General features: G+C 36.4%; 5 protein-coding genes across 9 annotated transcripts; 2 read left to right on the top strand and 3 right to left on the bottom strand.

The window, feature by feature from the left end:
- Window positions 1-5,412: 5,412 nt before the first annotated feature.
- On the top strand, window positions 5,413-7,024 carry LOC113778181 (pentatricopeptide repeat-containing protein At5g27460-like). Its single transcript, XM_027323483.1, has 3 exons — window positions 5,413-5,484; window positions 5,659-5,812; window positions 6,591-7,024. Exons 1-3 carry the CDS (start codon window positions 5,450-5,452, stop codon window positions 7,005-7,007), a joined length of 606 nt encoding a protein of 201 aa, XP_027179284.1. The 5' UTR covers window positions 5,413-5,449; the 3' UTR covers window positions 7,008-7,024.
- LOC113778180 (phosphoribosylaminoimidazole-succinocarboxamide synthase, chloroplastic-like) lies at window positions 6,621-12,375 on the bottom strand. Its single transcript, XM_027323481.1, has 15 exons — window positions 11,816-12,375; window positions 11,142-11,181; window positions 10,923-11,002; window positions 10,349-10,823; window positions 9,758-9,859; window positions 9,540-9,669; window positions 9,259-9,351; window positions 9,089-9,177; window positions 8,661-8,741; window positions 8,075-8,164; window positions 7,830-7,919; window positions 7,542-7,592; window positions 7,399-7,445; window positions 7,193-7,250; window positions 6,621-7,112 (listed from the first exon to the last, which is right to left on the bottom strand). The coding sequence occupies exons 4-15, from the start codon at window positions 10,685-10,687 to the stop codon at window positions 7,053-7,055; spliced, it is 1,230 nt and encodes a 409-aa protein (XP_027179282.1). The 5' UTR covers window positions 10,688-10,823; window positions 10,923-11,002; window positions 11,142-11,181; window positions 11,816-12,375; the 3' UTR covers window positions 6,621-7,052.
- Window positions 12,376-25,044: 12,669 nt separating this feature from the next.
- LOC113778126 (phosphatidylinositol 4-kinase beta 1-like) lies at window positions 25,045-41,471 on the bottom strand. 2 transcript variants are annotated; one of them, XM_027323405.1, is made up of 17 exons: window positions 41,356-41,471; window positions 39,371-41,214; window positions 37,686-37,877; window positions 37,544-37,592; window positions 35,837-35,969; window positions 35,246-35,723; window positions 33,916-33,996; window positions 33,720-33,842; window positions 31,604-31,673; window positions 31,134-31,231; window positions 30,937-31,041; window positions 28,330-28,383; window positions 27,484-27,627; window positions 27,289-27,342; window positions 27,112-27,186; window positions 26,053-26,136; window positions 25,045-25,968 (listed from the first exon to the last, which is right to left on the bottom strand). In XM_027323405.1, the coding sequence occupies exons 2-17, from the start codon at window positions 40,985-40,987 to the stop codon at window positions 25,867-25,869; spliced, it is 3,459 nt and encodes a 1,152-aa protein (XP_027179206.1). In that variant the 5' UTR covers window positions 40,988-41,214; window positions 41,356-41,471; the 3' UTR covers window positions 25,045-25,866. The 2 variants fall into 2 exon arrangements, with proteins under 2 accessions (XP_027179206.1, XP_027179207.1); XM_027323406.1 differs by lacking the exon at window positions 27,289-27,342 and having other exon boundaries at window positions 27,112-27,171.
- An 8,507-nt stretch (window positions 41,472-49,978) lies between these two features.
- On the bottom strand, window positions 49,979-53,287 carry LOC113777885 (probable 6-phosphogluconolactonase 4, chloroplastic). 3 transcript variants are annotated; one of them, XM_027323110.1, is made up of 4 exons: window positions 53,235-53,287; window positions 52,330-52,748; window positions 52,111-52,246; window positions 49,979-50,726 (listed from the first exon to the last, which is right to left on the bottom strand). In XM_027323110.1, the coding sequence occupies exons 2-4, from the start codon at window positions 52,704-52,706 to the stop codon at window positions 50,259-50,261; spliced, it is 981 nt and encodes a 326-aa protein (XP_027178911.1). In that variant the 5' UTR covers window positions 52,707-52,748; window positions 53,235-53,287; the 3' UTR covers window positions 49,979-50,258. The 3 variants fall into 3 exon arrangements, with proteins under 3 accessions (XP_027178911.1, XP_027178913.1, XP_027178912.1); XM_027323112.1 differs by having other exon boundaries at window positions 52,330-52,569; window positions 53,235-53,281; XM_027323111.1 differs by having other exon boundaries at window positions 52,330-52,775; window positions 53,235-53,258.
- A 5,240-nt stretch (window positions 53,288-58,527) lies between these two features.
- LOC113778212 lies at window positions 58,528-66,938 on the top strand. Of its 2 annotated transcripts, XM_027323530.1 has the most exons (8): window positions 58,528-58,637; window positions 60,500-60,591; window positions 60,851-60,918; window positions 61,337-61,415; window positions 63,023-63,129; window positions 63,211-63,315; window positions 64,297-64,396; window positions 66,502-66,938. In XM_027323530.1, exons 2-8 carry the CDS (start codon window positions 60,508-60,510, stop codon window positions 66,676-66,678), a joined length of 720 nt encoding a protein of 239 aa, XP_027179331.1. In that variant the 5' UTR covers window positions 58,528-58,637; window positions 60,500-60,507; the 3' UTR covers window positions 66,679-66,938. The 2 variants fall into 2 exon arrangements, with proteins under 2 accessions (XP_027179331.1, XP_027179332.1); XM_027323531.1 differs by lacking the exon at window positions 58,528-58,637 and having other exon boundaries at window positions 60,546-60,629.
- Window positions 66,939-69,998: the final 3,060 nt, after the last annotated feature.

Genomic DNA, 69,998 nt, shown 5'->3' with positions numbered 1-69,998 from the left:
GTGGTTAATTACTCTATGTGGTGCATTACAATTTACCCCAAGCATTTTAGTTTTTTTTTTTTTATAACCTATGTAATCCAAAGGCCAAATTTCAATGCGTGAGGGTTGTTGGCAAAACCCCTCAACCCCAAGATGTGGCTTCTGAACCAAAAAAAAAAAAAGGTGAAAAGAATTGTACAAGAAGTAAAGTTAAAACATTATATTAAATCCTTTACACAAATTTAGATTTTAGAAAGGGGAAAATGATAGGAAAAGCCCTTGGCAATTTAGAACCACACAAACGTGAAGCAATATAAACACCGACATGCAAAAAGCTCGTACGTATAAATGCAATATGTCAATAATTTAGATCATAAATGCATCAGGTCAATTTTAGCACCCCAAAAACAAAATTTTTTTGTAGAGCATGTGTCAAGTATTACACACAATTCACTATTTACCAAAAAAATAAAAAAAAAACACACACACACACAAACACACAAAATTTACTAGGAACCATCTCTGGGGAGCTTAGTAAAATTGTTAAAAATCTCAGAGGAGGTTTCTGAAATTATCCCTTTCATCAATACATTTCTATATAGTACACGGATCAGAATGTGGTAAAGTTTTGTACAAAGGTTTTATCATGAAATTTGTAGGAAAAGATAGATGAAAAAAAGCATAGCAATTCCAATATATACTAAGTCAAAAAGATGCTAAAGTAGTTTAAACTAGAGTTCTAATATCATGTAGCTCTCCTTCTAGTTAGCAAATTCAGTACTCTTATTATGACTTAGCTAAATAATTATGAGGTTCCTAATTCAACTTCAAACTCTCTGATTTCTTGATGCCTAAATACTTCCTTGGGTATATATATATATATGAAGAACTTCTTATAGCTTAATTTAAGATCCACCAAATCACCAACATTTTTCCTTAAAAAAATTTATATTTTCTGTGAATAGATTTTTTAATTACTTTTTTACCTCTCATACATCAAATTATTATAGTATATATATATATATATATATATATATATTAAAATAATTTTAGAAAATAGCAATTCAACAGATGTCAATTTTGGGACTTAGTTATTAACCATCTACGTTGCGGGTCGTCAGTCATATTGGGTTATAATTGTTTCCTCCGTTGAACAATTGAAGTCATCATGTACAAAGTTAACTGGCGCAAATGCGTCATGATACGACGTCATACAAAATCAAATTTGCTGAAATCTTCTTATGTTTTTTTATGTGAAACACTATAGTTATGATAGCGCACACAATAATTATTATTACCAAAATTTGTTTTTTTATACTCTTCATATAGCAAAAAGAAGTTTCTTTATTAATTCTCGTGCTCCTATCCCTCCCCAAATCCTTTCCACCTCCAACTGTCAAGTCCAAGATTTTTTTTGTCAAACGATAACATTTGTATTAATTTAAACTTGATAATACAAGTATACTTTACAAAAGGGGCAAGTTGCTCTCATAATCCTTTGTGCTGGATCTTTTATCCAGTTTGGAAAATTTGTGTTTAAGGTTTTGGATCAAAGTTGTACTCCTGATTTACATATTGGACTTTTTAATGGGCTTTTTCGAGGTATTTCTCCCTAACAAGTGATATCAGAGTTTCTGATTGTGAGACTGGTCTACTCATGGGCAAGTGAATTTGATGCGAGACGCGGAAGCTACTTCGGATCTAGAGGAACACGTTGACGATTTGATGGAGTTGAATCCGAACTTGGACCACTCAAAAACAGATTCAACAGTAGAGGACGCCACAATCAAGTGTGTGTGCTTGATTGATAAGTCAAGAGCAACCTAAGATTAACTCTAGGATGTTCAACTTAGGTTTTTCAAGCTAAGGGATTTTTGCCACAAGGAATGGATGAAATTCTGGAATTTTTATTCAATAATCTCAAAAACTGAATGTAACATCCGACTTGAGGCTATTTATAGCCGTGACGAAGACCTAATAAACTGGAAAAATAACAAGAAAAATTCGGCCAGCCCCTTGGGCCTTCCCTTGGCCGAAACTAGCCCAACTCAGCGGAGCGCATTTTCAATTGTAAGCAACACTTTAGTCGTCTTGCAAGGATCTTCCAACTCAATCCCTTCAATGGGCGGTTTCTCTTGGGCTTGGACGGCATGAACCAAGGCTTGAAGCGACTCCTTGAATCTCTTACCTCGTGCTCGTGTCACTGGGTCTTAGGGCACCTTCACAGGGTCTACTGGAGCACCATGGGTCTCGTGCTCAACCGCATCAGAATTTTTCTCGAAATTGGACCGGTGAAAATTTTCTTCTTGAAGATGGATCGAAATGCCAAAGTGCTAAGAAGTTTGGTTAATGTTGGATCAAGTACGCCATGAGTTTGGTAGAGGGGCCGGTTGGTGTTAGACAAAGGAGCCAAGCATTGGCAAGCGTCCAAAAATTCAGTTTGGATCTTGAAGAAGAATGAGTCCATGATTGGGAGAAGAGATGATCTTAGATGATAAGGTGGGTTTGTGTTGAGTATTAAAGTGAGTTCGAACAATAGATTGTAAACTTTGATTTAATGTGAGGGGTTACTCATAAAGGAGGAAATTTGTTAGGTTTATGAGTAAAAGACTATGTTTCATATTTGTTCAAGAGACGAAAAAAGAGTGGTTAATATGTAAATATGGACCCGAGACCTAACAGTTTAAGTTTTTTGGTTAAAGTTGGATTCCTGACTTACATATTGAGTTATTTGATGGATTCTCTCGAGTTGTTTCTCCCTAACACATCATTAATTAGTTTCAAAGCAAATTTTGCTAGCCTATGACACAACTCATTGTTTGCTCTATATATAAAGGAGAAATTGCGTTGGTCAAAAAACTCCCTCAGCTCTTGTATATCCTCCAGTACCATGGCACAATTGCAGTCAATGCAGGAGCCTATTGTAATGCAGTCTATCTCACTTTTCCAGTCAGACTGTATTTCGATCTTCCTCCAACTTGCTTCTTTTCCCAATTGCATAGCTATTCTGATTGCCAGGGCCTCCTCTAGTTTTGGTTCTCATATCTTTTCCTCCATTATCACCCAAACTTTTAAAATCTCTTCTTTCCGGTTCCTAGTTACATTTCCTTTTCCGGTTCTGATCATTTGTGAGGAAATTGCAGCATCTGTATTTATCTTATACACACCCTCCATTGGTGGTTTCCAGCTTCTAAGTTGCTGATTTGGAGTTGTTTCAGCAATGCCTTTTCTGCCTTCTTGTTTCTTAACTTCATTGAATTCCATCCATTCTTGCTGGGCTTTTCTCACAATGTTGATTTCCTCCATTTTTGAATTGTTGAACCTGACCTTGTTCCTTGCTTTCCAGATTTGCCAAAGGATGTTGATTGTTAACTCTATGTGCTCTTGGCCATTAACTCTTTGCGTTGCTTCTAACAGTCCTCCCCACCATCTCCAGAAATTTGCTTGTAGGTTTATTAACTAAAATTTAACTACTCATAACAAGAAGAATCATTTAATAAATTTGTAAAACCAAATTGCCTTGTCTATTCTAAATCATCATCTCTGACTCAATATCATCTCAAAGGTTAACCACTGGAAATTGAACAGAGACTCGACAGTAAATTACAGGTGAACTCGTTACACTATATTCACAGACACGTAAAGAAAGGAACTCTAGAACAGTCACATTTCCTTTGTGCCAAACCATTTGAGTAATCTATTTCAGCTTTGTGTTATTTACCATTTTTGTTCTTAATTTTGGGCCGCAAAGTTTTGTTTTTTCTTCCTCCTAGGGGATAATATATATTCCTTAAGCACACCTAAACTGTGGTAAAGCCATCTTTGTAATGAACAATCGAACAAATGCGCAATAACCAAACAAATTACAGCCTATAATGGTTTCTTACATCGGCGGTGATCCAATGCCGGAAATGCCCCTTGCAACGGCCTCTTTCCAGCTGAACATTCTAGAAAAATTTGAACTCCGAAACTGCGGCAAAAAATAAAATGATAAAGAACAGAAGAAGATATGAAGCGATAAATCAAATAGTAAGTAATTTTTGATTGAGCAAAAATAATTAATTATTGATTAAAACTACCAAAAAATTCTTAAAAATTGACGAACCAAGCGGCTTCCATCTGCGCATTTTAAACTATTTGAACTCAAACCTATGAAATATTTTTCGGTTTAGAGGTATGAAACGGGGGAGTTGAAAGCGAGCAACGGTCTCCGACGGCGTCCTTTATTGTAGGTTCAAGGCAGTGAGCGGAGCAGCGACAAAGAGACGCCGTTGTTGGGTACCGGAAATTATTGTTTAGTGACAAGTCTTTGCTTGCTTGGCATGTCTACAATGATTCTGGACAGGCGGCAGCAGTTTCTGGAACAAATTGTAAAGATTGGAAATGAAGGCGTAATTTCTTAGCTCATATGCTACAGCCCTATAACCACGCCTTTCTTGTCACGAAGGCTCAGTAAGTACAGATGCCATTCCAAGAACACGCCTATATGAGTCGGGACATTAGTTTGACACTTCCATCTGTTGGCGTCTTTGTTTGACATTGCCTATCTACCCTGCAGAGCATAGACCGCGACAGATAATACTTATTTACTACGAATCATCGGATGAAATTTTTGGTGTCACAACAATTGGACTCCTCACGCTATGCTTACCATTATCCTCAACCCAAATAACTGCACCATATGTAACTTGGTTATTTTCATCAATCTTAGCATGTATGGTGAGGGAATAGCTTTGCTTTTCATACATTTTTCTGAATACCAATGTCTCCGGGAAGACGGTGAGGCGGTGTCACTTCTGCCTTATATGTTGCTGCCCCATCTCCAACATTTGTGACAATCCTTTCAAATTTTTGAGTTGATGCATTAGTCCCATAAGTATACAAGGAAACAAAGGAAGGATAGTTTAGCTCAGATGATGCCTTTGAACAATTGTAACTGGATCTTGTTATGGTGCGAATTTGCTTCCGAGTGTAATTAATTGAGCAGAGCAATTCTATGTAGTCTTGTGCTGTAGCGTCGTACATAAGGCCAGGATCCAGTGCACTGTTCGGGTTGACTTGTCCTGCCCCCATGGATAGAGGTGAAGCAATTGGGTTAGTGAAGCCGTTAATCTCGCGGATAGGATTTCCAGTATTGTCCAAGGGGTTTGCTGTGGTTACCATTGCAGAGCGAATAGCTGCTGGACTCCAATCTGGGTGTGCACATTTAAGAAGTGCTGCAATACCAGCACCGTGAGGACAAGCCATGGAAGTACCGGAAATAAGATTGAAGTCATCTGAGTTGGACAAGCCAATTTTGAAGCCAATGTTGGATACGCTACCATCTGGTATCCAGGCTTCAGCACGGTTCATTTGCAATAGTCGTCCTCCATATTGCTCCTTCATAAAACAGCGACCGTGTTTAACAAAGAGACAGAAAAAAATAAAAAAAAAAAACTGCGGGCTGTAGAAGAGGGGGAAGAAATCAAGAATGGCAGTTCGTCTGCAGCTTTTTGCTCCAAGCAGGTAAATACTAAATATAACTCTTTCTTAACTACCCAGAAAGATGTAGTAATTGTGAGTGAAGAGTTTCTTAATTGGTGATGTTTAATTTTTGGTGGGGCGCGGAAATGTTATATTTGTCAGTGTAGCAAATGAAGTGATTTGGAGGTTTTGGATCTCATCAGAAACAATTTCTAGACTCAGTACAGAATCATTTAACAAGGCCCACAAGATTGATAAAGATGATGGTGGTGGTGGTGGCTGCCTCAAAACTCGAATTTTAAAGCTTGTGTACCCACGGCGGAGCGCCACTGCTGTGCTGCAGAATTGGGTTGAGGAAGGCCGCGGACGGGTCTCATTCTCTGAGCTCCGTTGCATATGATATCCAGGCTACTGCTGAAACGGCAGCGTTACAAGCACGCCCTGGAGATCCTTCATGCTTAATGCTTTTACTACTTCTTAGGCTTTCTTGCCTTCTTGTTTCTGTTCCCATTTTTTCCCTTTACTTGTTTCCCTTTTTTTATTTTGTACATTTCGTAATTGTGGTGTCAATGTTGATGCTTTTCCTAGTAACGCAAAATTTGGAAGAATTGAAGCTGAGATTGCTAGATTCTTGGACGGCTTTGGTGTAATTAAACATGATTGAAAAGGGAAAATGAGTTTCTAAGTTTTTGGTTTTACAGTAGATTCTCTGCTGTTCTGCAATTTCTAGATTCATGTTTGTGGTATGGCCGGTAGAACTTTGCTGCTGGGATGGATTACCTGTATGATAATCTTGACAGATGCTAATTTCCTTGGCTTGGATCCCTTTCTGCACATGAAATACAGACATGAAAGGTTGCTTTTGGTAGTATTTGCAGGGTGAATGCCGAGATTGAATTTCATTCTTTGACCTTTTACGCGTTGCACTAAAATGCTTAAACTCAGTGAAATGCAAACTCTTTGCTTGAGAGGTGATTTTGGTGGTTGTAGTGGCACTGATGCTATACATTTACTCTGGTTTTCATGTTAATGTGAGAGTACAAGTGCAAGAAACAGGCTATGTATATCTCTCTTTTTCCTTATTGTGGGGTTTAAGTCAGAAATTCGATGCAGGAAGTAATGTTGTTTGATTTTGTATTCTTTTGCAGATATTCACATGGATGGAGGCTAAAGAAAGATCTCGAATGTCTGCTGCTGATCATGCATTGAGGTTAGAATTGACGATTAAAGTGCACACTGTAGGGGAAGCTGAAAAGTATTTTGAAAATTTGCCTAACACTGTTTCTAAGAAAGCTGCCAGTCTCCCTCTTCTTCACTCTTATGTTAAAGAAAGGTCCACTGAGAAGGCTGAGTCTTTGATGCAGAAGATGAACAGCTTGGGACTAATTGTAAACCCTCATCCATATAACGAGATGATGAAGCTTTACATATCAACATCTCAACATGAGAATGTGCTCGCTGTCATAGTGCAGATGAAACAAAATCGAATACAAAGAACTGTTGAGCTGTTGAGCGTGCTAAATTACAGAAGTACTGATCGCTGCTGCAGCTCTTCCAACTGGTAGAAAATCATGGCATTTCAGCCTTGAACACCTCGAGAAGCTCTGACACTATAAGAGAGACTTCAGCGCTTGCAAAACATTTTGGGTGATTCGATCATGTATAGGCTCCTGCATGAACACATCCAAGTCACATATCGGGCTTCTAATCTAGTAACCTTGAGACAACAAATCAGTCATTACGATTTTACCTTTGCTGTAGGTATTTCAAAACTTGAATTTGTTATTGTCTCGAACAAGAATATATATCTGTCATTAGAAGGAAATATCAATAATATGTGGTCACAACTAATAAACTCTGCAAACGTCTTCACTCCATCGAGAAAAACTAACAAGAAATGACTATATATGCCATTATGAGCCAAAATACAAAAAGGTGAATAAATGAATCACACACCGCCAAGCTAATTCAGAAACCAGTTCTTCTGGAGCATCAGGCAAGACCTAAGCAAGGATATAACCATTTTCAGTTCTGATGAGTAACTTCAGTGGGAATAGTCATTCGAATGATACACAAAAAACTAATTTAAATAGAATAACCTTATCTTCATATGGGTTGCAATGATCATTGAACCATAGCCTCAAGACCTCCTGGGAAAGATTTAGTATTAAAATATGGGAGTCAGAATGCTATAACATCTCCAAGAGTGCCAGTATAATCTTGTATTAAAGAAAAAGCAAGTTACATGCACGACATATATATATAGGCACACTTAATTTGGGACAAATGACTTCTATTATTGGAATGTTGATTTTGCTTTTCGGATTTTTTCACCTTCCTAAGGTTTTGCTTTTAATTCCAACCTTTTTCCCCCCTCAAGGCATTACCTTGTCAACATTTTCTGGTTCAAGGCCATTCCAAAAGCGTTCTTGATAAGAATGACCAATCCAATATCTACTCGAGTCTGGAGTATGCACCTTCAAAAGAAAATCAAAACACAAGACAGTGTTATAATTACACATGAAAATGTGTGAGAGGAAGTGTAAGAGAGAGAGAGAGAGATGCACAGGACACACACAAACACAAGCACTTTCACAAGCAGAGAGAGAGAGAGAGAGAGAATATCATTTACCTCATCAACTAAAAGCACAGTACCATCAGGTGCTTTTCCAAATTCATACTTGGTGTCTACTAATACGAGGCCATGTTTCATTGCCACGTGCTGCAGTTAATTATGGGAAAAAAAATGGATAAGGAAAGGAGAATTTATATGCCAATAGCAGCTCCACTTCACCACCCCTTGATCATGCTTTCATTTTCTCAAATACTTCCTAGTTTGTACAAATGATCACAATGCTTAGAATTCTTAAGGAGGTAGTTCTTCTAATAAATATCACAGAGTAAGTGCTTCTCCATCATCATTAAATTAGAATGTAGAAAAACTGCTTAATTACAGGACTTCGACATGATTAACCCTAAGTTGCAGGCAGAAGGCTCATGTCAACTTGTGTAACTACTATCAACATCATCAGATGAAGAATGATTTTAGTACCAATTTGAATGATATTCTGCTATAGTGGACTGATGTCCCTAGCAAATGTTTGCAGAAAAGTAAACAAACGAAAAAAGCATGAGTATGTACCATGCCACAACCAAAAAACACTACATGAAAAAAAAAAGAGACAAATTTCCCTTTAGAAAAGCCAAAACTTAACTACCTGACCATATTCAAATAACTGTAGTGCCCTCTTACTTGCTTCCTCGTAATCTGCTCGAGACATTAAACCATGTTGAATTATCTGAGATACAAAATTTTCAACACATATAAGCAGTATGATCTATTATTTGGTTACGACTAAAGAGAAGGAAAACAAACAATGCTCATTAATATGTTGCCCAAATTGAGGGCAAAACTGAAATTTTTTTTCACAATGTCCCGCACAACATTATTAGCACGTGCATTGTACAGATAAAATAGAACTTCCATATGTAGGGTGCTCAACATGAGATAGACCTTTTTTATGTAAAGCAAGGCAATTCATTCAAATGCAATTAGCCATTATTGTCTCTACTTTATTACACTAAAAATCAACGGAATATATACACATGCCTAATGAATGACAAGTTCTATTTAGTAAATGAAAACCTCATCCGGAGTCACAGGAACATCATGATCTGCAGCTTTAGTAGTAGGTGTGAGAATATTTTCTGATAGCTTTTGATTTTTCACCATTCCTGTTATACATTCATTGAAGAATCATAAAAACCAAAAGTTACACAGAAGATGGAATTGACACAGTAAGTAACATGTCACACCATCAGGAAGTACATTGCCACAGTAATTCCGAACTCCCTTTTTGTAGACAGTCCACAATGATGTATCAGTGCTTCCAGTCACATAACCCCTAACTAGAAAAAGAAAACAATCAACAAGTGAATTAGTTTGTCACTCAATATGGAAATGAGAGCCACTTCGAGTCCAAGACTACCATATAGTATCATACTGTTACACAAACACGTAGTTGGAGACAAAAAAATTTGCAGAATATTGCATATAAGGAAAAAATGTGTAAAAACTAAAGGTAAAAATATCTCACCAACAAATTCAACAGGAAATATTGAACATTTCTTTGCGATGGTCACATTCTTGTCTGGTGCAGACACAACTGCATTTGGAACAATGTGCTGAGTTTTATTAAACCACCACAAACTTGTCTCATTAAGCACCTGAAACAAAACACTCGTTAGCCTCAACCAATAATACGTATTCTTCTGCTTTAATCAAAAATTTTTCTGTATGTTCAGAATCATGTACCTGCCCCTTGAAGGGGATTGAAGCAAGAACTCTGTCAAATGCACTTTGCCGATCTGTTGTTACCAGCACAAGATAATTTCCTCCATCATAAATGTCCCTAACCTTCAAAGTGAGTCAAATGATCATTTGAGTATCAACTATACGAAAAAACTGAAGAGCAACTATGTTATCAGAGAATCCGTCGATTCTACCTTTTCACCCCCAAAAACAATCCAGCAAAGCATTTCCCACCACCCCCACCCCCGGGCCCCCCCGGGGGCCAGCCGCTGATGAAGTGTTCAACAGGGTTAACCTATCTTTACTCTCACTCGCAACAACCAACACACAAAATAAAATTAAAAAAAAAAAATCTTCGCTGCTCTCCCAAACTAAATGACACGCTTTTCTTACTCCCTTTTCCAACATTCATCAATAAGTGAACTAAGCATAGCAACAGAGACAAAAAGTAAGATATATGATTATACGCCTCATAAAGAATACAAAGTCCATCGAGATACAAAAAATACAAAAAAGTACAATTAAAAAAAAAAAGAATCACAAGATTACCCTAAACAAAAAATTGAGTAAAGAAAGAATTTTGGAAATAGTTACCTTGCCTCTGGTTTTGGATTTAAGACCAGGAACGGTTAAATCAAGATGGGTTTCAAATAAACAATTGTTTAATGAGCTATGGATAGCATTCAAGACTTCATTTCTGCGTTCGCTTGTTTTCAAAGACTCAAGAGAAGGTGGCGGTTGGTGCTGCTGGCTTGCTGACATTGATGCAGAGATACAAATTGACGGAGGAAGGCACTTCTTGGATTTTGTTAGAATGAATTTACGCAAAGAAGATGACGAGAGGGATGAAGGGTTTGAATGGTTGATTGGTATGCATTTTGGGTTGAGAGTTTTGGATGGGTTCAAAACTCCTCCTATACAATTCTGGGCCATTTTCTTTTCGAAAGCGACAGAACTCCGAACTCTGAAGTCTCAAGCTTCTTTTCTTTTGGAGGGGTTTCCGTTTCAAACAGGTCTGCAATAATTGAAGCAACCCCCGAAAATTTATAGCAGTCTGAGGCACCGGAAGCTGCATCAAGTCCCAGACAAGAGGGTGCAGATATGTCAGGATTTTGGTTATGTGATTTGAATTAAAGGAATGATTAATCTGGAGGTACGATTAGTGTACCTATGGAATGTATGGACACAAAGTGCAGGTACGATTGTTGAACCTATGGATGTATCCTTCTTGTAGTTACTAGCACAAGTCTGTGAAAGTAGGTATATCATGAGTTGTCCATATTTATCTTGGTGATACTTAACCATAATTCACACACATTTCTAATAGCACCTATAAAATTCTTTACACAATGTAAAAGGATCCCACAAAAATGGAAAAGATACATACCATATTTCCCAACAATACCCGCCTTCTTAGTTCTCTTAGTCTGCAAAAATTAAACAAGCATGATGAAACTAGAGCTACAAAATTAATTTCGACAAGATTAACAAACAAAAAACTTATGAAAGAAAGCTGCAATCAGCAATCTATGGACAAAACCATGACACTATTTTTTTTTTAACAAACGACCATATAACATATAATAACACCACAACATGCTACAGCAAGAACTTCCCATGATTCATTTCCTTACTGCCAAAAATACTCCGGACAAAAACCAATCACGAAAACCCTCCAAGCTAAAACGACCACATCAAGAAAGCACCTAAAGTTGACTCTTTAATAATCTTCCAGATTTTAAATACAGATAATTACCATAAATTTTTTGAAAGTTCCAATCCAAGAAACTTCAGCACCTAGTGAAACAACAAATATAGTTTCCCTCCCCCATCTACAACCCCCCCCCCCCCCCCCCCGACCCTATTCGCATTGGCCATCTTAAAAACGGATAAATTGAAGATAACTCAACAAAGAAAGACAAAATACCTATACTTATCCCATGTTAGAGCAAATGAACAAATCATAATAGCACTAACAAGTAATTAAGTCGAAAAGGAAAAGGTTAAACTTTCGATTTATTAACCAAATCCTGATAATAATCAGAGATATTGAGAGCTCACCATGTTGAAGAGCTGGGAAGATTCACCGCAGAGACGAGGGCTTTTTTCTTTCAATAGGAAATTAGTTCGACCCTTTAGAGGGGAATTCTTCTTGTTGAAAGCGGCAGAATCAGCTCACTGACTTACTACCTTGATTCACTCCCGGACTACCTTGTTCAAGATGAGAAATAGGAGTAGCTCGACCAACCCTTGAACCTCACCCTCGGAACGAAAGCAACAGAGTCAAAGCTGCTGTAATGCCCAGTCTTTCAAAAGAATAACTCTCCCGTACTCTCTGTTTCTGGGTCTGCTTAGCTAATGTAGGCGTAAGGACTTTTGATCGGATACTTCTATCTTTGCTGAAGGATGAAGCAGCAAAACCCTAGACTCCATTTGCAGTCAGATAAAACCCCAATTGTTTGGCTAATTAGATTTTATCGGCCGTCCTTATTTTCGGCCGTCGCAGTTTGCCCGATTTTGTTTGTTGCCCCGAACTGGAGGGTGGCTCGTTCTTGTTTGTTGGACCTATATTCTCCGCCAGCGGCCGAAAATTCCCAATCGGCATTTGCCATTTCCACTACGCGTTTGATTTGATCTTTCAGGTCCATCATTTGTGACCCAAAAAAAAAAAAAAAGGTTATCATGTTACTTTGCATATTAAATGGATGGATTTTGAATGAGCTTCCCAGTTAATTGATATATGTTGTATTTGTTTTCATAATTAATGTGTCTGTAATTCGTGTGCTATGCAAAAAGATTACAATGACAATTATATGTTTTAATTTGAAAAAATAAAAAATAAACAATCGTTAAAAGATACAAGTTATAAATTTGATTTATCCAACAAAAACAGGCTACCATGAGACTCTTAGAATTTGAAAGTGTAATCCTATTTCTAGTTAATTATGTTTTAGTTTAGTCTTTTGTAGATCAACGGGAGCAGTTTAGTACGTGAGAACGTTTTAAATTGTAATACTAGTTACATGATATATTTTAATAATGGTATCTATGGTAACAAACAAGTGGTCGTATGAATTGACTGATAAAAGAGGAGCGAATGTAAATAGGAAATTATGAGTTCAAAATCTTCCATTAAAGAAAAAGAGTGCTCATATAAGTTTGGTAAGAATAAATGTCTCCAAATTGTGTTCATATAAGCTAGGCAAAATATTTTCTTTTGTAACTTTAAAGTTTCCCTTTTGGAATCATCCTTTAAAGGAAAAAGAGAACATACACCACAATCTACATCCATTGGAACGGGCAATCTTTTTACCACTTGATACCTGCGAATTTGCACCATTGGAAAGCTGATAGGGATAATTTAAAGGTAGTCGGCAGCAGTCTTTTGCGCCTTTAGGACTTCATGCTATTCATCGTGATGGCCTATTAAGCCTTTTTCGTATGTTTGTCAGCATTATTGTCGGAGTGCTCGATTCATGTCACGCTACTATTTTTTATACTTAGCTTTATATGTCTCCTAGCTTAAGTAACAATAAACATGAATATGCCACCAATTTAACATATTGGTATCATATAGGCATATATATTTTGGGATCTATATCTTCGCGGGGTGGCATGTTGAGATAATAATTAATTTACACTTTAGCTTGAAGATTTATTGAAGTGAGATTTGGTGGCGGAATTATAAAATTTAGTTTGAGGAGATGAAATGCATACACATATAAACTTTGGAGCCAATATAAGATTTTTGAAAATTTCTAAGAAACAAATAGCTATATATATATATATATCTAACTACAATATAAGTTCAAGTTCGGGGTTCCTGTAGCTCCTTCCCATGCTGTCACGTGGCAGCTCCAGAGCTGAAGTTTAGCTTAGTTCTCCTCGGCTGGCATTGCTTGTTTATATATAAGCGTGACTTTCTAGAACTTAGGGGAGCAAATAGTTAGACATATACGAAAAAAACTTCGAAAATTTTTAGAATCTTAGGGAAACAAAGCCCGTTTGGAACCTTGATTTTTTACCAAGTTTGTATAAAATTAATTTTTTAATAACTTTTGCCACAGAAATTTCAAAAAACTTATCAAAGTTTTTAACCTGTACACTTCAAAAATACACAAAAAACTTTCCCTTCAATTTTTCTTTTTTTTTCTCTCCCACCCAACTCACCACGTCCTCCGTTGCCGGCCACCATCTCCACTACCGTTGCCGGCGCCGGTCACTATTCCGGCAGCCAGTTCCGGCCTTCCTTTTTTTTTTCTCTCTCTCCCTCACCCCCTCTGCTCCTCTCCCCTCCCCCTTTGACCAATCTGTTGGTGCTCTTTTTCTTTTTTTTTTGTTCTTTCTCCCTCCCCCCTCCCCCTTCGCCTCTGCCTGAAATCGTGCAAGTGAAATGCATTCGGCGTATCCCTCCTCTCGTCCATCATCTTCAGGATCTTCTCAAAGACAGCAACTTGGCAAGGGATCTTTAGAACTCCTTGTTGGAACCCGAACTCTTCTTCAGCTTCTGTCAGTAGAATCCCAAAAGCTTGGTGACCCAGATCCTCTATTGGGATCACAAATCTCTTGAGCCCTTCTCCCACGCATACTACTAGATACCCTTTGGGCACCACGTCACTAGAGCCACCCGAGGCTTCTTCCATTTCTTGAGAACGGGTTGAAGCCTAACTATTTTTGTGATTTTGCTAGACTTGTTTGAGTCCACATGCTACTTGGAACCGCGGACAAAAATTGCAGTGAATATTAACCCAACACAAATCAGTTATGGAATCTGTGGGGCAATTGATGGTTAAGTCGAAAAAAGATGTGCCTTTTGATTCGCTGATTGCAGGAGGCATGCAACTACCAGCAGGCAGGGGGAGGGGAGGGGAGGTGGGGGAAGGAAGGGGAAGGGGAGAGGGAGAGGGAGAGGGAGAAGAGGGATGGCGGGGGAGGAGAGAGGAAGAGAAAAAAAGCAAAAAAAAAAAAGAATCACCTGTTAGTTGCTGCCATGGAAGTCTCGGGAGAGGGAACAGGGGAGGGAGAAGAAACGGGAAGGGAGGAAGGAAAAGAAAAAAAAAAGAAAAAAGAAAAAGAAAGAAAGAAAATGAAAAGGAAAAAAAAATTTCATCTTACACCAAACTTCTACAAAAAATTTTCTACAACTTCTAAATGATCTACAGTAAAGTTTTATATAAACACCCAAAAAACTCACCGGCCAAACTGGCCCAAAGTCTGAATTTCTAGAACTTGGACGGCAGTGGTCTTAGTTTCGTGTTTCATGATTAACCATGCAAAACACGGTTTGGGCCCCTTAGAAATTTAGTCAAACACATAGTATCAAATTATTTTGACACATGATGAATGAATAGAAATATAGGAGAAAATTTGAGCATCAAAACGATTAAAATTGGCAAATATTATTTGAACTCTCATTTTTGTTAATCACACTTCCACATTATTTTTATCATATAGTTTTTATTTATTGCAGGAATACAATTAACAAAATATGGAGTATAAATAAAATTTCCCTCAAAATTTGTTGTGAAGATAAATTCTATCTATAAAGTCAACCTCCCTATTTATGTTATTTGAATAAAGATTTTGAACCACTATTATGATGATACCTAAAAAGAATAGAGAATTAATACACTATAAGTGCATTGATGTATTAATAGCAGTATAGTTTTAGTTGTAACTACACCAAAAGTAATCATAATACTTCTAGTACTTTAATAATAAGAAAAAGTTTAGAAAGCCACCAAAACATGGCACAATATTCAACATCAATATAGCTCACTATAAACTTTCATATTTTTCTTTCACATTATGGAAAATTAAACCTTTATTTTTTTTCCCTTGTTTTGTCCTTTGTTTAACTTTTGTGGTAATTTGCCAGCAATCTCATAAATAAATATTCCTTCTAGTCCCCCAAGGCTACGAGTTTTGTTCAATTGAAATTTTTTTTTTTAAGATCTTAGTGGAGATTCTGCATAGCATATCCTCAACTTCTATACTATCAAAATCCACTATAATAATAAAAGACAAATTTGAGATTCACGAGCAGGGGGTGGGGGCGGCAGCGAGATCCCCGCCCCATTGCTATTTTTATTAAGAAAGTACTATCTTGATCTTACTTTTGTTCAATTATTAGTTATATGAATGATATAGAAAAAATACTATGACCTCTATTTTGAGAGTGATATTCCCTTACAATCTCCTATCTAAATACCGTTTCGCCTCATTTGGAGATGTATCGAAAATTACAGAAGGTTGATTACGAAAATGTCTTGAGTTAGCTAGACAATCAGTAACAAAGTTTCCTTCCCTGAAAGAGTGCTGCACAAAACAAGTCCAGTTTCTGTTCAGTATACTTTGCAATCTTCAATGATGGCAGCAGCTGAGTGCCATTGATGCTTACCTTGGCTTAGAGGTTGGAATGCTAACAAAGAATCTGTATCAACCTATACATATTTGAAACCTAACTCCCGCACCAGTTCTTGGCTATTTTTGATAGCCCACAATTCAATTCTGCTATGTTGAAACAACAATGACGTAATTGTCTATCAAAACCTTTTATCCAAACACCTTTGTCATCTCTAATTACGCCTCCAAACGCCAATGAGACACTTGCATCAATAAAAAGCTTAACCCAGAATGGAAGTGGAAAGTGCCAATCACAAGCTATTGTTGCTCTGTGACAGCCCCACCTTCTCCTAAGGCGAACCAAAGGGTTAGCGGACTGTCTGCTCAGCTCTCGCCAGGACTAACGGTGCAGTTTAGAGCGGTCTATCGCGTTCCGGAACTTATAACGCGCGTAAACAAGTCACAATGGCAAAATAACCCAAAATAAAAAATGAAATCCGGAGTCGGCCATGAATAGTAACCGACCCGTCAGAACCCAACCATACATCAAAAATACATATACAACATCAAATGCAGCGTTTACAAGCCAAAATGGAATATGAAAGGTACTCAAAAATTAATACATGTACGGTTGCCATAATAAAAGTGAAAACGGCCCCAAAGGCACATGTAGGGTTTCAACTCATAAACTATACAAAAGGGATATTCAGTTAGTTCATTCGACAACCAATTATCAAAAGTCATTCCATAAGCAGTCAGATTCCTGTAAGGAAAACAAAAGAAACGGGGTGAGCTAGTTGCCCAGTGAGATAATACTACTCAAGCAACCAAGTTCATATAGGCATCAAGCTTTTCATTCCAAGTCATCAAAGGTAAATAAAACACACATCAATAATGATGATAAAAGGATACGGACGGCTCTCAAGAGCCCTTTTTCCTCGTTTGCATTCTTGATCAGATCATCTTCTCATTGACTCTCCGTCAATGTTTAAAAGTAACCAACCGTAGACTTCACTTAACTCCCACTCCTTCCACCTAACATCCCCCTACCGGGCCCGAACTCCAAACACTTGCACTGTGGTATTACTCGAGTATACCGGAATCGAGAGTCTCTCATACTACAAGATTCCTTATAACTTTACCCAAGGCTCATTAATTGTCACGACCAAGCCCTTGCCGGCTCGATTCAATCAATTACCAATGGGGTTGAGCTCAATGGTAACAAGCATGGTCGTTGGATACTCGTCCAAACGCCACCAAGTCAAGTACTTTTCATTTCATGTAACATTTCTTGTAACATTCCAATAACATGAGAAATAGGTGAGAGTGATAAAGTACACCCTCACTTCAATCAATATCAATGGTACAATAAACATTTAACTCATCAAGTTCAAGTATCAAAGCCATATAGTAACACACAAGTGAGTAGTACACTCACCAGGATCAGTGCAGATACCTCCCAAAAGAGAGCTTTAATTACCAAGAAACCCTAAAATAATCCAAGGAAAATAATTGAAGGTTCCACTTTCAAAATCGAGTATACAGAATGCACATGTGAGGCTCGACTACCAGTCGTATGCCTCGCCAAATAATTACTAAAGCAAGGGTGCAAAACATGATTTTTGTTAACGAAAAGGTAACATGAAGACCTAGGTTCAAACAACCCAAAAGCCCTTCGTTCAAATCACAAGTAAATCCAACTAGCCTTCAAGAAAAATTTCGGCAGCATATCCCTTGTGTTTACCTATTTTCCAGCCATCATGGCTTCATTATTTCCTCAAATCAGTCCCAACAGTTCGTACAAAAATAATCTCATTCCCAAAAGCCGTTCACTAGGCTTAATGGCATTCAAGTACAAAATTTAGCTAGGAAATGACCGGATATGAAAGTCAAGCCCTAAACTATTCAAATAAACACAATAAGACTCGATTACAAGTCATAAACCAATTCTACATACCACCAAAACAGGGTTCCCTAAACATACACAAGCAATAGAGGAAACCAGAAAATCCGGAAATAGAATTAGCTTTGCCCTAAAAAAAACAGTTTTTGACCTCTTTTTGCGGTAATGGTACCCAAGGCACTACGATTACCGGATGAAGGTGCAAGACCCACCGTTTCGAAGCTAAGAGATAGGGATACATTATTGCAGAAGGTCACTCAACCCAGTTTCGAGTGTAACCAGGTCAAAAATGCAAAATACTACACCAGAATCACAAAAACAGATTCACAGAACGCATTCTAGCGGAAACATCATAAATCAGGCTATCCAAGTCCAAATCCAGAAATTCCAAAACCAACTGAAAGCTAAGAAACAGGGCTACATTTCATCATAAGGCCTCAACAACCAATTTGAAAGCATTCCTAACCAAAACAATCAATTACAGGCGCAATTCTTACATTCGGATAAAACCAGGACAGCAAGGGTAATTTCGACTTTTCTCACCCTACACTACTCCGATTGACCTGAAATTTTGTAGGCACATCTAAAATTTCATTCCCTACAACTTTCATGTTTTAAACCAAGGCCAATTCGGCCTCTAACTAGGAGCTAAAAATTCGGGCAGAATGTTCCCTAACCAAAACCTAACTTTCCAAAATTTCTTCCAATTCAGCAATTGTTTGCAATTAACCACTTTTTCCACCTCTTAGAGTCATTATATACCATTTCCAATCAACATAGATAGCCACACAATCATGCTCATATTAAAACAGAAAAATCCCCAAAAATAATAAAACTTCATCACTACAACCACAAATCAAGAAATAATCCATAAACTTGCATCTCATACTACCACTAAGCATGATTTAAGCATCAATTAAGGGAGGAGAGTAGTTCTTCACCACTCACCTTAGAAACAAGAGAGAGAGAGCAATAGGTCCTCATAGCTTTCCAAATAGCTCCACAAATCAACTCACTAACACTAATTGAAGAGGTTTTATGGAGAAATTGCAAGTTTCAATGGTTGGTTGGATGGATTTGAGCTAAATGGAAGCAAAACTTGAAGAGTTTCTTCCTTTCTTTTTGAGAGAAAGAGCCGGCCACAATGAAGAGCAAAATGGAGAAATTTTGGTTGTTTTTTGATTTATTTAGTCAACTGGTAAGACCATGAATAGTGGTCTTAAAGGTAAACCCACTCAAATGGTGACACTTGTCACCTTTTATTAAATACTTACCTAACTTGTCTCTCTTATACCAATCCACTTAGCACCCTCTACTTATCTCTTAACACCCGGTAAATTAATTCCAGTATTCAAAACTTAACCTAGTTGGTCGAATTTTTCCGAACTTCTCGTACTAGTGGGTCCCACGTCCGGTATACGCTCTTAATTTCTCAAAATCTATTTGATACTAGAAAAATCATCTAAAAATTATATCTGCTCCTTAAAATTATCTTGAAATGTTTCTAATCACGAAAATGCAGAAAACAAGTCATGAAAAATAATAAAACCTAGAAAATGGGAAAAAAATATAGGTTCTCACACTCTCTCCCCCTTAAAAGAATTTCGCCCTCGAAATTTCTCACCTTGGTTCACAACCAGTTTAGGGTATTCCTTTTTCACCTCCCAGGTAACCTCTTCTATCCCATGATTGTTTTCCACTTTTTTTTCTGCGTGAACACTATTCTCTCTCCTACACAAACGCTGCGATCCTTACAAACCATACCAATGCTCAAACGATGATTCCTCATAGGAATACTACCTTTAGGTCGTAGGGTAGGCAAGCAGGCGTGGTATCTATTTCGTCCATCAAAATTGGGGTTGACAAATGAATGAGTAACACCGGGATCTACTCAGATTTTTGCAAATCGGTGGAATACCAAAATCATACCTTCCTCAATTTCAGGAGAATCGGGGACATGTTGTGGTTCCAATGAATACATTAGAGCCGCTACCTTAGATTTGGTCCCTTCCACCTTGGCCGGTTCGGAAGTAGTTTTCGTCGATTGTTGACTCCCCTTTCCATCTCGTGATAGGATTGGACAAGTAGCGAGCTGATGGTTTGCACTTCCACAACGCAAACATTTTCCTTCCTTCTTCCAGCAATTGTCCTCCGAGTGGCTTGACTTTCCGCAATACCCGCAAGGTCTGCGTTCTGCAGAAGCCGAGCCTCCTCTCTGGCCTCTCCCCACTTGGCCGCCTCGTGACGGGCTCTCTTGTGACACTCCCGGCATCCTTTCTCCTCCAGTTCCTCGCCCAAACTTGGAAGGGGTACTCTCATCCCCTTGCCCAGAACTGCTTCCAGGAAAACCCCGCTTCTTCGCCTGGAAGTTCCGTACTTGTACCCTGGCGCTCTCTACCCGTTGGGCCTTCTCAACGGCCTCGCTAAAAGCGTTAATCTGGGCCACCGCGAGGTCCTGCTGAATTTCCACATTTAGGCCCTGGATAAAACGCCTAATCCGCCGTTGCTCAGTCATGATCAACTCAGGGGCAAATTTGGATAAGCGCTTGAACTGACTTTCGTACTCCGCTACCGATTGAGCCCCTTGGCGGAGTCGGATGAACTCGTCTTCCTTCCTCTCCTGAACTAGAGGAGGGAAAAATTTCGCGTTAAACTCTCTCATAAAATTTACCCAAGTCCTGGGCGTTTGTTCCCGCTCCCATTTTTGCCGAATGACATTTCACCAGGAGCGGGCCGCCCCTTCCAGCTGGAAAACGGCAAAAGTCACCTGCCGTTCTTCGGTATAGTGCAGGGCAGCGAAAATATTGACCATCTTTTCGAGCCATCTCTCGGCAACATCCGGATCTGGCCCCCCAATAAACTTGGGTGGAGCAAACTTTTGAAATCGTTCAAGAGCTCTGTCTTCGCTCTCAACATGATTGCCAGGGTTTCCCGGATTAGGGTTTGGATTCTGGCCTTGTTATTGCACCACTTGTGCCAGCAGGTTTGTCATTTGCTGCATAGCGGCAGTTATCTGTACATTGGGGTCAACTCTCGGTTCAGAATGGAGTCCAGAGGAGGTTTCCCCATCACCCCGGTCTGGCGTAGGTTGCCTATTCCCGCGCCCACGCCCCCGTCCACTACGTGTGCCTTCCATACAATCTAAGTCGATCTAGGTCACAAAATAAATATACTGTTAAAGGGCACCTAACCCCTCTTTTTTTCGCAGCACTAAACAGGAACAAGTAAACAAGAACAATTAACTACTCAACTCCCTCGTAGAGCATTTAAACACATAACACATATACAGAGAACACATAACAGGATCAACAAGTATACAGAACAGTCAGTCAGATACATACAAAGTCATCCATAGAATCGCAATTTCTGGTTCGTCCAATTCTTTCTAACCTAGACTCTCATCTCTTTCGTATCCGGGCGAAAGAATCCCGTTTAAGATAATTCACAACTCGAGCCGGCCGATCCCAAGCATAAATCATCCATATTAAAGATTCCTACCCGACATACATATCTATCTTCCTCAAGTTTCATGATAAAGAGTTTTACACTTATAACATGCCCCGTTCATAACTTATGCTCAAAAGAACACTTAACCCTTTTAGACACCTTCATCAAAAGCAGGACCATAACACCACTTGGCCCCAAGCTCACTCCGCGCAGAGACCACGCGAAGTGGCTCTGATACCACCTGTGACAGCCCCACCTTCCCCTAAGACGAACCAAAGGGTTAGCGGACTGCCTGCCCAACTCTCGCCAGGACTAACGGTGCAGTTTAGAGCGGTCTATCGCGTTCCGGAACTTATAACGCGCGTAAACAAGTCACAATGGCAAAATAACCCAAAATAAAAAAATGAAATCCGGAGTCAGCCATGAATAGTAACCGACCCGTCAGAACCCAACCATACATCAAAGATACATATACAACATCAAATGCAGCGTTTACAAGCCAAAATGGAATATGAAAGGTACTCAAAAATTAATACATGTACGGTTGCCATAATAAAAGTGAAAACGGCCCCAAAGGCACATGTAGGGTTTCAACTCATAAACTATACAAAAGGGATATTCAGTTAGTTCATTCGGCAACCAATTATCAAAAATCATTCCATAAGCAGTCAGATTCCTGTAAGGAAAACAAAAGGAACGGGGTGAGCTAGTTGCCCAGTGAGATAATACTACTCAAGCAACCAAGTTCATATAGGCATCAAGCTTTTCATTCCAAGTCATCAAAGGTAAATAAAACACACATCAATAATGATGATAAAAGGATACGGACGGCTCTCAAGAGCCCTTTTTCCTCGTTTGCATTCTTGATCAGATCATCTTCTCATTGACTCTCCGTCAATGTTTAGAAGTAACCAACCGTAGACTTCACTTAACTCTCACTCCTTCCACCTAACATCCCCCTATCGGACCCGAACTCCAAACACTTGCACTGTGGTATTACTCTAGTATACCGGAATCGAGAGTCTCTCATACTACAAGATTCCTTATAACTTTATCCAAGGCTCATTAATTGTCACGACCAAGCCCTTGCCGGCTCGATTCAATCAATTACCAATGGGGTTGAGCTCAATGGTAACAAGCATGGTCGTTGGATACTCGTCCAAACGCCACCAAGTCAAGTACTTTTCATTTCATGTAACATTTCTTGTAACATTCCAATAACATGAGAAATAGGTGAGAGTGATAAAGTACACCCTCACTTCAATCAATATCAATGGTACAATAAACATTTAACTCATCAAGTTCAAGTATCAAAGCCATATAGTAACACACAAGTGAGTAGTACACTCACCAGGATCAGTGCAGATACCTCCCAAAAGAGAGCTTTAATTACCAAGAAACCCTAAAATAATCCAAGGAAAACAATTGAAGGTTTCACTTTCAAAATCGAGTATACAGAATGCACATGTGAGGCTCGACTACCAGTCGTATGCCTCGCCAAATAATTACTAAAGCAAGGGTGCAAAACATGATTTTTGTTAACGAAAAGGTAACATGAAGACCTAGGTTCAAACAACCCAAAAGCCCTTCGTTTAAATCACAAGTAAATCCAACTAGCCTTCAAGAAAAATTTCGGCAGCATATCCCTTGTGTTTACCTATTTTCCAGCCATCATGGCTTCATTATTTCCTCAAATCAGTCCCAACAGTTCGTACAAAAATAATCTCATTCCCAAAAGCCGTTCACTAGGCTTAATGGCATTCAAGTACAAAATTTAGCTAGGAAATGACCGGATATGAAAGTCAAGCCCTAAACTATTCAAATAAACACAATAAGACTCGATTACAAGTCATAAACCAATTCTACATACCACCAAAACAGGGTTCCCTAAACATACACAAGCAATAGAGGAAACCAGAAAATCCGGAAATAGAATTAGCTTTGCCCTAAAAAAAACAGTTTTTGACCTCTTTTTGCGGTAATGGTACCCAAGGCACTACGATTACCGGATGAAGGTGCAAGACCCACCGTTTCGAAGCTAAGAGATAGGGATACATTATTGCAGAAGGTCACTCAACCCAGTTTCGAGTGTAACCAGGTCAAAAATGCAAAATACTACACCAGAATCACAAAAACAGATTCACAGAACGCATTCTAGCGGAAACATCATAAATCAGGCTATCCAAGTCCAAATCCAGAAATTCCAAAACCAACTGAAAGCTAAGAAACAGGGCTACATTTCATCATAAGGCCTCAACAACCAATTTGAAAGCATTCCTAACCAAAACAATCAATTACAGGCGCAATTCTTACATTCGGATAAAACCAGGACAGCAAGGGTAATTTCGACTTTTCTCACCCTACACTACTCCGATTGACCTGAAATTTTGTAGGCACATCTAAAATTTCATTCCCTACAACTTTCATGTTTTAAACCAAGGCCAATTCGGCCTCTAACTAGGAGCTAAAAATTCGGGCAGAATGTTCCCTAACCAAAACCTAACTTTCCAAAATTTCTTCCAATTCAGCAATTGTTTGCAATTAACCACTTTTTCCACCTCTTAGAGTCATTATATACCATTTCCAATCAACATAGATAGCCACACAATCATGCTCATATTAAAACAGAAAAATCCCCAAAAATAATAAAACTTCATCACTACAACCACAAATCAAGAAATAATCCATAAACTTGCATCTCATACTACCACTAAGCATGATTTAAGCATCAATTAAGGGAGGAGAGTAGTTCTTCACCACTCACCTTAGAAACAAGAGAGAGAGAGCAATAGGTCCTCATAGCTTTCCAAATAGCTCCACAAATCAACTCACTAACACTAATTGAAGAGGTTTTATGGAGAAATTGCAAGTTTCAATGGTTGGTTGGATGGATTTGAGCTAAATGGAAGCAAAACTTGAAGAGTTTCTTCCTTTCTTTTTGAGAGAAAGAGCCGGCCACAATGAAGAGCAAAATGGAGAAATTTTGGTTGTTTTTTGATTTATTTAGTCAATTGGTAAGACCATGAATAGTGGTCTTAAAGGTAAACCCACTTAAATGGTGACACTTGTCACCTTTTATTAAATACTTACCTAACTTGTCTCTCTTATACCAATCCACTTAGCACCCTCTACTTATCTCTTAACACCCGATAAATTAATTCCAGTATTCAAAACTTAACCTAGTTGGCCGAATTTTTCCGAACTTCTCGCACTAGTGGGTCCCACGTCCGGTATACGCTCTTAATTTCTCAAAATCTATTTGATACTAGAAAAATCATCTAAAAATTATATCTGCTCCTTAAAATTATCTCGAAATGTTTCTAATCACAAAAATGCAGAAAACAAGCCATGAAAAATAATAAAACCTAGAAAATGGAAAAAAAATACGGGTTCTCACATGCTCGGGTAGGCCAAATTGAAATCAAAATTAAATCCTGCTATTGAAGTTTGTTGAATTAATCCTTTTTCCCCTCTTCTCTTGACACATTGCCAATTAGTTTCTTTCTTGACAACACAGTACTAGAACAGGAAAAAAGAAGCTACAAATAAACTTTGTGGCCATATCCGTAGATGCTCAAACAGCTTAGGCAATAAAAGCGTTTTAATAACTCTCAAACTCCATTTGCACTCAAAGGTGTAATTTGGAAATTTCAAATGTAGCACATTAGCTGAGTTTGGCATTTTATACATCCTCAACTTAAGCCACATTTCAACAATCATATAAAATCACTAAAAAAAAAAAAATGGCACTACAGATGCTGTAATCGACAAAATTCTTATACACAAAACAACAAATCATTGCTCTGAACATTTTCCTTGGAGGTAGCAGAAAAGTCTAGCTTGAAGATGGATGGAAAATAGATGAGGCAAGAATAAGCAGCAGAATGCATTCTTACACCAACATGGTCTCATTTGAGGAATATAAGCACACGTACAAACGCAGCCATTTGTCGCTTCAGAACCTGCAGTCAGTCATGAACCAATGATTACAAGATCACGATCCTGACAGCAGACCCTTGAGCCTCTTCCATCGGCAAGCCTTTCTGTACAGTATGTGCTGTCAAAGATGGGTCCAAAGAATAAACTATCTTCGTCAGTCAGGAGGCATTCCCACCAGCCATCAGATTTCTTCTCACCAATGAAAATAAGCAATGGAGGGAAACAAAATCGACCACCTCCAGTGTTACATGATTGACATCCAAAAGTAACATATGCCGTACATAATTACAATATCCTCATATTGATACAACATACTGCAAAATTTTACCACTGATCCTTTATGGAACCCCAGAAAGATGTTTGAAATGAATCCAACAAATGAACCAGTCCTCCTGCATCGCCCTCAATATAAGGAAGCTTTCATATGCTTTCACTTTGAGTCAATTTTCATGAATTCAATCTCTAACAGAACTCAAGCTCATAATATCCCATTCAAAACCTTTTGGTAATAATCATATTGACGTGTCCGCCATGCATCCAAGCTGCTGCTAATTAGAGAAAGCACCAAGGACACACATTGCTGCTAGACAACAACAACTTGTATCATAAAAAAGGAAATGCAAGAACTTTAGAGAAATATTAAAAGCATCATAGAGTATCAAACCTCTTCAGTCAAACTAAGGTGAAAGCGTTTCCTCAGATTCTGAATTGCACGTGGACCACCCTTGAAACAGGGGAAACCGGAATCCTGATGCAGAGAGTATTTCAATTAGATAAAATAACTGGGTAAGTTGATTTAATAGAGGTTGAAGGTTTGTATGTCTGTTACTCAACTAGCAACAAAGCTATAGAACTTATAATAAACAAATTCTCACTTTTCATGCATCCTCAGATTAACAAGGAATAAAATCAGCGAAGATGAAAGTGTAATGTCTTCCAAAAGGTTCTAGCAATGATTAGTATTACAGCAAGTTATGGATTCAATCTGACTAGTACAGAAAGTATATAATTCATAATTGAACATCTCTGTCTACTCCATTATCAAGCAGAATTCTTTTTCAAAGATGCATTCAAGTCATAATCCCAAATGCACTTAAATCCTTGAAATTAGATAATCAGGTTTAAGTGTTTTATTCTATAACAGGTTCTAACTAAACTTTAGAAGTTTAGTATGTTAAGCATTTCTAATGTGGGGACCATGCTTGACACTTTTCCCCCAAATATGATCATCATAGAATGTACAAATTACTTTTAGAAGGACAGTAACATTTGTTTTTTTCTTTCCAATATCAGATACATCTAGATGAAAATGATCATAAATGAAAGAAATGAACCTTACAACTCAAGGACCACTTATTGTTTTGTCTACTACAGTTTCCAATCTGTAATTGATCTAGCAAATTATTCAATCAACCTTGATTTTAAGCACATATGCCCATGTTTTATTTTAACAAAAACACAAAACAAACACTTCCATAGACTTGGATATCAAGGAATCAACATCCTCAGGTCCCTTTATCATTCTAAATACTCTAGATCTCCTAAGTCAATTTCACACTGAAAAGACAAAGAACCACATGTGATATGTTGCACAACGTAACAGCTCTTTAACACTAGGAAAAAAAAAACTTTACTCATACCAGTATACCAAACCGGTAAAGTTTTACATCCAGAAAGTGCAGTAAAACAAGCAACAATGGAGAAAGTTTATCGAAGATTTTACCTGCACCATCTCAACAAGAAGAATTATCCGCTCTGCATGCTTACGGCATGTCAGGAACCCCTGAATACATAAGACCTGAATACACAGGACAAAAATCAAATCAAGCTCCAAATATATGCCTAGAGTTCTTGCAAGGGCTGCAAAAGAGGAAGAAAGCAGTGCAGCAATAAATTCTACCTTAAAATAATCAAAAAATTCACTTGAAACTCCCTCAGCATCAGAATCCATGACCTACCATAGGCCAATAAACTAATGAACTTATTCAGGACCCAAAAAGAACACTTTAATAGAAACAAGAAATCTAAAATATGAAATTTTTGGTCAAACAGATAACAAGTAAAATATACAGTTACATATGTCTAAGATACTTACCTCAAGAAGTTCACGAGTTAATTTGAAAGGTGCACTTTCAAAATTAACACCACCAGGTGAATTAGAGAGCATGAAGCCAAAATCAATATGTATGATATGACCTTCTTCATCCAACAAGAGGTTCCCATTATGCCGATCCTTGATCTGCATGTTGAATGCTAATGTAAGATGTCTGATACACTCACATCTGTCAAAGAGGAAAAATGATTGTGGCAGAGGGCGTAAAGAACTTTGATGAAATAAGTGAGTAATTTCACTCTCAGGTCATTCTTATTTCCAGCTCTTCCCATCATATTCTGTCTACTTTATCACTGCCTGAAACCCCAAAGTTTCAGTCGTTTTGCAGTCTACACATAAACAACCTCACCTGCGCCATCTGGGTCTCCATGAAATCCTACCTTTTTTTGTCCTTAAATTACAATTTAACAGAAAGGCAGTATCCATCACAAAAAATGCAGGTCTCTATGCTTGAAGGATGAAAGCAATTTCCTAATGAATGGCTAGATGACAATCAACATAGTATTGCTCGTACACTTTCACATAATGCATAAATAAAATACGATTTGGATCAAAATCAAATCCAAACAACCACCCCTGACAGCAAACAATATTTTGTGTGCCTCATTCTGAGAGAATTTGACACATATATCAAAATATCGTAAGCTAAGATCACTAACTTATTAATTCTTGGAATAAGAGAAGAACTAAGAAAAACAATACAGCTAAGAGAATGTACGAACCTCAATATCAAGCAGCCAATCTTTTAACATACTTCTTAATTTTCTAGGCACATTCAAGAAAAAACACAAAACACACACACACATACAAAGAGGGGAGGGGATGTACCTGTAAAAGGTAGCAAACAAGGGAGTATCCCGCCATGCTTTCAACAAAATTTCTCTGCGATTCAAATGCACAAACCAATTACAAAATTTAGTCTAATAAAACGTTTGGCTCAATTTTAATCCAACAACACGCAAGCATTCAACAAAAAGGATAGCAAATGACATTAGGAGCAAAAGTTGCTGACTTCACAGTTCCCAAAATTTACAAAAGGTGTGGGCTAAAGGTTAAAAAAAGCCCGTAAGACCTTATCCTACCAACCTGAAGCTGAGTATATTAACCCAGTAATATTATTCCACACTGCTGCCTGTCAATAACTGGGACCCCAGACTCACACCCAATGCACTTTCTTATCATTCTTTTCGCACTCATGGTAGATCTTGAACAAAATGAAAGATCTCCCTCCAACAGTCTCTCTCTCGCTAGTATTAACAACTATTAAGCGAGAAATGCTATTCGTGCCAATGATTTGAAGACACATCAAAGACAATATCATAAACTTTATTCTTATGAGACACAGAAGGATCTAATCCAACGTCAAATTAGGTTCATTGTCTAACGTTCCCATGCAACTTTCCCCACAAATTTTCTTCTAAGAACCCACATCAATCATCTGTCATTTAAAACAAAGGATTCAATACTTTAACAGTCTCTTTTACTCTCCCCAAAAAAGCTCTAGGTATTCATGGAAAAAATGCCAATCCAAATACGCCATCTAAACATTTTTGACAGAATAAAAGTCAGGTCTTATAAATGGAAAAGCATGAGTGAGAAGAAAGACGTAACTAGATATCCCCATTTACTTGTTCCATTCTGGATTTTTTGCATAATTATTTTTCTTCCCAAAGATTGGTCTCGTGTTTTTAATTTTCACACATTATTTCTGATATGCAAGACAATTATTTTCCCAATCATTGTGATGGATGGACCTCTTAATTGAAATTATTGGACAGTACATGATTGCAGATAACCATAAAGTTTGCTTAGCCAAGGCATATAAGAGAAAACTTAGTATCTGATTACCCAGTCACCTGGCTTTCAGAAGGGCCACAAAGTACACAACCCTACCTCAGAATCCAACCAAGCCTCAACCCCATTACTTCTCTATGTAATTAGGTAATACAAATGTCAATGGTAAAAGGAAATAAGGATCAATTAGTGAAATTACACATCCTTGGTGTCACATCCAATCCAATTTACATTGCAAAACAATTAATGGATCAGGTTGCCAAGTTCACTTTCTATTGAACCACTTCTTAAAATTTTTCTCAACAAAAGTTGAAACACAAACAAAAAATATGATGCTGTCTTCCTTTTAGTTCCATTTTTATTTATATAATTTGATTGTGTTAATTAACAAAAGAGAAAGTTTAATTAGTTGAGAGAACAGGATTTATTTTCCTACCAACGAAATTATTCCAGCCTTCTGGGTTGGTTCATTTACGCTTTCCAATTTTGGTTTGTTTTCTTTCTTGTTAGTTGGGTAGTCACTTGATTGTGCGCCTTTATGTAAAATTCATTTTGTTCAACAAGTTAAAAATCTCATTAATAGCCTCTCAACTCTCAAGTAAAGCAATCCAAAATCAAGTGCAAACTTTGAATAAGCATATCCAATAAAATAATAACCATTCAACATTCACATGCATAATAAGGCTAATTGATTTTGTTTTAACTTCATTTCAAAGTTTATCAAGACCATTTAGATTTGAGGCGTTTCAGGTACCCAACCACATATTGCCATATAAATAAGTTTAAGCATTTCAAGCTAGGTATTAGACATCTTCACCATATAGTATACTTTTTTACCATTATTAGTATGAAATAATTAAGATGGTTATCTAGCAATAGGTTATGGATGCCTGAAAAGCCTGAATTCAGGATGGTCATGACAGAAGTTAGTCCCTCCTTGAATATTTCTATTACACCTGTTACTTATCTATGGTATGAAAACTAAAAATAATAATCATATGCATAATTGGTCTTATTTTTTAAAATTTTTCCACAGAAAAACCAAAACCACAACATGCCTCTGCCTTTAGTTTAGTTGCATTTTTCAATTATTCATGTAAAAATATAGACAGCCAACATAGTCAAGTTTGTCAAAACAAAAGCCAAAATCATGAAGAGCCTTTAGCTTTGGTTTAGTTGCATTTTTTGATTATTCACGTAGAAATATAGACAGCCAATATCATCAAGTTGCTACAGTTCAGTAACTCCCGTCTTTTATTTTTCTAAGCCTGAAGATATTACTCAAAAAAAATGACAGATTTTCAACTGCTTTCAGATACCAAATGCAGTGAAAAATACAATGCCTGGCCCAACCATTTAATGACAACATATTGCAACTACAAAGCAAAAGTGCACTACAGTCCCTAAACAACTCTCTAATAGAAGTAGGAACAACTTCAAAATGAACAAACTGTCTCAAATACTGCCGCCATAAGCAAGGAAAATCTAAGGACAACAATAAATACGACCCAAAAGCAAGACGAAAGATCAGAAAAATGGTACAAGTAAAGGAAAACAGAGAGATCACAGAAAAAGCAAGAGTATGAAACACAAACAAACCACAATCATACAGAAAATTCCTTGTCTTTAAGAGTAAATCACCTGTGCAAGCTTAAAACTTGGAGAATTTTCTTGATACTTGGCAACAAAAAAATCCCGCAAACTGCTAATATTGGAATACCTACTTTTAATTGAGTGAATTGAAGCCTGCAGAAATAACAATCAAACAACAAGATTGAGCACATTAAATAAACAAGATTATGTTATAGGAGAATGAGCAACTAAAATCACGAACATACTGTGTCGGTTAAAGTTTCGATTAGTGCTGAATAAGAGGACGTAACCAAAACTTCATACGGACGCAACCAGAGAGGAAGGCCAGCTTCCTGGAATATATCTGCCATTTTGAGGTCAAGTAAAAGATCATAACCACATCTGAAGTATGTGATGAGCCAGAATTTGAACTGAACATATGTAGGCAAACCCCACCACCACAGCCCAGGATAAAAAGATCCATAACTTGTTAAATTAGGAAAAGAGCGCCCCAAGAAGAACAAAATATAAACCAGAACAAAGTTGGTTTTGTATTACTAGATTTTCACCTTCCTTTGATGCCCGATGAATAAACTTTCACTCAATGATATACAAGTGCACAGTGTTGAAAGTGAGAACAAATATGCGAATTGGAATATCAGATATAAATAAACAAGAAAATCAAACGTAGCCAAGAAAATGGAAAAGAAAAATCTAAGAGCAAACAAGTACTCACCATAAAAGTGGGAGATAAGCTGTACAGCCAGATGCTCTTGTCTACAATCATCACCGCTCTTTACTACTATCTGCCCCAAAGTAGAAAATTCTTTAGAAGCCAGATCAAACAAATGATGGTGGTGCAATCCAAGACACTAAGTAGCATATGAAGACAGACCAAGCTTCTAAGAAGCCAAATGACCCAGGAAGGCGAACAACTCACGTGAATAAACACATAAAAGAGAAGAAGGAACAGAATAAAAGAAATTTGAAGTTTATAAGAATAAAAATGCCAGTATATTCCCAGAAACATGCCAGACGCTGGCATGTAATTTTGCAGCAAGAACTTGAAAATACTACTACTACTCACAATTAATTCACTTGTCCAGAATGGTTTTGAAGAATAAAACCCAAAAGACATAGTAAATACTAGTGCTTGAAGGCACACCCAATGTGCGCGCATCTAATAAAAAGATATTAAAATTATTATTTTTGTTAGAAAGTAGTAGTTTAAAAGGTTCAACTGTGCCAAAGAAGTGTTTTAGTATTATAGGAAAGTGATAGTTTGTTATGGAGAAATGGCACTTAATTTCAACAATTGTAAGGATGTGAAGTAGTTTTAGGAAAGTAGGTAGTTAAAATGATGTAGTTGTCTAAAGAAATAAGGGTATATTTGGCAATACATTAAGTGATACATATTGTTTACACCAATCCCTCCCTCTGGTTTTATATATAGTAGGATAACAACCAATCATCCACAGTTTCATGTCTTGCCCTCCAGTGAAACATGGTTAAAGTGAAGTTGCAAGTAAAATTGGTACCAAATTTGTGTTCATCTTAACATGTTCTGATACATTCAAGGCATTAAGAAATCTCAGAAGCATGCATGTGCAGGAGCGTAAAACAAAAAACCCCTATTGTGCGGGATCATCACAAATGATTATGGGCTTGTATCCAAGAGCTTCTTCCCTTTTAAAGCAGATTATTGAGAATCAGAAGAAAAGAACAAAAGCATGTTTCTGTTTCATATGCTCTGGAAAGTTAAAAAGCTATCTTCAAAGCACCTCAAAGTCTGCTTCATATAATCAGCTCTCAAAGCTGAAGCTACAAGGCAATTGAAAGCACCACAAACCAACCCAGAAAAAAAGGAAAGAAAATATTAGGCTATAATCAGTGATCTAAAGCTTTTAATGACGAGTCTGATTTCAAACTATTGAGAACGATACTTCAAAAACCCAGTCAAATTCCAAGTTCTACATCCTACAATAAGCCAGATAATGTATCATTCACTGATGGCTTCTTGCTCCCAACCAAACACCATGGTCAGGCCAAAGCAAGCTCAACAGTGACCTCAGATGTAAGTCATCCAATATGCAAAACCCTATTTACACAAATAGATACGAGTTCACGCATGCTAACTGGCCAACTGCTCCAGTACATCATGGTTGGAGAAGCCTCATTTGAAAGCTTCCCTTCCCAAGTTTCTTATGCACATGTCATCAACGTTTTTCCTAAGCTCTATAAGCAATCAAGTCCATATGAACATTGTTAACCCATCATCCACTCTTCAAGTTTTTTGCATTAACACATTCATGAACTAGCCCCTTATGCCAGCCATCATGCATCTGATGTCTGTACCCCCAATACATTCCGAACTAACAGTTCCATTACAAACATTTCACACAGTATTTAATCCACAATTCCTTTCATAAATGGCCAAACATCAGTCAACAGCATAACATCTGTCTGCACATAAACCTTTAATTCTTTGATAGCACGAAAACAATCCATGTTTCAAGGTTTCTGTGAATCAGAGAAAACTGCACCCCCCACTATTCTAAATCATTGAATCCTTCCGCTGCGGAGAAGCCAGTAAATTGAGGTCAAACACTAATGTGACTCTAAGCTAACAAGACTCTTTAAGTTATTAGACTTTTTCGTTATTAGACTTCTCAAAGCAGCCAATCAATAGAACTATACAACCCAAAAATACTTTACAGGTAAGGAATTCATAATTAAAATCTGGAAGTTAAAATCTAGAGACAGCAAAGGAGGGAATTTTTAGTCAGCAACAACCAGTTATTTAATACAACGGAGGAGAGGGAAAAAAAGATCTTAAGAAATTCAAAACTTACCGAACGCAAATCCCAACCAGGTAATTTTCCATAATCTGAGGCTTTGCGTATTCTCTCTTTTTTTACCTCCCAAAGTTCACCTGACAATGCATCAGTTTCCTTTGGAATACCTCCATTTGCAGTCTGTTTTGTAACCGGATAAAAATAAGTGAATGTTAGGGGACACTAACAATACTAGTACTTTCAGCTAGACTACCTCTGATTTTGCATCTGATGAATCCTGACCAGCTCCTTTAAGAGGGAGTCCAGGAGGTGCTTCTCCTTTCAATGCAGCTGCCTGTGAAAAGGTACATTTATGAACACAATGAAATCCCAAGTCAGACAAAATCATACAGATGAAATAATTATGCAAGGTAACAGGTCCCCAATCAAGCAAAGCACGTCTGTTTCTGATCACTAAAAGCCTTTGTACAAGAAGCCAAAAAAGGGAATCCAAAAGAAATAAGTCATCAAAGAACATTACTTGAACTATTTACCACAATAGAACAAAAATTCTGAATTACCCTGAGTAAACACCACTCAAATGCATATGCTTTAAATCACATATATCTTCAAGCATGTGACACCATTAACCTAAAAGCCAACCACACTAGAACAAATGTCATTATAATATGCTTCATATGCTTTACAATTTTCATTTCATTTCCCTCCTATATAATTAAAATTTAATACTAGAACTTAAAAAACCAAAAAAAAATTCTGAAATCTTTCAGTCAACTCAATTAACTGACTTGATCAAAGTGTTTGAAAACTTTGACCAATAACAAAACTTCAGTTCACCAGAAAAAAACCAACTCATCACCAATGTAGGATGATACTATCAGAACGGCACAAGACCCATATAACATAGGATAAATACATGACTCCAACTGACATGATGATGCACAAAAATATAATCATACTCTTAAGAACTGTTCAGACATTTTTTCATTGGCATCACCAAAACAGATATCCACCAGGAAAAGGAATGACAAAATAACAGATCACAGTTCCAACAATGCCCTCTCTGGGATCCAAACTTTGTATCCAGACAGTATAAGTTAAATGAAAAAGCAGCCAACTATGCCATAACTTCCACATTCAAAACAAAATCAAACTTGTATTATTAAATAGGCTCTTAAAATCATTCCAAAACCATAGGAGTTCCAAGGTATTCTTCACCACTCTGCAAGTCCCAAAGTTTACCAAAATTGACCCAAATGTGCACATAATGATCAATTTCAGTGAGAGCAGAACATGTCAATAAAGCATGTTGAGAAAGCAAGAATACAGCTATTTTTATGAAAATAAAAAATATAAATGTGAAAAAAAAGAGCAATAATGCCACAAACTTGATAGAGAACTGACACCAGTAGAATCTTACAATTGCTATGAACTGTAGAGAGAACTACCCATTTGTACAGAAATGACAGAGAAATTGAAAGAAACAAAAGAATATAAAATTAGAAGTAAACTCTCTTGCCATAATCAAACACCAAATTTAAATTTTTAAAAACAAAAAAGCAGACAGCCAGAACAAACGGTACCTTCACTTCTTCTATAGCTACTGTACTTGGAACACGACGGTGTTCTCTCCTCCTAGGTGGCTCTTGGTCAACTATATCATCCATGCTAACCCCAGGATCTGCTGTCAACGATACCTTCACCCACTCCAAATCTAAACCCTCCCTCAGCAGCGAAGCATGAGCTGCAAATTCTTTGTTTTGGCCACCATTTGAAGGAGTAATTTCAGCGCGGCAAAAGTGAATTTCTGAGTTTGATTGACTCTCCACAGAAAGATTCACATGAACAAATTTTACTTTGGCCTCCCATAACTGAGTCATTGCCTCATCTATTGCCTGAGAAGTAGACTTAGACATTCGATCATAACCACTATGGTACATATCAGGCCCAGTCCATAAAGGATATGCCCAAGGTGGTGGCTTTGGCAATAATGCATCTCCATTGGCCAAAGGTATACCTCCTTTAGAAAGCTTTTGACTGTTTGAAACATCCTTTGAGTTGCTATTAGAAAAAAAATTTCAATATAATAGAAATATTAGTTCACATCATTTGACATCATATTTAGTGGAAGAAGTGAAACTAGCTTCTAAGGCTAATGCAGTTCTATGAATTACCTTGCAGTTTCACTTTTCAGAACTTCAACGCAGATCAAATATGGAGCCTTTTCCCTAGAATTTAAAAGAACAGCTTCATCTTCAGGTATATGAACTACACGATATGTTCCCTTTCCCGTTGGGAAACAAATACCTATGATACAAGCAAAATCACTAATGTCAAAGTATTAAACATGCCTCAAGAAGCAAAAAATTTCTCCTTTCCAAAAAAAAATATAGTAACAAATAAAATGACCGATCTTTCTCAGGAAAAAATCTCCCGTATCTCCCCTTGGGCACAGCCAAGAGGAACCAAGAGGAATAACAAAATTAAATTGGAGGAAACAATTCCAAGCATTAAGAAGTCATAGTCTAGAACTTCTTTTAAAGGAAATAAAAGCTGCAAGAACCTCTAAAAACACAACCACATACACAACATATGCAAGTAACAACAGGCTCTAGGAAGAATTGCATCTCAAGTAGTAATCTACTGATCAATTGTAATGGGAGGTGCACTACTAATAAATTGATATTTTAAGCAGAGAACTCACCAAGTGAGATGAATATAATACAATAAATACAGATCAGAGGAGCAAAATAAATGGACGTCTCAAGATAGAGACAAAAGAAAAAAAAAATCCACCTAGAAGGGTCTCCCAAGCAAATTATACTTGCATAACTAAAGTACAGTACTAAAGTACAGTAGAAAGCAGTACACAACCATATCAAATGACACCCTGCAAATTTTTATCCTTTACATCAAACAGGAGACTGTAAACAAAAAAACAGACCACAACTTTAAAAGCGTCCAACAATTATAAATTATCTATATTCTATCATATCGCCCTTTATCAGCAAATTCACAAGCTTTTAACTTGTTCCAAGATGCCATTTGCTTTTATTCTAAATATTCAGCAAGAACATCTATTAATGTGAAAGAAAAATTTCCAAATAAATCTGGCAGTAGAGAGCATACTGAAAAGAATAAAACAATAAGCCCTATTATGTTTAATCAATGTCCTCTCCGAATTGTACAATTGACCTGTTCCCAAATGACTTTGAACACCTAATTTTAGCTTTTGATTCTAAAAAATACTACTTTTTCTGTTCTCAAATTCTTTTAAAAACCTGCTTTTAGCTTTCTTGGAGGCACAACTTTTGGCTTCTGATTTTAAAAAATGCTACTTTTTTCTGTTCTTGATTACTTTTTAAGACCTGCTTCTAGCTTTTTTGGAAGCAAAAAAAAAAAAAGGCTGAAAATCAGCAGCATCCAAACAGCTGCTTTTGAATCCCGATTCTGCTTTTCAGAATCGCAAAATCGCAAGCAATTGACAGCAAGCCCAATCATAATCACCCCAACCCAAATAGCAAGAGAGATTCTTTTGAAACCATAAACTAATAGAAACAGTTATTGTGCTCTCACCATCATAGAGACTCTGCAAAAGATTCAGCAATCGTATGATACTTAAGCAGATTTCAGCTAGGAAAGAAAACAAACAAGTATCTGTTGAGACATCAAAATCTAATTTAAATAATCACTTTTTTGCAATGCAATACCACGAGAAGACGGAGAAACACAGAGAATTTTGAAGAAAAAAAAGAGCATCAGTGGCCTTGTCCTTAGGTTATTTATAAACCATTACAATAGACACCCACAGTTGAAATGATTATGAAGCATCTCAAAAGAAGAAAAAGAAATGAGTAAACTACCCAAACTACTTTACATACCTCCACTACTCTGGGCAGCAGCTATATGTGCATTAATCTCCACAAGTGACTAGAAACAGAGAAGCACAATTTCAGTAACTATGATATATTTCTGGACAAATTGAATACAAATTAATCTGGGCAAACCACAAGGATAACAAACCTCGCAAAGAGCACTTTTACGATCTTCAATTGGAAATACATCTACTAAGGCAAAAGAAGTCTCACATAATGATTGCACAAAATCAAGTGATGCATGATACCCCCCTTTCCGAAAATGTGATGCAGCATTATTTGGAAGTGGCGGTTTAGTAATTAATTTCTCATTCTCCTGCTTTGGTGAGGCAGGACATTTCTGCAAAGTGAAACAGCATTAGGAACCACATGAAAAAAATAAAAAAATAAAGAGATGGGGAAATAGAACGAGGCAAATGCCAAAATCTATTCCTAATCAAACATGCATTCATACTTTCTACAAGTTGCAAGAACAAGGCCAAATGTACAAAAGATTTCTCCAAAGAGTAGAAGCATATTGTCTAAAGGCACCTAGAGGCATGCCTATGTGCTGAGGTGAAGCTAGGTGCAGTACATGTGCCTCCCCCTGACAAGGCAAAGCACTTGTGACGAGCAGGGACATACTAATGATATACAATCATCACAAGCCACTAACATGGTTTCTATATATCAGCCTTTAACCATAATGGTCATACATTCACAGCTCATGAATTGGACAATGAATTGTCTACTGCCAAGGGAATCCTTGCATTTCAATGAAGTCAGTTAACCATGAAACTGCTGTGATTTGTCACCCAATTCCTACAAGTCTCCCTCATTGAACAAATGAGAGAGTGTAACAAGGGACCAAAACCAACCCCAGCACTTCAATGGATACCATTAACCACAAAGATATTAATAATTTTTCCGAGGAAAGATACTATACATCGCCACAGCCACCAAAAGCATACAACCAATTTTCCCTTAAAAGACAACTCAAAAAGTCAAAAAGCACTAAATGGTCCAAAGTAAAGATCCATCTTTACTCCACAGATGCATGACAGACTAGACATGTAAGCATGACCAAGGTTTTTATTGTCTCTATCTGTAATATACTTGTGTTCAAAAGACCACCCGTGAAGTATTATAAGCTTCGTTGTGTTAGAGAATGTTTATATTACATATAAGGGATAAATGGTGATAAAGAATATCCATAAATAATTAAAGTATTAGCATCAGAAACAGATATTTGGCATACAACCACAGTAACAGTGTGTCTGATGAAGCTGAACCCCCATCCCCCCCTAACAGAAGCCAGGGGAAGGAGGAGGTCCCAACTTCTGCTAACGATACTGCTTGAAGAACTGGAGTGAGGATTTCTGATGATAGAATCTGTTCTTTACCATTATTGATGCATTAGCCACCTAACAAAAGGTTCTGCCTTTCAAAAGGGTACAAATCTCAATCACCAAAGAAAAGCATAAAGCCAGATTTTTCACTTTCAGTTCCTATAGGATCCCCTTTATTTGAAAGGATTATGCAAAGGAGTTCAGAAAATCTGTTACAGAAGTTCAAAATGATGATTACACAATTAAGCATATAGAAACATATCAAAACATGAACATCTGATGACTTTGACTGACTCTTAACAATACCATAAAGAAAGGCCAAAACACCATCTCAGGTTGAACTCTGAATCATTACGGAATTTTCTGAAACAAACATTGTTTAAAAACCAAAAAAGTAACGTCACAATCAATATTTCTAGATGATAACACCACCAATGGAGACACTAAATTACAATGACAAGCAGTAAGAAACAGTCAAATGGAGGAAAAAAAGTTGTGGACTAACCTCCTTGTTCTTTTTTGAACCAAAAAGCTCTGAGTCTTCGACAGAGCGATCACGATCCCTAAACAGTTTTCGAAAAAATTTCTCTGTTCCGGGACTGCTTTCAAGGAAATTGCTGCCATTGCTGTTTTCTTGTACTGCAGGAGACTTAGGATCCTCAGGATGCACCCGAAATATCCTGCGGAACAATGAAAAATCCAAATGCTCATCTTCCTCACCATTTGCTTGCCCCTTCCCATGCTCCTGGCTCCTGTCATTCATATCTTTCTTATCCTCAAATCTTTCTTTAAAGAATTTTTTGAAGAAACCTTCTTTTTCATCATCTTCAGAATTTTTTCGCGTTCTTTCTTCATCATCATTTCTTTCACCAACATCCTTCTTTTCCTCAAATTTCTCCTTGAAAAGCTTCCGGAAAAATCCTTCTTTACCATCATCATCCCCAGATTTTGAACCTGCTTTTTCCTCGGCATCGTTTTTACTGTCACGAAATATCCGCTTAAAGAACCCATCTGAGCTTGACGTAAGCTCCTCTTCTTCATCCTTACTGTCTTTTAAAAACCTCCTGAAGAACCCATCCTTCTCTGACTCATCGTCAGACTTATCCATAGATTTCCTAGAATCTTCATCCCTATTATCTCCAAGCAACCTCTTGAAAAAACCCTCCTCTTTTTTCGCTGGTTCCTCATCATTATCAAGTGATTTCCTAGAATCATCATCTCTACTACTATCTCTAAGCAACCTTTTAAAAAACCCTTCCTTCTCAGGCTCCACTTCATCTTTGCCCACTACTTTCCTGACATCTTCATCCCTACTATCCCTCAATAACCTCTTAAAAAACCCATCTTTCTCTGACTCTTCCTCATCCTTGTCCATTGACTTCCTGAATAGTAGAGCATCCCGCATTTTTGGTCCCGGAATAAACTTCTTAAAGATCTTATTCTCTTCTGGCGATGACACCTTGCTATTAAGGTTTTGATTACTTCCACCACCATCATCCTGCTGTAAATTATTACCAGAAGTAGGCGAAAGTGACATAGACCACTGTGTTGAGGGAGGTGATGATGTCAGAGACAGCAGCTTCTGTTTTGAAGAAAGTAACCTATTCAGCATTTGATTCTTCCCCATTGGGCTTGACGAAGCAGCATTTTGTGGCCTAATCAAGGGCGGCCACTCACCCATCAAAGTGGCAGCAATCTGACACTTCTCCTGAATCCTACTAATCCCATCATTATCATCGTTGTCCTCAAGCTCCGACATCAAAAACCAATGCACTTTAAGAGCAATTTGGAGTGATTTAGAGCAAATATCAATCACAAACTTATCCAAGGAGGGGCTTGGCTTGTAAATGAGCATATAACATATCTGGAACAAGTAACTCTCGATACCCGGAAGTGGCAAGGTATACATTCTATTACACAAGTAATCCCTAACACCTGCATGATCATGCTTGTACAGGTAGCTGACAGCAATCCACTCACAGAAAAACGCCGAGTCAAAGAATCGGATAAGCCACCCACTCTCACCGATGTTCTCACTGGTCGGAATGGTTCGAGTAATCTCCCGAGGTGACTCGGCTGGTTCCCCTATTAATCCTCTCGCTAATCCTAACAGCTTCGCCATTTTACATCTTCATAAAACCCAAACCCTAAATCTCACAACACTATCCTCTCCTCCATCTATATAAACTCAAATGTATTCGTATATCTATCTACCTACACCTATATATTCACAGAAAAATTTTGAAAACCCTAGCTAGTTCAATTGCACTAAATTGAACACACTAAGGTTCTGAATTCAGTAGATTTTCAATTCAATTCAATTCAGCTCCCGATGATGTCAAGATGATTCTGAGAGGAAAAAAAAAAGACGATGAATAAAAAGTTGATTTTTTTGCGAATTCTGAATTTACCCCATTTTTTGCTAAATTTTGAAATGAGAGAGATCGGAACAGGAAGTGGAAAGAAGAGAGAGAGAAATGAGGAAGTTACCGCAGACGACGTCGTTTACAAAGTCTCCGCGAGTTGAATTGATCCCGTCGGCAGCGAGAAGATGAAGAAACCGGGGAGTTGAGCTGGTGGTGATCGGCAGCGTTTTGGTTAAGAAAAAATTGAAATTTTGAAGTGGAAATGGGGAATACTGTGGTGGGGCTAACCGCTAACGTGCGCGTGATCGGTTGGTGGTGATGTAAGACTATTTTACTACTATTTCTTTTTTTTTAATCATTTTAATTTCTGTTTTTTCTTTTTTTTTCTCCTTTTTTTATGTTTTCTATTGTTAGCAGTAAATAAGGTCGTTAGAAAATATTCAAAATTCAAATTTTCTTTATTCTTTAGTCATGGTGAATTCAAATTTTTCTTTAGCTTGCCATGAATATCTAAAATAACTATTGAAATTTGGACATCTCTATTTGTATATAAATTAGATTATTAAATATTTGGATTCTTAGATAATTTTAAATGTTTTATGAAACTAAAATGATAGTTGTACTCTTAAAAGTTTGCTCTAGATGAATGTGTGATTAGGACAGCTGATTATTTTTCTAAATATATTTGCTTACATCATCATTACAATTTCCAATACACATTTTTATCTTCCCAATTACCTTTTTATCTCACATACATCACATCACAAAAAGTGTTACAATAAAAATATCTCAAATAACTTACAATCCAAACAAACCTATTTGAGACTAGAATTCAAGCAAAAACAATTATTTAACAATTGAAGTGATTTGTCGATTAAAATTTCATAGGTAATGGGATGTAATGCACACCATGATGGAAGATTTAATGCAATTTTTAGACTATAAAGGTCGAATTAAAGTTTCGTGATTTTAGATGGTAAATCCGAAAATAAAAAGTTAAAATTTTAAAAAATTCCATAACGTGAGGTGGTTTTTGCCCTATAGCTTCAAAAGAGCCTATCCTATGCTAATGCAAAATTTCTAGTAAAAAAATTTATTTTATGTGTTTATAATTGATGAAAAAGTTTTGTATGGACTACCACATTTTGATGTTCTTGAAATAGGAACTTGTGCTTGTATCCATGTTCTTCCTTGAATACCTTTGTTTGGATAAACTTGATTTCAAATAAAAAAATTTACTTCACAAATTCCAACCACCTTTTTATCTTTCCAATCACATTTTTATCTCACATACATCACATCACAAAAGGTGCTACAGTAATTATCTCAAATAAATCATCCAAATAAACTCTTATCCAAACAAACATGACATTGATTGGCATGCATATTAGTGCACTAAAAGACCACTCTATGTGAGGAATTCATCTTGAGTGGTTAAGCCTTATGTTACTATGAGTTATTCCAAAAGCATTGAATGATTTACTAGTGTTTTAGGCACACACTGTGTACGCTTACCTGAAAAGTGCATATTTTTTATGGTATTGGAAATAATATACAGTCCACGGTATATTAGAATAAGTTATTAAAATGGAGGTTTGAAAGTTAAAAACTAAAAAATGCCATGAAAAGGATATAGGGGAAGTTTGAAGTTCTAAAAAATAAAGGGTTAATCACACTTTGCTTTGAGTTTCGAGGGTAATCACACTTTACCTCCCATGAAAATTAGTCAACCTTAGAAATCTTAACTCTGTAAAAAGAAGAAAAAAAGTGTGTTATGACATTGCCCTTTTATTGCTAAAATTATCTATAGTTACTATTATTGCCCAAAAGAGTGAAGTTTGATTTAATCTTTATTTTCCTCCTTTGAGTTTAAAAATAAGGCATATTACCCATTTTTAACAATTTTGATTAAGTATTTGATATTTGACTAATTTTACCAATAAAATAATAATAATAATAATAATAATATTCTAACACTAGATATGAACAAAAATCATAAAAAATTATTGTTTGAAACATAAAAAGTTTAATATTACCTCATGTTTTCAAATTTTGCTAAATGTATTTACTGTTATTATTGTGTTATTTATCCCTTATTATTTGAATTAAAGTCTAATAAATTGAAAAAGGTATGAATAAAGTAATCATTAGCCATTTTCTAAGAGAAGAATCTGGTGATTCTCAAGGAAATCTTGATTTGTGTCATGCTTGCCGGGATGGCGAAATGAAACTTAACTTATTTCGCTTAAGCAGATAATTTCAACTTGATAATGTAAACTAGACGTGCTTTTTGCTGTATCATTTTAACTTCTGACCAAAAGGTTACATCAGTTTGTCCAATGTGACCATCATTTTGAGGATGAGATATAGGTGCTCTTTTTACTCTCTTGATTATGGGTAATTAAACTCTTTTAAGATATTAAAATCTCCTATTTGCTTAAAATAAAATCTCGAGTTTTCAAGATTTATGTAATTGGTGTTACATTACCACGTTTAGTTACTTTGGCTTGTTGATCCTCCTTAATACCAAAAAAGGCAAAAAAAAAAAAAAATGCCAACTAAACCCATGCAAAATAAACCACGGCAAATGTGGGGGAGAAAAAACTAGATAAATTAATAATTAACTAATGTGGAGAAAGAGGAAGGAGGAGAGGGGTGGTAGATGGAAGAAGAAAGTAGTGGCGAGATTTATATTTTTTAATTTTTTTTAAGTGTGTTTAAAATTGTTGTATTTGAAGTATTTTAGAAGTGTTTTTGAAATGTGTTACCATAGCATTATATTTTAAAAAAAACTTATTTTTCAAAAAACGAGCTAATCCAAACAGACATATTTTAGACAACCACAAAAGGGAACTTGTCTCTCTAGAAAAGAGAGAAATCGCGCTCAACGAGGGAGAATAATTTTTGTCCCTAACTTTGAGTGGTTGACATGAATTAAAAAGCATTTTTGTTTGGATAGTGGATTATTCATAAAAATTTATTTACTTATATATTATCAATACATTTTTCAACCATTTTTTTATTTCATATACTACATTATATCAAAAAATATGCTATAGTATTTTTTTTTTCAAAAAATTATCCCATTTAATCTATTATCCAAAGTCGTTGTGCACAAGTGTTGTGGATAACATACTTCATTGTCTAATCTATGTCAGCAAAGAAAATAAGCCAAGATATTCCCAGGATTAGCTGCCTAGTTTGGTCTCAAAACAAGTCAGTTTAGCTAAAAAGTTACTTCATCTTAAAGAATATGAAAGTGGGGAAAGAAAAAGGCATCAAATGAAGCAACCTCATTTGGTAAAAAAAAGAAATGAAAATGAAAAAAGATTAACGTCACCACGATCCTAGAAAAATGGTTTACCATTGCCACCAAAATGATGAATATTCTAACAATTCTCAACACTTCTTGAATGAATGACAAATTTTTTTTATATATAGAATGAAAATGCAAAAAAAAAAAAAAAGAGATGAGCACAATACTTTCAATTATCTTTAGCTTTCGAGATCACTAGAATGGATCAAAGGGATTATGTATCATTTGATGGCGATATTAACTTCCATGTATACAGTTCTATTAATAATGAAATGTAACGTATGGTAAAGAGTTGAGATTTGAATTTATATGATGTAAGAATTTGAAAATTGCTTATATTGCAAGTTATTACTCTCCACTTATTTCTATAATCGAATCTATACTAGTTTTGATACTCGGACATGAGAGCGAATATGGTTGTATTTTCATCCAATTCAATATGACTGTTATGCTTGCTACATTCTTGATGTATAATAACACCATATAGTTGTATTTTCAAAAAATTTGATATACATAGATAAAATATTTCACATATATTCAGTACAATAGTATAACATGATTATATACTATAGGCCTCAGTGGTAATTCGGCTGGTTTCGATCATCTGTCTTTATAGTAAGATCTAGGGTTCGACACCCACTTGCTATCGTTGTTGGGCATCTTTGGGAAGAGCTCTGTCCAGCCTGGGGGATTAGTTTGGGTGATTCCGGGATATTCCTCCAAACCGTGAAAAAAAAAAAGATTATATACTATAGAATTAAAACGTATGTAACACAACGCCTTCACACCTGCCCCAATGCCCTGATACTCAATCAACGAAAAGGAGGAAAAGGGAAGGGATTCTCCTTTCAAGCTCACTACAAAGATTAACACAAAAGAAATCATACACTACTCGTAGAATTCAGCAAGAAAGCTTGAGACTTTCTTTCGTTGTAATAATTATTCTTGGCAGAAGCATCAGCTGAAAAAATCATCACCCCATTAAATATCAAATCCATTTTCTTCAAGAAGCCTTAGAGCATCAAAGAATACTTCCCCTTGTATTCCTCTACCATTGACTTCATAGCTAAGGCAAAACTTTGAACTTGTCAAACTGTGCAGTCCTAACTTAGGTTTTGAAAACTGATGATTAACATAATCAATAACATCTCCAGAATCTTTATAAAGCTTGATATATGGGATCACAATGCTGTAAAATGGTGCAATGCTCGCGACAGATATGACGCTTTGGTTCTTCAAAAGACTCAAAAGTTCACCAATGCAATAAGCAAAGCTGTCATTATGTCTGCCAAATCTTTCGTAGTCTAATGTCGATTCCATCAAGATGGTAAGTTTCAACCATGGATCTCAGTGAGGAGTATGCATTTGATATCCATAGCTAAGTATCAGCTGGGATGTACCAATTCAGGGCCTTTTTGCCAATGCTGCAGCCAGAAAGGCTAGCCTTGACTTTAACATTAGGATGTTTGGCCTTGAAGGCTGCAAGTAGGGCTGTTCATGAATCGGATCACGAGTGGCTCGAATACGAGTTCGACTCGAGCTCAGTCAATGTCGAGTTTGAGCTAATCAAGTCGAGCTCGACCTCAAAAACATTAGCTCGTTGGCTTGCGAGCTAAATTATATATATTTTTTATTTTTTATTTTTTATTTTAATAGTAAAATTACATATATATTCCTAATATTTTATTATTTATTAAAAAATTATTATTTTATTCAATTTTAAAAATAAAATAATTTTTTATTTTTTAAACTCGAGCTTGACATTTTGAGCTCGTCGAGCTCGAGCTCGAGTTCGAACTTCATAAAATTAATGGGAGACTCGGCTCGATTAGGTCAAAACTCAGCTCGACTCGGTTCGTTTGCAATTGCACCCCTATCTGCAACAGATTTTGGGGTCAATGTTGATGCCCAGGAAGGTGAAAAGGTTCCATTTGGGGTTTGCCTAATGGATCTGCATCAATGGCAAAGCCAAGTATGAAGTGAAAATCTATGCCTTCTTCTATGGGTACTGCATCAAATCTTACTGGTACTCCTGTGGCTCCGATGTATTCCATCATCACCTTTGCATCTGGATAACAAGTGAAGGTCTTATTCTTGATCATAATTTAGTACTGCAAATCAAGAGAAACAGACTACAACCTATTCAGTAACTTAAACTAGTAAAGATCAAGAAGATTTGGCAAGAAAGAAAAAAAGTTCAAGTTTTTGGTTTGAGTGGTCATAAACTAGAGTTCCCCTTTCTCCATAACCATCTTAATGGTTATTAACTCCTGAAGATGTACATTTTAAGCATTTGTAAAATCTTTAACCCAGCTAAGATTCAAAAGACTTGAATTTCAACTGACTTGGCACAATATTAAGTAGAATTATGATGAAAACAAGAAGAAGAAGCCATAAGTACTCAAGATCGGCCTTTAGAAAACCACAAAGATTTTGGAAGCTGAAGGCAATTGTGAAAATGTGAAGGAGAATGAGGTGATTTTCAGCCATTTCCTTTGGTCAATATTAAGGGTCAAGCGATCACCAATGTTGAAGAATGAATTAGTCTTTCTTTTACATACCTTTGTTTACCTCTCAAATAGCTGGCAAAGGACACTTTGTTGCAAACTAACAAAGCCAATTATTGCAGATTACAAGAACCCACTCGATATTTTACCAATTAGTTCCTAGCCAACAAGAAAGTATCAAAAAATTTGTTTCTTTCGTTCAAAAGAAAGGCATCCATTACATGCTCCTTGTCTTTTGCTTTTTTTTTTTTAAAATTAACTTTGTCTTGTCTTTTACCATTTTTTCAAGTTGAGGAAAACTTGAATTTTATAGAGTTACATACATTTTTTAATACTCATCTAGTAAAAACAACCTCAAAATTCTCCTAAATTATAAGTTATTCTCCCTCTTTCTTCCGGTAAAGTTAGACGTGAGGATCCTCTATTTTTCATGCGGTGTCCACGAACAAAATTAGACTTTGAACATAAAATAAATAGAAATCTCATCTTAATGAATTATAATTAGACTTTGGATATTAATTACAATATCTCTAATGCTATCACCATTGTAAAGTTTGTTAATCGAGCCAAATTATAGTTTCTTCCTTGTTATCCAAATTAATTAAATTATGGACACCATGATAAAACGTGTATAAACACGGTTATGCCTACATTGTAACTTGAGGGGAGAGATGAGTTAGATGATTCCGGCAGGAGGAAGTATAAGTAAGAGATCCCGCATTCGAGTCTCCCCACTTACACTTTAAAAAAAAAACAAAAAAACAAAAAGCCTGCAATGTCACTGTTCTTCTTAAGGATACAAAGCTGGATTAGTCTTTAGGATATCTTAAAATAGACGTGCACGTTAAATTCTACCGTCCATAATTTTCAACAATTTGGGCAATTGGGGTGATTTGGGATGGTTTTGTAATTGTGGATGCAATTTATTTCCACTGCCGGAATAAGTGATCCCAGTTTATATATAGTAAATCACTAAATGACAGTGATTAGAGATCCTTTACCTTTGTTGAACAAGAATTTTGGACAGTGATTTGTAAGCTTTTGGACTCTAGCAGTTTCATTAGTAGCCAGATGAGTAGGCCTTATAACTAAGGAAAACACTTAGACACAAACTTCGCCAATAAATGTAATCAAATTTTGGAGTTTACGTAGGTTAATATGCTGGGTACAGTTATTTGAACTTTAAAGTTTTGTCTAGCAATAGATGGAATTTACGTAATTGTTTTGCTGCAAGTATCTTTGAAGCTAGTCATGACCAACTTGTGTGCAAGTTTTTTTTTTTTGGTAATTCGGAACATGCCTCGACCCAATCCCTTTGGACTCGAGCCAGCACACTAAATCGGAGGGCAACACTGCAGCCCCACGCAACATGTATCCGGGTGAGTCATAGGGTGCCCAAGAGAGCAGTTTCGATCCCGAAACCTTTGTTCAAGTTGCTTGAAGCACCATTAGGTCAAATAGAAACGATTTGCATGATTTGGGCATCACTAGATTTGATTTGACCTCATTTAAAATTACATAGAAATGTTTGCAAATAACTTCAACAGAAAATCCATGGTGAGGGATTTGGTTACGATCTGGGGTTACACTTTGGACCTTTACAGAATTGAATTCTTGATCTCTATCTATGCAATTTTTGCAAGGGAAGACATGAAGACTTGCAGCAAATTGATCGTGTTGAAGTTTCTTAGGAAATGCCGAATGAATGAATCTTAAAGTATCTTAATCAATAGAGAAAGAGTCAATTTCCTGCAAAAGTTTAGACTGAAAAAAAAAAACAAAAAGTTGCTATTCAATGGGAGAATCTCTAGTGTACACAGCAATTCAAATTGAGGAAGTATGCGTTGAGTTACAAGAATAAGAGGATGTGACCAAATGTTTTCTGTTGTGTAGGATTCCAGCATATCAATCCCATTAGCAGTTAAATTTCATACGCTCTCAATATAGACTGAGTTTAGTCTCTTTTTTTGTTCGTTGGAAAAAGTTTGGACGGTCTTAACTCTGATTATCACTATAGATCAAAATATGCATATAAAATCATAGGGAGCTCATAAGGATCTCACAAATCACCCGTCAACCTAACTCTTATATCAACAGCGAGATTCGAACATATCATTTCCCCCTCCCTGCTGTCCACTACTTCCCCTGCCCCTGCCTCGAGTGGGCCAATAGAAGTGTTAAGTGTAAATGTATAAATGTATTGTGTTAAATGTAAATATATAAATGTATTGCATTAAGTGTAATTAGAAATTTAGTATAAATGTTTTAGTAAATTTAGCATAACTAATTAATAATTTTTATTAGTATACATGTAGAATTAGTAGTATAATTGATAATATTAATTATATTATATATACTAATATACATTATATAATACTTACAACTAATAATGTCATCATTATAAATTTATAACTAATTAAATTATAATATATATATATGTGTGTGTGTGTGTGTGTGTGTTTTTATTTAATTTTTTTTCAAATGGGAGATGGGATAGGGGTATATTCCCTGCCCTATTTTTTAACGGGAGAGGATGCCCCCGCCCCAACAGCCCTCGCAGCGCAAGTGTCCGCTGATCCTTACCAACTAATCAACTTGTTACCAACTAAATCAACTTGTGTTTGTGATTGAGTTAATCAAGATCCATGCCGTATAGCTATGGACAAGAGCTTAGGAATTTTTTCATATACACGTACCAACTTTGAGTTCCACATTACATTTATGAATCAAATTGTTAAACCTATCTTTCGTTGCAAATCCATCTCCCCCGAGAGAAGCTTATTACTGCCTAGTTGCCTATAGGATTAGAAATTCTTGCATCTTTTATGGAAAATAAGTAAATGATCATTAAAACTTAGTAGACGAAAAGTTTTTTTTTTTTTTAAACATCACTTGATCACATGCCATTTTTTCTTTGCTCAGTATAAATAAATAACCATTATTCATTTGACTTTGCATTAGACAAACCAACTGCAAACAGGTTTCTTTGATACCTATACAACACAAAATTACAGATTTCATTTATTTATCAGTGTCTTCCAATGACTAAGTCTGACAAAAGTCGTTTACCGGCTGTAAATAGAGACATATCTCCATTAGCAATGCTAAGATTACAAATTCTGCAGCACATCTACAAAGTAGCGAGCAAGATTATTGAAGAATTTTCTCGCTTGATCAAACAACTCAGGCATAGGCAACTCTGAATTACAGCTTTGAAGCAGCATCCTTGTCCAAAAACCAAGCCAAGTTCCCTTCAGGGGAAACCATTTGCACTGGAAGCAGATCAGATTTCTGATCATTACTGCCCAGTGCCTTACGGATTACATCAGCTTTACCAGCTCCTGCCACAACAAGTGCAACATGTGCAGAAGAGTTTATCACTGGGAATGAGAAAGTTATCCTCTCTGGGGGAGGTTTTGGTGAGTCCTTGATGTAGGCAACCCATTTCTTGCTTTCTTGAACAAGTGGATGCCCCGGGAAAAGAGATGCTACATGTCCATCTGGGCCCATGCCCAAAAGCATAAGATCAAACTTTGGAAATCCAGTGGTGCCAGATAATTCTATTATCTTATTGTGTACCAAATGCTTGAGGCAGGTCTCATAGTCATCTGCAGCACCCTCAGCAGACAATGCATCATTAATGGCATATACATTGCCAGCAGGAATTGGTACCTGAGAAAAGGATTTCACTATGTTCAACAAATTTTCAAGCAGATTGTATGTGGATTTAAAGATGGATGGTCTCCTCCACAACTACGATACAAGAATCAAGGTCACTAATCATACTAGAATAGAAGGTATCATTGAGAGAATCGGGAAAGAGGACATAAGAATGAGCGACAAGAAATGAACTGTCAAAGAATTACCACTTGTCTGACATACAACTATATTATGTTTAAATTTTGCAGTTGGATTACCAATAAGCTAACACTGTACTGCAAAATAATTCTCTCCTCTGACCTTAGAAGATAATTTGAATTGAGGAATCTCCCTGACCAAAAGAAAGATGATAAACTTCATCCACTACTCTTATTGCTTGAAGCTAGATATTTTAAAATTTGAGAATTTCCTTACTGAGGATATAATTATGTATGCTATCTAATTAAAGCAAAACCAAAGATACTCAAAAGTAAGAGATAATTAACTGAAGCAGTAAAACCGTGAAGACCACATAGCTTGACATGTGAAGTAATAAGAAGCAGGTTAGCCCACAGTCTCAACTTGCAAATGAGCACCAACATGCACAACTAATGAACTTTCTGAAGAGGGGTAGATACAGGATTTTGGCTAAATTCACAGTAACAGAGATAAATGGTACCATAAACTTTTCACATGCTCTGGAGTAGCAAAAGTCTCTATCAAGAATGGGCCTAAAAACAAGACAGCTCCTCTTGCAAAAGGTATAACTTCAATCATTCACCCCTTTCCACCCACCCTAACCCGAGGTGTAGAGTTAGTGAAAATGGAAACCGCAACCTATTAAAACTCCAACAAGTCATCTGACATTGAACAATCAATTCAAATTCAACATCAAGATGGAGTAGTTATCCCTGCACTTCATTGGCAACTCAGCTCATGCTAAGTAGGCAGTTTAGAAATGAAAATGACTTGGTACATTTTTGCAGGTTGGACTTCCCAAGTGGGCATGCCATTTTAAAATACAAGAAAACTTGTAGGGTCCAATCAATTCCAAGCCCATGAAAACAATGTTGATTGTCGCAAATAAACAAAGACTAGACATCTGTAACTAGCTAGTTCTTTAGACAATACTGTTTCATATACTTGTTAAAAGCATAACATATATTTTACTATAATGCGACCAGCACAGGCAAGAATTGAAGGTGAAGTGCTGGTCTCTGGTTATTCTATTATGCAAAATTACCATATCAGTCAATGCTTTCCTTTATCCAAGAAAAAGATAGTTGTTTTACTTATCCAGCTCACATGACAAATCCATCAATCAATGACAGTTACCATGTAATGAAACATGACTTGTCTTCACAAGCAAAAGTTACAAGGATCACTCTAATACACTGACCATTCAAATCAAGCTTACCTTGGACAAGAAGCCATTATGAGCGAGTAAATAATTGCTATCAGGGTGATCCTTAGGAACTACTCTTTCATCAACCCAGAAAATATGCCATCTTGCCCAATCCACTGAATCAATATGAGGCGCATCCACTAATTTCCTGCCATTCAAGCACCAAATAGACATTTTAGTAAGGGGAAAGAAAACAGCTTTACGACATTAGAAAGAATATATCTTTGACACCTGAGAGACTTGATAAGAGAACCGCCGGATAGAACAACTGTAAAAGCACCTCTCTCTCTCACAAATCGATTTGAGAGATGGGCAACATATTTCGCTAGTGCCAATGCCAGATCCTCCTCTGAGTCAAAAACTTGCACTTTGCCTTGAGTTTTCTCATCTGAAACCCCAGCCATAGATGCCTTTGCTCTACAGAGTTGCTTCTTAAAATTCAAATTAGTCACAGATACTTCTCCTTTTGGTCTGAGTGAGCAAGAAATGGGCTTAAATACTACAGGTTGACAAGCCAATTGAACAGAAGGCAGTGATCGCGTGAATGAAGTCAGACAATTTGGTATTGTGCGCACAGGAGAGGGAAGAACAAGATAGCAAGAAGCCATCAGCAGCGCAGACTTTATTGTTTCATACACGGAGAAAGCAGACTGCGAAGTAATAGTGGTTTGTGGAGTCTATGAGAATGAAGATTCATAGAAAGAAGTTCTTTTGTCAATTTAGCAGATTCTTTATGAAGCTATAACACGCAACAAGGAAGCTATGGTAGAGGATTAAAGAAAGAAAATAAACATGTGAGGAGCAAAAACCAGCAATTGATAAACCAATATTGAGAAACACAAAATAAGTTGCAGCAGGAAAATGGTACCATAAATGCAGAAATCTAAAGTGAGGAAAGAACTTTCACAGAGAAAGAAATGGCACAATCAAAAGATAAATATGAAAAAAATATTTTTTTTTTGCTCCATTTGCTTTGCCCTTTTAGGAAAATTGATCCGTAAAACTTTCTAAACAAGCTCCCAAATTACCTCTTTCTTACACACACACCGTCTATCAAGAAAGTTTTACAGCAATACATGTATAAAAAACTCTTCTAACAAAACAGCCAGTGAATGAAGAAGATAAAAAAACAGTACCTCTCAAAAGTTTGCAAGTCAACGATGCACCAAACCTGCAAAGTATACAATTGCTATAAACCTTGTTCAAGCTCTCAAGATTTAAAACACTCATTAATTTAATAATCCAACCAAATTAAAGTACCAATTTACAGCACAAGTAGATGAATGCTGAGACAAAAGCAAGGCGAAGCACAAATAGAAACGTATATGAAGAATAAAAGACGCCAAAATCAGCATATTTAAACAATTTTCAGGATTTCTAACATGCAAAAATTGTAATTTCAACAGCCATTGAACTCCCCCCCCCCCCCCAAAAAAAAAAGGAGATATTTTCTCTATAAATATCTTCGGATTCATTTTCTAAAGCATGGCAAAAAAAAAGAAATTATGACTAAAAGATGAAGCACAGAAAATATGAAAGCAAAAATATATATAGACATCAACTAATTCTGCTCAAGACGAAAATTTGAGTCTTTTTCAGCATCAGGGAGATGATAGAAAAAAATAGCAAGAAACAAAATGGAAATGAAAAAAGGCCGAAAAAATGAAGAAAGAAAATAAAACCTCTTGCCCGGATAAGTGACTGCCCAAGATGAGAAGAAATGAGTTTGTTTGGATAAGAGTTTATTTGGATGATTTATTTGAGATATTTACTGTAGCACTTTTTGTGATGTGATGTATGTGAGATAAAAAGGTGATTGGGAAGATAAAAAGGTGGTTGGGATTTGTGAGAATAAATTTTGCAATCCAAATAAACTCAGTCCAAACAAACTCAATATCTTCTGGGCTTGTGATTTTGTTTGCTCGTAGATCGCCGGCGGGCTACTAGAGCCGTCGGCCGTCAGTCGCCGTCCCAGGTGGTGGGTGGTGGAGTAGATCAGCTGCCAGCTGGTACGTTAATAGTAGGATAGGTAAAATGGCAGGAAAAGGTCTCCAACATTTTTCACTTCATAGGATAACTAGCATCCACGACAGTATAATAATATTAAATTCTAATCATATTTTGCATGCTACATATGCTATTTGCCAAAAGTCCTCGCAATCTATTACCAAATTTGCATTTCACAATTTAGGAAAAATCGTTCAAAATTTTCCTTACATCTACCAAATGAATTTTCCGTTTAAATGATACCTTTACATTTTTTATATAATAAAATTGGTAAAATTTTGGTCTCAAAAATTTTCGATCATTTTTTATCTTGATATTCATCATGTGACTCACACATGATCATATAAATTTGTAGTTAAACAAATTAGTCAATCCATATTTATTTTTGTTTCTAAAAAGATAAGATCTGATTCAAATCGTATTCATTTTTTGCTCTAAAAAAGTAGTATCGGACCAATCTATATTCATTTTTATCATTAAAAAAGTGAAATATGACCTTTTTATACATAAAAAACGATATAGTGTATGTGAGTTAGGGATGCGAGCTCGACTCGACCTATATGTACCCAGACTTGAGCTCGACTCGAGCTCGACCAAGCCTAAAAATCGCAACTCGAGGCTTGACTCGAGGAAATTCTTTTAAGCTCGAGACTCGACTCGATAAGGCGCGACCTTTAGTCAAACCTTATCAAGTCGAGCCTAATCAAGCTTTTTGAGCTTTAGTCTCTTAATGTAAGTGATCTAGGGACTTTAGAGGAATTATACAAAGTGGGATGAAGTTTGTGGACTTTAGTGGAATTATATAGAGTGTGTTTTGTTTTAATGGCATTTCTAACAAATTACACACAACAATTCTAGTGGTGCTTGTTTAACTCTCCATATCAAGTCATTAAATCCAGACTACCACGGAATACTCAAATTGTTCTTCCTTCTTTCTTTTTAACGTCCAAGATTGACAAGCTACGCCTTGTATCTATAATTCACAATTTTTATTTTGGGGTTTTAGAAATCTGCTCTTAGAAGTTAGAATTTATTCTTTAGCACAAAGAGAGCAATAATTAGAATCTAGAGCCATGTGAAGATGATGGAGTGTGTTTTCAAATTCTTTTTTTTTTTTTTTGAAAAAAAGGGTTGTGAGTAATTTCCTTCTTATTGAACCACTTTTGACAAAGGTTACCAATTCAGTTGAAGTCCAATTTAGTAGAACCGTGTACTACTTTAGCCAATTGCGTGGCATTTTTACGAAAAATTCCACACAGCATACCATTCAAATGCGGAAGACAAAAAAGAGACAAAAAAATTCCACACAGCTTTCGTATTCATTTTTACACTTACGCATGCCTAATAAAAAAGGCCAAAAAAAGACAAAAAAGGAAAACAAATTAAAGCAGAAGTGTTTCATCAGATCCAGATGGCGATGGAGGCAGACAGGAAAACAAATTTAATATGCTTCTTTGGTTTACTCCCAGACCCAGTAATCAATCATACTACTACTTCCCATTCCCCGTCCCTAGTCCCCACACCTAGGGATGTAATCGAGCCAAGTCAAGCTCGCAATACTCGAGCTCGACTCGACTTATATATATCTAGGCTCGAGCTCGACCGAGTCCAAAAAATCGATACTCGAAGCTTGACTCAAAGAACTCCCTTTAAGCTCGAGACTCGACTCGATTAGGCTCGACCTTTAGTCAAGCCTTATCAAGTCGAGTCTAATCAAGTTTTTTGACCCGACTCGATCAAAAAATGAGGCATATAATCAAGGTGACGTTTTGGGAAGATCCACAGGCAAGCAAGTAGCTATCAGTTGGAGTAAATGAGGCATAAAATCCATGAATTCATCGATACAAATACAAGTATCCACATTCTACCTCCCACAGTTAGCATCTTTAACACCCTGCGAAAGTACCCAAACTAACCAAAATTCCCCACAAAATTCCAAAACTCAGCAAAACATGAGCTGAGCCACCAAATTGAGAGACAAACAATTATCTCAAACAGCCACAATATCCCAACTACCACAAGCTCAATTCAAGAAACCAATGCCAAGATCTATCCAGAAATTCCTTTTCCCCACAAATATCACTAATTACTAACTAAAGAAAGCTGCTTTAAACAAGAACATGTCAGAAAAATATGTTCCTGGTTCAGAAATGGACCATAGTCCAGCAGAATTACAAGTGTTTGAACAAGATATAGAAGAATGAAGTTGAAAACTCTTGTCACTAACCTGACTCGACTAACAGAACCAAGAATAGCTTTGAAGAGTGAAATGCTGGCATGAAGCAGAAAGCAGACAGCCCAGCAAAGATGACCTTATACACTATAGCTGTATCACCTATGCTGACACCAAAAAAGCATGTAAAAAGCTTATCACCCTCTAAGTCGATGACAGTAAAAGTGCCATTTTTTTTTTTACTTTGAATATGAACTTTACACAGAACAGACAAAAGAAAGAGGACCAGTACATAACATAAATAAGTACATTTTAAGCTCCACCTCATAACCATATAACTCCGTATATCAATTCGTGCACCTACTTAAAACTACAGCACAACAAGCTACATGAATTTCAAGAACTAAGAACTACAGCACAATTTGTTTTTTCTTTTGGATTATAATTTGTCTAGTTGAGATTAAAAAAACAATTCAACGAGACATCAATTAAGCAGTATGCAGAAGACAGGGACAGCCAAAAAAAATGTTAAGGATTCATTGTCTGAGTTGCATCTATACCCAAGATTTTGGTTATAAGACACGGCTCTTTTGAAGAAGTAGACAATAAACTTTTAAATCCCCAGAAAACAAAACAGAGCAGCTCTATTCTGTTCCATCAGTCGACATGGAGAAAGCAGAATTGGTTTTTCAGCCAGTTGGGTCAACTAGAAGAGCTTGGCAAGTTGCTAATCAGCTGATCAACCCGGACAAGAAGTTCTCATGCCTATGATTCTAGAATTGAAAGTAAAGAATAATGGTCTAAAGAGGAGTACCCAGGCCAATTTGTCGTCTCATGACAAATCAAAACATCTGCTAGAAATACGTAGGGGTTTCTTACCCAATTAAATGTAAACAACCGACAACAATTACAGATGCATGAATCAGGGTCCCAATTCCAGTGGCTCATAATTGCAAAGGATACCATAAGAGCTGCGGCGAAAATTACCAAGACACCAACTTTAACAAACTCAGAGCCCATAACATTTGTCACGGGGCATCACAATATGATTGGAGTAACCAGATGCGGTAATCAATCATACTACATTAGAGCAGAGGCAGACATACCAGTAACCAGATGCGGCGAGCTCACTCTGTAGCGATGGCGATGGAGTCTGACAGATGCGGCGAGCAACGGCGTCGGCGACGAACGAGAGACTGAGAGTAACGGAGATAGGGTTTAGATCTAAATCACTCAGAGTCAGTGGTTGGTAGGGATGTACTTCGAACAGAAAGTGAATTTCTTCTCAACTTTCTTCGAACAGACAGAGAAGAAAGTCTGGAATTTTTCACAATTTTTTGACACACTTTCTTCGAACAGACAGAGAAGAAAGTCTTTTCTTCCCTTTTTTAGACATTTTTTCTTTTTAGGTCTTTTTATAATTATGTTATTACTTTTTTATCATTATAAAATTTTATTATAAAGAAGAGTATATTGTAAATTCCGTATAACTTATACCCATAACGGTCATTTTATAATTATAATATACATATTATTTAAATTATAAATATATTATTTAAATATTTCGGCTCGACGAGTAGCTTGACAAGTCACGAGCTTCAAAATTTTAGCTTGAAACTCGACTCGAATGACAATCGAGTAGTTCGAAATTCGGCTCGAACTCGATCAACCCGAGTTCAAGTTACATACAAGTGTATTGGACAGAGGCACAAAATGAGTTGTCCCTCAAAATAATCTCGAGGCTAAAATCGCAACGGATCTTCTGTCCCACACCCTGTGTCACTCTCTGTCCCACTTTTTATTATATTGTTATTTCGTCTTCACAAACATCATATTTTAATTCCTTTTTATTTCCTTAAAATCCAATAATTATTAATTGAGTAATACACAAAATTTAACAAACTCAAAAAATCAAAATGCATAAAAAATGAGATTTTTTATGAATTTTTTGCTGTATTTTTTAATTTTCTATTATATTAGTTTTTTGAAACTGTTTTATTTATTTTTTACTCAATTAATAGTTATTAGATTTTAAGAAAATAAAAAAGAATTAAAACATGATGTTTGTGAAGGAAAAATAGCAATATAATAAAAAATGAGACAGAGAGTGGCACAGGGTGTGAGACAGAAGACCCGTTGCGGGCTAAAATCTAAAACAAGAATTAAAAATAAGCAGACATTTGTGGAATGCGTCTAGGGGGTTTAATTGCAGCCCCCAGCCCAGCAAAAATAAACAAAAAACGGGAAACTAGAATTAAAAAAAAAAAAACGCAAATCAGTGACGTCAGTCTTAGCAACGTCAGAAAACCAGGACGGCGTCGCCACCCCTCACCGGATTCCGCCTCGATCACTGCTGAAGGTCTATTCTTTCCTCTATTCCAAGCTATAATTTCGGCTGCTTTATTTGTGCATATGAAACATATGGGAAGTTCAGGTGTTTTGCCGAAATTTTGGGTCTAATATATTTTTCTTCTTTTCACTTTACTGGTACGTTGATAGTTAATGTTGAATTTTGCTGCTGCTTTTGTGCTAATTACATGTGAAAATTTTTGGGTTCTACTCTGTCTACATTCCTGTGAAGATTGTCAATAGGAATTTTGCGCAATAGCCGTTTGTAGAAATACCCGAAGGAAATATCAAAACGAAAGATATGAAGGAATTCATGTTCCTTTTGTTTGATTACTGTGGGACCTGTGTGTGTTGCCAGTGTGAAAATGGTTAAAGTCCAGCTAGTCCAACGATGGCCTGATTTTTACTTGAGGAATCAAATAATGAAGAAGAAGAATCAGAGATGCTGGATATCTGATCCGAGGAAGAAGTTGATATTTCTCAAAATTGCCTTCAAAATTTTCTTGTTTAGCTTATTTTCACGTCTAACCCCCAATAGTTCTAATTTTCATTCAAATCGAGACCTCATAGGTTATTTGTATGGTCTAATAAAACGCCAATCTCCTCCACTAAACAGGGTTCTTTGGTAACTTAAGCTTCTGATGGAGGAAGAATTGATCAATTAATAAATGGGAATAAAATTTTGTTTTCTATTTTTTTGCGGAATTTTTTTTTTTTGGGGGGGGGGGGGTGGTTGCAACTAACCCAAAAAAAAAAGGTTTTGCATGCGATTCTAAAAGAAGAAAGAAAAAAAGAAAGCACAGACGCATCCAAAAGAGAACGAAAGAATCAGGGACAAAAGTAGTTTGTCGGCATTGCCTAAATGCATAACCGAAACACCAGTGAAGTGGCACTATAATTTCTCACCTTCTCCTTTGAATATTTCTCTGCTTTGTCTGATGTGTTTTGGCCTCTTTTGAGTGGAATATCATTTTTCCCTTCTTTAAGTACTTGCCTTTGAAGTGTTTATGAAAATGCCGAAATATGTAAAACAGTTGCAAGCTGTGGTTTCTTTTCTTAGGTCCACACTGTTGTGCGTTGCTATGCTAATTGGAGTTTGGAACTAAATATGAGTAATTGTGGTTTGAATTGATTGATTTTTGAGCAATTCTGGCTGTTAGATATCAGTTCATGGCTTCCATTAATGGGTCGATTAAACTTTTGGGGTTTTGCTTTTGGTTAATTTTGCCTTTAATTTGAGCTCAAGTACTACTAGAGTGGGATTGGAATCCTAAGACAAGTACTTGGGGAGCTCAAGGTTGACTGTGAGTATCCCTGTTTGGGGCTGACAAGCTTGATGAGCAGATACTCGAGTTAGGAGGTGTTAAGTTTTGTCTGGGTAGTATGATTTTCTTACACTTTTTGGTTTTGATTTCACCTTATTGCTGCAGCTGCAAGGTGATTGCATTAGTGATAATTCTTTTGATTGATTGTTTCTCTTACATCCCGATTGTGTAAACTATGAAATGTCTTTTTAAGCTATACTACTTTTTCTAATACTCAGTAAAGCTCATATGTTTTCTTCAAAGGTTTAAGTAAAAGTAGCAAGCTCCCATTCATCATTTACAATACCATCTGGAAATCTAGAAACTTCTGCTTAGGAGTATGTATATGAAATTTCTTTGATCTTGAACTTTGAAACTGTGAAAGAAAAATCAGAGACATCGAATCCGTACTGCTTCAAGTTGATATTTGCACAATTATGTGTATTTATGCACTGAAATATGCTTCCTTGTGGCTTGTAAAGGCATTTATAATTTACTTCTAGCTATCATATACATTGACTTAAAGGTAAATAAGGTTATTCTGATCAACAAGCATTGACACATGTAGGAATTTCTATGGGTTTGAGCAAAACAGAGATCAATTTGAGGAGGTTACTGGCAGCTGCCCCACAGCAACAGAATCAGGCAAAGCTCATACATGTATGTGTAAAGACCTCTCAAGTCCAACTGTGTATTGGGTAATGACTTTTTGTGCTGTGTTACTGTGTTACTTTGTTATCTTCTGTCCTTTAGCAGAAAAGATATTTCTTGTTCCCTTTTCTACTTCATATTAGATATTGATTTTAAATAATTCAGTGAGCCAAAATTTGTTTAAATCTTATAACTGATTGAGGCGCTTTTGGGCTTTAACTATTTGTTTTTTAAAATCTTTTGTTCATTATTGTCTCTTGGTATCCAGTATGTTGCCACGTTACGAGAGCAACTGGAGCAATTGGCTGAAGAGAAGACTAACGAAGGATTACCAAGGTCTTTATGCAATGTTCTATTTTATGTTTTTTCCCTATAAAGGTTTTATTTTTAATAGGAAAACAGAGACATGAAAAGAAACGTTTTAACCATTTTGAGCACAGCTGGTCAAAATTTATCTGAAGAAAGTGGGGGTGGACTCGTTGCAGGAAAGATACATAACAGCACAAGTTATTTGCTTTATTATGCTCATACTTTGTTAGATGCAAGTATTCATGGTCCTCTAACCTATGGACCATGGAACTTCAATTGGATTTTATCTTTTATTGGAAATAGCATAGACCTCTAAATGGCAGAGCATAGGTCAGGGTTCAAAATTTCCTAATGAATCTCGACACACAACAAATCTTCCACTCAACTATTTCCTTATCTAGAAATAAAGCTTTTCCTTACTCTGCTTTTGCTGCTTTTTGAACAGGATTTCAAAAGCTAGGCTGAATGAGTATTCTGACCAAATTGAAGTTATTGCTGCCAGATTAGCTACCCCTGAGGTGGAGGTGAGTTACTGATCATTTTTTGGTTTCAATAGTTTAAAGAGTGTATACAAGTTTGTACGCTTAAAAAAATCATCTGGCAATTTGTAGATATTGTAGCAGATTGATACTATGTTGTTGGGCATGTCACTTAAATTAAAAAAGAAAGCCCTGGTAGGTTAAGTCACTTGAGTAATAGGATAAATAATATTACTTTTTCTTCAGGTTTACTCTAAATGTAGTGTTTTATGAAATTACAGTATCATCCTCTAGCATAGCACTTAGGTGGGTGCGTGCTGTTTACTTTGGTTCTGTCCCTTTTCCCCTACTTGTTTTTTTCTTTGCCTTTTCCTTTTGTTCCTTCTTTCATTATTTTCTTCTGCATTTGAGGTTTATCTACAGGACCCCATCAAGCTGAAACATCACTAACCACTCCATAAACATACTTATCTTGACAGGTAAGGCACATCAATGTAATAGTGGCATAGTTATTTTCAGTCCTTCAAAATTGATATATAAGAAATATTCCGCTCAAATTAGAAACTTCTCATACAGCACATTATTTTGGCTACAATCTCCAAAAACTATGCCATTTCAGCCATAATTCCTCAATGAAAAGATGTATAATCCAATTTTTTATCAAGTCTCTTGTCAATCAACTCTTAAAAATGTGCTGGAATGGAAATTACCACTTGGCAGAGGATGCGACAGGGGAAGCCGAAGGTGAGGGGGCTTAAAAGACTGGAGGAAAGAAATTAATTTGTTTCTCCTATTTCTAATCCTTTAGAGTTTGATCTGTAAACTTGTTTGCCTACCATTGACCTTGTGTGGTGTTACATAATACTTCTTTCCAAGCAATTAGATCTGCATCAATGTTTGGCATTTTACAACACCACATTTGTTGGTGTAATTCTTCGATGATTTTTCTGACAAATAATCTGTAAGAAAGTAATCTTGAGGCATGTCGTATTGCATGGTTGGGCATAGGTATGCCATCTTTCTATATCCTATCTTCCTTGGCCTGGTGTCTTTTTACTGAGCGTGTATGGGTCTCAGATTAGTTTGGACAAAGAGTTCCTTGAATAGTGTATGAAGCATTTCTGGGTTGGCTGGTTTTCATGAGAACTTAGTTTGTCTATTTGTTTGTTGAACTGGTTTGAGAAAAATAAATGTTAAATAGTTAGAATTTGTTAAATTTAAATACATGAATCTTTTCATTTTCTACTTATCATTGAAAAGGATGGTTAATCCTAGTTTCTTTTTCAACTCTATTGGCAAGAGGAAAATAAATTCCTGTTTGCAGCTAGCTTACCATCCATTGAACTAGGACCAGTTTTTACTTGGATGTTGCATTGCAGATAAAGTGGCTCTCCATGGGAACTTTTGGTACCATATTTCTGCATGTTGTTAGCTCAATCTTGTATCTCTGATAAAAGCAATTTTATTCTTTGCCAAACACCACCTTGTTTTGAGCATCATCATTAAGGTCTTCCTTAGGAGAACGGATGGAAGTAGTTCCCTGTTGTAACATGTAGTTTTGTTACTTATTGGGTATGTGGAATTTTAGCTTCCTGTAACTTATGGTGTGTTGCTTCAGTAGATTGATTTTTTTTTTTTTGGGCAAAATTCAGTCTATAGTGGAAGTAACCGAGGACCATTCTCTTGGAACTTCTGTCACTGATGCAGCTAAAGCCAGGGAAAGTGTTCAATCCCCAAGAGGATTAAGGAGGAGATTTGGGTAAGCACTCATGCAAATTTGGGTATCTGTTGTTGTATGCTTGCTTGTTGGTATTTGTAAGTTCAATTTTGAATTTTGCAGGCCCCAGTCTATTACTGAAGATGGGTCTCATGATACTGTAGAATCCGAGCAATCAACGCCAGTTAAATTGGATGCTTCTGCACAAACACATATTCAGAAACACAGGTATTGTTTAGATACCAATGTAGTAAAGTTTCTGCCTGAAAAAATGCTCCTGATAGCCATATAAGCTTACTGGAACTAGAAGGTCTGGTTTGGACTTGGTGTTCAAATTAGTAGGTTATAAACTCCCAATAGCATCTTTATATAAATTACATATGACAGGATCGAAGGAAAACCACTTCTGCTAGGTGTAGTTGTAGAGGATGAATGGATTTCCTGTCAGACCTTGTTTGTGTCTGTGTCTTTTCCTTAATTAATTAAGAAAGTTGATTAAAACAACTTTTTTTAAGCAAAACTTTCTTGGTTCGTAAACAAATATAGTATTTAATTATCCTAAAATTTAGTTGAATGTTGAAATACTCAAGGAAACATGCAAATTTACAAAATCAGAATCCGTCTGTCTAGAAGCTTGTCCCTTAAACACAATGCATGTTCATGGACACATATCAGAAGCACAACTGACTATCAAAAGTTATCAATAAAAGGGTCAAAGAAACAAGATAAATGAAATAGACACTTGAAATTTGCTAATGAGCATGATAATCAAAACGAAGGACTAGAGAAAAGGAATATATGTCTTTATTACAAAAATGCAAAAATGAAACTTTTTGCTGAAATTTATTCCAATATGAGATTGTGAAACTAGACTTTCCAGTTGAATAACTCATAATTTATTAATAATGTAATACAAAAAAAAGTGGTACCAAATTTCAGTGAGGCCAACATTTCTTGACTTGAATATTAGATAATAGAATCAATTTTTTTGTACCTTGATATATATCATCTTCTTGCCCCCCCCCCCCAAAAAAAAAAAAGTCTATGACAGGGGTAAACTTGAGCTATTCTGGTTTATTAGTCTAATGCTTGACTTGTCCCCGAGTTCGTTAGGACTTTTTAATTGGCGAGGAAGAGAATGCACCATAGGCGCCCTTCTTCCTCCTTGCTGTTCTCCATGCAGATTATGCTGAGATTATGCTTTTACAGGAAGCTTCAAGAGGATTTAACTGATGAAATGGTTCACTTGGCACGGCAACTCAAAGAAAGTAGTCTGTTGATGAATCAATCTGTCAAAAACACTGAGAAAGTAAGTTATATTGCTTTCACACTGTTCAACATAAAATATTCAACATGTTTTTGTGAATGGGGTCCAAGTTTCTATGTGTGAGTTTGTTCTTTTTGGGTTAGAAACAAGGTTTACTACATTGGTATTTTCTTCAAGTAATACATTTAGCTGACACACAGAATCATACATGTTCATGCTTCTTTCTTCTTCCAGTTTTGTTCACCCAGTATGATGCATAGAGGAAATGTTACGCTGTCTTGCTGATTTTGTGCTTATTCAGTCCATTAAGATTGAAATGATTTAGTTATTTTCAGTGTTTTTCCTGTTCCCAATCTTGTAAAAGATTTATTAGGTAGCTTTTAGTGTAGGTTGCTTCTTGAATGTTCTATAACTATGCTGATGGGGTTTAACTTGTTTGTCAATGATAACTTGGCAGTTACAGCTTGATTGTTTGTTCTGTTGTTAACTATTCCCGGTAACTTTTCCTGAAAATAATGGTCTTACCAAAAGGCATAGTCTGATCTCCTTATAGTAGTAAATATGTCAGAAAATGATGGACTTAAATCAGTTAAATGGACGCGCCCTTTTTGTTTCTCTTGCTGGATTTCGCTAGGTTCATTATTCTTCTCTCAACAGAAGAGCTTTGAGCTCCATAATTAGGTAAATAGAGAAGTAAAGTCTGCTGCTAGGAAGTGATGTGTCATCACCAAAAAGGTGCTGATGTTTATTCCGACTTAGAATGATGAGGGTTGATCTCCTAAGCCAAACATTGCAACAGCATTACCCACACCCCACTTTTAATTTTGTTTATGTTGGAGGGAGTTTGAATCCTGGTCTTTGGTGCCACTAATCTTCAAGTAGTTTTTGGGAATTAAGACCTATTTTGAATTCTGTCATGCAGATTCTCTGTGTCGTAGATGCTTCAAATTGTTTGCTAAGTGCCATTTATTACTGTCATTATGTGAGCTGTTCAATTTTAGGTGCAATCGAGTTGCATCTTTGGGTTAAGACAGGTGCCTTTTATAATTTTGGCCATCTGAGCTGTTCAATTTTAGAGCAATCCTGTTGTATCTTTATGTTATGGATATAGCTATGTCACTTGTGTAATTTTTGCTTAGTTCTATGAGCTTGCAATTTTTGTTCCAGTGTTTCTCTTCATTTACTGGGCCGGTATAGATGATCTCTGTGGTTTAAATGAGCTGTTGCTTTGAAAATGTTATAACTGATGCTAAAAGATTTGCTTTAGGAATGAGTTCATGGTAGGAGGAGAGATAGATCTCCTTTGTGTCCTTGCAGGATCTGCACGTTGTAGTTATGCTCATTTGTAAAGGCGTTGTTCTGTTTCATAGAAAACATGAGCAGACAAAGGAATAGGGAATTTGATAGTGCTAATTTACATTTCAGGAATTACATTCACTTATTTTACGAAGAACTTCACTGGCAAAGGAAAATATAAAGAAACTATGAAGATAATTTTGAAATTGATATGTGGGAGCCTACAGGCATTTTCCTGTTTGCTTCAGCTTTTGCAAAGATGAATACAGAAAATGTGAAATGATATTAGGTGTTCACAACATTAGAAGGATGTTTTTGTTCTGAAAATTTGATTGATTAAAGCCTTTCTCAGTTGCACCTCATGGTCTGCATATTAATATTGGCTTTTCTTAGCTTAAGATAAGCTAAGGGCAGAAGTTAAGAGCAAATGATAACACCTTAAAGCAGCATTTAACGTGAGAAAAAAAAAACTTGTAGTGAGCTTATTTCAAGCAACTGAAAAAAAAGGGCAACTGAGAAAAGGTGCCGCAGTTAATGTATAATAGCATTTCATCACCATCGGAGCTAGAATTTAGTACTTATATTGCCTCCAAAAGCATTTACTAGCTTGCCCATCTCAGAAGGTTGCAAAAAGTAACCACTTGATTCATCATGTCTGCATTAGAGCTCCTGTTTTGGATTGAAGATATTCTGTTGTATTTTCTGGAACCCTTTTTCTCTCTTCTGGGGTGGTTGCTGCTTTGCTTTTGTAGTTTGTGACGACATTTTCAGAATTTCGGTTTCCCAGGTTTCTTTTTTTATTTTAGGGGTTTGTCATGTTGACTGATATATATATAATTTGTTGAGTGCAGCTACTTGATTCGACAGAGAGAGCAGTTGAACATAGTTTAGCCAGCACAGGGCATGCTAATACTCGGGCCGCGGGCGTGTTTTCCCAGAGTTCCAAGACCTCGTGTTTCACATGGCTCCTGATGTTTGTCATGACTCTTATCTTCGTAATGGTCGTGCTGCTTATCCGCGTTACCTAGTGCAGGTGTTGAACGAGCTATTGATATAAGCTATGTTTTGCTCTTGGGGTTTATAGATTAATAAATGAGTCTCCAGTGTTCAATCGGTCATGATGCGTTTGTTTTACTCTGAAGCTGTGACGGTTTACTGGTTTTGTACAATGCACACTACAGGTTAGTTAGAAATTGGCATTGCATTTACCATAAATATCATGTATAAAATGTTACTCTCCTTTTAGAAACAGCATTCATTTTTAATACAGGGCCGAAAGATTTCTTAATCAAAGGCTTTTTTCCTCTCTAAACTTGTACAAGTGCTGTATTCACTTAATTCAAAGTCAGGGTTATTTTGTTGTTTAAGAAAGAAGTCTTTTAATTTCCATATTGGTTTTACTCATATTCTCGACTGAATCCCAAGCATCATATGAATTATTCAAGTGCATGAATATCAAGAAATAGTTATGAAGATGATTGAGGTATTGTAGCAATACTGGAATGCTTCTCTGATTATAGCACAGCAAGTCAGAAGAAGGTAAATGTGGCAATTACTTGCAAAATTAAAATGTAACCTTGAATAAGGCATTAGATTTAACTAGAACAGGCAGATTTTTCAAAGATTTTGCTGATTATATATATCAAAAGCACTTGAAGCAGTATCAAACCTTTGTCAAAATGCAGTCATCTTTCAGTGAAATTGTTGTCTGTCGGTACTAATCACTAGGAAAAAGAGAATCGATCTTTGTAAATTGTCAAGAGAACCTGTCTCTGGTTGCTTGCATTCCATCGGATTTACTAATAAACAGAAAGTGGAAGGCGAGACGATCAGTATTCAGTTCTAAGTCCTGACAGAAAAGACGCGCTTTTACTGTGTGCAAATGTATACAAGGCTTAGATTCAATACTTCATTGGGATGATATTTAGACTTTGGAGTCTAATTAGTACGCATGAAATTGAGGTACTACAGTTGCAAAGATAACCTGATTTGTGATCTAAAGGGATTTCAGATTATATAAACTTTAGAGAAAAATGCAGTTTTGGTACCCAAACTTTCAATTTTTGAGCATATTTAGTACTATTGACGGTTTTTCCCATTTTGCTACTTGAGAAAGTCATGTGATAGTCACCTGTTTAACGACTATTAATAAAAAAATATCATAAAATGTAAAATATTTTTTTGATAAAATTATTAGTTTTTAAATTTAGTACTTACTGTCAGAAGAATATTTTATTTGATAAAATTATTAGTCCTTAACATTTTTTTGGCATTTTTTTATACAATAGTTTTCGGACATATGACTATTACATAACTTTTTTCAGTAGTAATTTGGGAAAAATCCGTCAATGGTACTAAATGTGCTCAATAGTTGAAAAATTGGGTACAAGATTTGTTTTTGTCCAAAATTTGGAGATTAAAACTGCTCATGTGTCAAAGTTTGGGTACCAAAACTGCATTTTTCTGTAAACTTTACTAGGAATACCACACACCAATTCACCTTCCAGTTAAGTTCAGTCTTTGAACTGTTGACAATGGGGTGATGGATTTGCTAGTATCGTCTTGATTGATTATGGAAGCATTGGGCAGGAGACATACTATGAAGAAACATATTTAGCAGTCGACTCCAGAATTGGCCGCTTCACCACAGAATCCCATCTTCTATACTTTGTATTCAGATTTCAGACCAAAATCAATCTTTATTGTCAGAATTGTTCAGATGTTCTTTCTTCATGAAACTGAAGAACCATACTGGCAGGCCTGCAGGCTTAGAGTAAAATCAAGCACATAGACAAGAAAAGGATGTTAAAAAATTAAAAAACAAAAGAAGGGGAAGAAAATAAAAAACAGAAGCAAGAAATCATTCTATTCCATGACGGCGATGCCGATATTCACGCAAGAATTTGATCATACAAGATTTAACCCGTTTAAGTTCCAACTTTTTCTGGTTCAAACGAGGTAAAATAATGGGCAAAACCCTTCCAGGATTGTTGTTCAACTCCTGCATTACTTCTGGACCATATTCGCCATACAAATTCTCAATGCAACGTAAGTTCATGGGCGTGAATTTGGTATCATCATCAAGACATTCTCCAGCTATGACTCTCTTGGCCACCTTTTTGGCTGAAGACAGTAGAGACTTCCATCTATCAACTTCATGCAACCAGTCTTCATCTACAAAACCCTGAATCTTTCCGATCTCTTTTCGAACTTTCTCATCTCGATCACTGAAGAAACTGTCAAAATCACGTATCAAATCAGCATGGCCAAAGAACAGATTGTAAATCATCTCATAAGCCTCGATCATACTTTTATCACCCTTTCCATACAGGACCAATATGTCCAAGAATGAAGCGTATACTTCAGGGTTGTTCCTGAATCGATCCCTGACTTTAAAAATAAACTCATTGCATGCTTGTCTCTGGAATTCAGGTACAGAATTTCCCTTGTTTCGACAAGAATTAGTGACCCTTTTAGTTTCTTGATCCTCAGGCAAGAAATTCTTGAACCCTGAGAGCAAATTTTCATGGGATTCAAATAAACTTTCCAATGTTGATACTAAAAATTCTGCACTGATTTTTTGACGATAGAACTCATCGAGGGCAAAACAGAACTGATTGTACTTGTTATTTTCTTGGTTTGGATGACTGATTAATGCTCGTTTCACTTCAAAGATGAAATCCAATGCATCCTCTAGGCTTGGTTTTTCCATCGTTTCAACGCATGAATCCGTCAGAAATATTTCAGTTTTCTAGCATCGTCTGAGAGCTGAGAGATATCTGACAAATTTATAATTTATATCAGAAGAAACCCTGAGAGATTATGTTAAGGGAATCCGTGTTCCTTTTGGATTCAGACTATTGATTTCTTTTTTTATTTTTAAAAAAATGATTTTGTACTTTCCAAAACTGGGGAAAAAAATGCTGCATGCGAATTCAATACAGGAAGCAGGAAACATTTTACTACCGGATTCAAAATTTCAACCTGTTTTTATCAAAAAAAAAAAAAAAACACCGCACAAAGCACTAAAGGTTTTATGGTGACCAACAACCCAACAAGCCATTGGTTATCTACACACCTATACATACAATACAATATACAAAGATTGAGTATTAATTTGGTGTTGACACACATAGTCATATTTAAAAAAGGAAAACAATAGTCATATTTACATATCTTATATATACTTATTCTAATAACCAGGCTTTCCTGGAAATATTTCGTCAGTGGGTGCGTAGGTATCCATCTGAATCGGTGATGATTCACCAGATTCCTCTTAACTTCTTTAGATTCCCTCCTTCCCCAGTGTTGAGTAGGAATAATTGTAATATAGAAGTTATCGTGTCGA

This window comes from Coffea eugenioides, chromosome 7 (genome assembly GCF_003713205.1).
Source record: "Coffea eugenioides isolate CCC68of chromosome 7, Ceug_1.0, whole genome shotgun sequence".
Taxonomy (NCBI): Eukaryota; Viridiplantae; Streptophyta; class Magnoliopsida; order Gentianales; family Rubiaceae; genus Coffea; species Coffea eugenioides.
Note: the sequence above shows the minus strand (reverse complement) of the source record. Positions and strands in the feature narration are given on the sequence as shown.

Bases quoted from the DNA above. Each gene is read 5' to 3' on its own strand.
- LOC113778126 (XM_027323405.1), bottom strand. From the start codon at position 40,987: ATGGCGAAGCTGTTAGGATTAGCGAGAGGATTAATAGGGGAACCAGCC. The intron at 37,878-39,370 runs GTTAGTCCACAA...TTCACTTTGCAG, and splicing joins GTTCAAAAAAGAACAAGGAG to AAATGTCCTGCCTCACCAAA. The intron at 37,593-37,685 runs GTTTGTTATCCT...CTCTGTTTCTAG, and splicing joins GTAAAAGTGCTCTTTGCGAG to TCACTTGTGGAGATTAATGC.
- LOC113778180 (XM_027323481.1), bottom strand. From the start codon at position 10,687: ATGGCCCAGAATTGTATAGGAGGAGTTTTGAACCCATCCAAAACTCTC. The intron at 7,920-8,074 runs GTAAATGATATT...TTTCTTTTGAAG, and splicing joins CTGTGCTTTTAGTTGATGAG to GTGCATACTCCAGACTCGAG. The intron at 7,251-7,398 runs GTGTGTGATTCA...TTCTAATGACAG, and splicing joins GTTTCTGAATTAGCTTGGCG to ATATATATTCTTGTTCGAGA.
- LOC113778181 (XM_027323483.1), top strand. From the start codon at position 5,450: ATGGCAGTTCGTCTGCAGCTTTTTGCTCCAAGCAG. The intron at 5,485-5,658 runs GTAAATACTAAA...AACAATTTCTAG, and splicing joins CAGCTTTTTGCTCCAAGCAG to ACTCAGTACAGAATCATTTA. The intron at 5,813-6,590 runs GTCTCATTCTCT...ATTCTTTTGCAG, and splicing joins TTGAGGAAGGCCGCGGACGG to ATATTCACATGGATGGAGGC.
- LOC113778212 (XM_027323530.1), top strand. From the start codon at position 60,508: ATGGGTTTGAGCAAAACAGAGATCAATTTGAGGAGGTTACTGGCAGCT. The intron at 60,592-60,850 runs GTATGTGTAAAG...CTTGGTATCCAG, and splicing joins ATCAGGCAAAGCTCATACAT to TATGTTGCCACGTTACGAGA. The intron at 63,130-63,210 runs GTAAGCACTCAT...TGAATTTTGCAG, and splicing joins GGATTAAGGAGGAGATTTGG to GCCCCAGTCTATTACTGAAG.
- LOC113777885 (XM_027323110.1), bottom strand. From the start codon at position 52,706: ATGGCTTCTTGCTATCTTGTTCTTCCCTCTCCTGTGCGCACAATACCA. The intron at 52,247-52,329 runs GTGTCAAAGATA...CTTGAATGGCAG, and splicing joins TCTCTTATCAAGTCTCTCAG to GAAATTAGTGGATGCGCCTC. The intron at 50,727-52,110 runs GTAAGCTTGATT...TCCTTTTCTCAG, and splicing joins ATAATGGCTTCTTGTCCAAG to GTACCAATTCCTGCTGGCAA.